General features: G+C 44.7%; 4 long non-coding RNA genes across 5 annotated transcripts; 1 reads left to right on the plus strand and 3 right to left on the minus strand.

Annotated features, from left to right (window-relative positions):
* Positions 1–1,956: 1,956 nt before the first annotated feature.
* On the minus strand, positions 1,957–3,561 carry LOC142775175 (uncharacterized). The gene is made up of 3 exons (XR_012886678.1): positions 3,426–3,561; positions 2,907–3,027; positions 1,957–1,997 (listed from the first exon to the last, which is right to left on the minus strand). It is a non-coding gene; the product is annotated as an uncharacterized LOC142775175 (long non-coding RNA).
* A 10,468-nt stretch (positions 3,562–14,029) lies between these two features.
* Positions 14,030–16,719, plus strand: LOC142775176 (uncharacterized). The gene is made up of 2 exons (XR_012886679.1): positions 14,030–14,219; positions 14,356–16,719. It is a non-coding gene; the product is annotated as an uncharacterized LOC142775176 (long non-coding RNA).
* A 7,542-nt stretch (positions 16,720–24,261) lies between these two features.
* On the minus strand, positions 24,262–29,301 carry LOC142775177 (uncharacterized). Its single transcript, XR_012886680.1, has 2 exons — positions 29,189–29,301; positions 24,262–24,499 (listed from the first exon to the last, which is right to left on the minus strand). It is a non-coding gene; the product is annotated as an uncharacterized LOC142775177 (long non-coding RNA).
* A 10,499-nt stretch (positions 29,302–39,800) lies between these two features.
* Positions 39,801–43,933, minus strand: LOC119177405 (uncharacterized). Of its 2 annotated transcripts, none has more exons than XR_012886681.1 (3): positions 43,569–43,933; positions 42,785–42,880; positions 39,801–41,740 (listed from the first exon to the last, which is right to left on the minus strand). It is a non-coding gene; the product is annotated as an uncharacterized LOC119177405 (long non-coding RNA). The 2 variants fall into 2 exon arrangements; XR_005110596.2 differs by having other exon boundaries at positions 39,801–40,351; positions 43,569–43,927.
* Positions 43,934–72,089: the final 28,156 nt, after the last annotated feature.

Consider the following 72,089-nt stretch of genomic DNA (forward strand, 5'->3'; position numbering starts at 1 on the left):
CTGTCCTAAAACTGAAACTGTGTTCTATGTGCTTGTGCCACAGAGGCTTCCTCATGCACTAACACTGATCTTAGCCATATCTGTTCACAGGATAGCTGCCTGCTGTCTGCAAGTCAAAAATATGATCTCAGTATGCTGACATTATACTGCCCTGGACAAATGACAATAACACTACACTAAAAGCTCACTGTTCAGCTAGGATCTTAGCACGTGAGTTATGACCTAGGTATGTTTGTGATATGACAATTTGCCATTTGACAGCTACAAGCAGAGTTTCTGCAAAAGCAAAATTTTACTCGCAGCACTTACCTGCATCATGACGCCGTCCCCTGAATGGGCCATCTAGCTGGCAAATAATGCCATTGGCACACATAATAGCCTGATACTTCTGGCAATGGAAGCGCTTGTGCCCAGAGTAGTGCTCCTGCTGGAGCTTACACGGCCGACAAATTCGTCGTGCCGTGTCATCTATGAAGCCCCAGCAGTTTTTCAGTGGAGCACCTTTCTGGTGCACGGCCTAAAAGGAATAATAAAAAACAGATGAAGCAGCTGCCAACAGCATTTATGCACAAGTGCAGTTTTCAGATATAATCTTAGTAAAAAACATGGTCCTTGCTCTTTTCTTTGACATGGACAGCCGAGCCACACGAACAAACAACAAGCGTGACCAAACGAAACATTCTCACTTGCCTTCTAGCTGTTTTTGTACTGCTTTTACGCTACTGTCTCCACCACCTGTAGTGGAGGGCACTTTGCTTTTTACTCGTACCATAACAGGAAGCAGAGTTACTCACTGTGTCTTTCAAAACTACAAGGGGCATCAAAAGTTGAATCATTTCATGCCAAGCAGTGATGAGCTAACTCAGAATACCAAATGACGTTCTTAGCAGTCTAGGAGTGCACTTCACAGTGGCAGTTACAGTGACGGGTGATTGATACATAAACATGGACATTTCCCTTTTTGGACCAGGCTATATTCCAAAAAGGTGAACAGTGCCAAATATAACAATAATGTCTTCTTATTTTAGCAGTAACCATTGTGAGAAAGCAGTAGCAATTATTGTTTTTGATGCTTGCTGCTTTTGTGAAGCACACTTATGAGTTTACTAAAAGTGTTCATATTCATAGCTTACTCAATGATAAAAGCAGACACAGCATAAGGCTACAGCCAGCTAGGTGCCCAAGAACAAGCTGTACCCAGTGCATCATTGTTGAATCCATTACTGACAAATATTTTCACTTAACATTTCACAAAGACGCACTGCAATATGCAGTATAATTGAAGGGTGAATTATGCTTGCCTCTCCTAACCTACAGTTAGACTTGTTCTCCTTAAATTAAAAGGACACTACATGCAAATGATGTTTCATGTCACATTAGAAGGTCAACGATTAGGAGTACATAAAGCATGAACATTATGCACAGCAGCAATTTAGTAACAAATATAAAGGTAAACGTAGAATGAGAAGCCAGCCAGAGTATTGGAGCTCACTTAGACTCGCTCAAAAGATATATTTTGCTCTGGGCACTTGCTTCGATTCAGAGGCGCCAAAAATATTCCCCTCGGACTCAAAGTGACTGTTTTTTCTCCACTGCATTCACTTGAAATCAAACTCGCCAACTTATTGCTGAGACCAACCAACACAGATGCACAGCTTGACCAGAGTCTCGATAAGCCTCAGTGTGTTGCCACATGAGTCTGCTAGCATATTATTTTCTTTCTGTCATGGTGTCACAGCTGTTTGATGTAAATATCTCACATGATGGGTACTCTACTTTCAATCTTGTTCTTGAAACACGTGTTACCGGTGCCTTTAATTCGGTAATATCTGTATGACATACATGGCTCACACAAAACACCGTTATGGATGAATCCGAACAACTTTATCAAGGATTTCCGGTAAAGGAATTCGCACGAGAGGTCATTGCACCGCATTCATGTGGTCTCACTGACCTGTTTTTTTTGTTGTTTTTTCATCTGTAATTGTCTTCTTGCACTGTAGAAACAGGGTTGCAAAAGAATAAACAGGCTGCAAAAACAACACAAGCTGGCACATTTGCATGTAATGTGATCGCTGGAGCGTGCCCATGTTTGTCTGAGCTCAAAATTGTAGTACAGATGTATTCTCTCAGCGTGTGCAAATATGTCTTTGAACTCGCTACGACGCGAACTGAACATTTTAAACTTCGAAGAACGAACAGACACATTTCAATGCATTTAACCAGCCTGAATTAAGGATTTTACTACAGCGTCCTGCTGCTATGCCGTAAAATCGTCAATTTAGTAGACTGGCAATGCAACGAAATCGAAATCAGTAATTGAATTAAATGTGGCGTATTTTGCCGTTTTCAACTTTCACGATATTCTGCCAGTTTTTGGACATGTTACGACTTTGCTTCGTACAAAAAAAGTGATATTCGCACAAAATCTGTAGCACATCCATAATCATTAAATTGTCGATGTACTTCCACGGAAGATTTTGAGCCAGGAATGGATCTTAGAGCACACTCGTTGCCATATCGACGACCACTTCTTTGCGAATGCGGCTAGTCGCTGACCGTTCAACCAGAGAGGCTTAACCAGAGAGGCTTAAAGAACCATGCAGTGGCTACTTAAAGCCTTCTGCACGCAGCCAACTTTAATGGGTTAGGTGATTATATAGCACCAAAACACTTGATAGTTTTACATGTTAAAAGTTTTTATATTTGTACTGCAGCGCTGATTAAGTTTTATTTAAAAGAAAACGTATATGTGTGTATCCATGATCATCATCATCAGCAAACGTAAACTTTTACGTACGAACGTAAAGGTTCACGTATGTGTAGCAAAACACTGCTAAAACTCGGGCACCGGTAACACGGTAAACGTAAACCGGTAACACGGTAACGGAAAGAAATATGCGTACAAGCTAAAACTCCCTATTCTTCGTAGTGAATAGAACAGAGGTGGTCACCATGGGTAGTCCTCCAACTATTTCTTTGAAGAGCACGTTCCAGGCAGAACTCGGCGCACTGTCTTTCGGAAACCTGTAACACGGATAATCACGGCATGGAATATTCTCTACGTTTGCGAATCCCTCGATAAAGATGCACTAATTTTGATATTCACTTGCCAAAAAAAAGTATGCATGCATGCCGTCCGTCTTGCCTTGTAAGACAACACCAGAAAAGTTGGAATTCAAATGGCATTCAGTTGCCCTACTCCTTCCAATGTTTGATATGTCCAGCCATAGACCACAAGTGCTTCGTCCATTAATTTAAAACTCATGGACAACGTTGTGTCAGCGAGCATTTAAAGCTTCAAGTTACCTTCCATACATTTATACGCATGTGTTACACGCATGCACACCTTTCATATTGCTTCTAATTTAACAGCATACGCGATAAAACAAGCGATCGTCAGCGAACGAAGCGAGAATACTTACACGTGAAAAGTGACCCCAGGTGTCTTCTTGATGCAATTTGTGCAGCCATAAGCGACGCATGAAGTCACCGTGGCCTTGTAAAATATTTAACTGCTTTACAAAAGCATGTCACAGTCTCCAAAAACCACTGCCAGGGTGAAGCTAAGAAGTGCACTTTGTCATCTGCTTCCAAGTCTTTCCTTTTCTAATATAGCGGTGACCGGCTTCACTTATCGGGGCACACTTCCACTCCAGATGACACAGTATAGAACCTCCTTAGTTGTAAACTATGCTTAGTGCCCGTTGCTTGTGGGGTTCAGCTGCGCCATACAACACAACTGCACTGCGACGAAACAAATTGGTCTTACAGTGCATTCAGGAGTTTGAAGTGAGTGCTTGTTAGTGACATACGAGCAATTTAATTTTATATGTTAGCACTCCAGGTGATTTTGGTTTCGCACTGTTGTAGTACCACCTTGAAGTTCAGTATGCTTTAAGCGCATGTTTCACAAATGTGCCTAGTGTAACTTTGGATTATACGTCCCCCAGATAAGCTCTTGTCGAATTGTATTAAAAGCCTCAATTATATTCAGTACTTTACTACCAAACCTACATTCTATACTTATTTGGTGCTGTCAGAGGCACACACAGAAAAATGGAACTTATTTACTTGAATCTAACATGCACTCAGTTATCGCAGGTTTTAATAAAAATGTGCCTGTATAGAAAGATACCAGCTGTTTAGTATTAAACTGACACGCGTGTATGTTGATGACCAGGAAAAAAAGACACAAGTACAATTAGCCTCTGTGAATGTAAAAGTTGTTCTGGCAATTGATTTTCTTATATGATCTAGTTTTTCTTGGCTTCAAGCTAGCTTCAGAATGCATCTCGATTGTGTCCATATTCCAGGGCTGTTACCTAGATGAGCTGGATGTGTAGAGTTGTTTAAGCTAGTCGGCAAGCTTATCTTTGACGTCTGGATGTTTTCTAATCTCTGCCTGTGGAAACGTTGCGTAGTCGACACGCAACTGAAGATCTCTTTGTTTATGCTGCTCATGGTCACAGGCCTCAAGCATGCAGAATGAACATGATGCAGCTATATATACCATGCAAAATAGCTTTCCTTTGATGTCAGTGAGCATAATAATTGTGGCACATAGCAATTGTACTTCGTTGAAAAGAAATATTATGCATACAAGTCACAATTGTGGATAAATTTTATCTACATAAACTGGCAACCAAATTTGCTCCACTACCGTTTGTGAGAGCAATGACACTGCATTTGGTTTTGGCATTTTACTGGATTTAGGCATATGGACAATTTTTTTATTCATTATTACGAAAGTATTGTTCGTATTACATTTGAATTTTCAGTACAAAAGCCACTTACACCTCATCTGAATAAATGTTTTGCTGGCAGTTTTAAAAATTATTTAATATACCTGCCTTGGGAGAAGTGCATTTCATGCTGTAGGCTCATTCAGACGATCTGTACCTGTTTCTTTCAGGGCTAAATTGAGCGTCATTGCCTGTATTCTTGGGCTTCTGATTATGCAATGGTTTTGTTCTATGCCCTTGAGCCATGTAACCTACCTTTCTATTGCATATGTCTGCTTCGATAAAGTAAGCATGTTGAAGTTTCATGTAATGCATGTTTGTCATGTTGCTCTGTTTTGTAATGAGTGCCATCCTTGATGCTTCCAGTTTATTACTTGCTTTAGCTCAGCATGAATGCGCCAAGTACTCTGCACAATAAGCTGCTCAGTGTTCTGCTGAATCTTCAGCGATCTAAGCACTGCAATATATCTCTTGTGTACCAAGTGCCTCATGTCGTGTCCTCTGTGTGATGTATTTTTTGTCTGCATCAACTTTTCTCCAAGTACGAATTTCTTCCCAAGGGCTCTCTATCATTGACCTCAATGCTGTGTTTTTGTGCATTGTGCTTGAGATATGGTGTATATTTCTGAGTAGATTTTGAATATGTAAACAGGGAAACTGTTTAAAGCAGCCATAATCTGTCTAATGCAAACAAAGATGTCTGGCGAGTATGCATCACAGAAACTTGGCAAATACACTTGACTGAGTACAGCAGGTTCATGCAATGAACAAAAATGAACTCATTAACAAGAGAGAAAAAAAGAAAAAAGATGAGAAAAGAAAATATAAAAAAGCTATGGGACGAAAGAGAAAAACAGAGAGAAATAAAGGAAATAAAGAATAAAAAAGATACATATAAAGAGAAATAGATAAAAACAGGTCCAAGAAAGAGTACAAAAAAGAAAGAGAAAAATAAAAGGGAAGAGAGCAAAGACAAAGATAGAGATAGAAAAAATGAAAATGAGAAAAGAAACGAATTATAGGGTTAAAAAAGGAGAAAAAACACAGAGAAAGAAAAAGGAAAAAAAAAGAATCAAGAAAGGTCTCCAAATCGGCTCTTTCTTCTGGCTTTGCACTGCTTTTATAATATTAAATGTACACTGTCATTTGAGGCGCTCATTCGAGATCTTCAGTCACAATTTGTGGGTTTTATGTAGACTGTATGCTCAGTAATGCATGTGCCTGTATCTGAAGTTTAATTAACTTTACAAAAAGGACAACTTATATTTCACTATTATCGATTTCGATGTTTCTGCTTTCCATTTTGCATAAGTTTTTGCGATGCAATAATGTACCATAACTTTTATGCTGCAACATGTATTCAGTGAAAGCTAGAATTCCAGAACATACATGATATGGGATTTGGTATTCTGTTCATTTTGAAATGATTTGCAGAGCGCGAAATATGAGACAGAAAATAAAAAAACACATGCGGGCAGTGCCATGCGCTTCTTAGTTTTCCAACCATTATTTTGTTTTCCGCAAATTATTTCAAAATAAATCATGACCACGAGGCCCAGCTGCTTGTTTTGTTATTCTGTTTTGCATATTGTTTTTTGAAGTGTTGCTAATGCACTTTCATATTTAATGCATATTTTTGTTTGTCATTTCTGTTGTTTCAAATTGGTTTTGTAGTAAAAATTGACAAGGTTACCCAGCTGAACTATTTGTGACAATATATTATAGTTTGTTCTAATTTTAATCTTGTACAAAGTTATGATAATGTAATGTGTAAATTCTGTAATAAAGATTTGCTGTGAAACCAAAGTTTGAATGTTACCGTCATTTTTGCTCAAAATGTTCCAGGCAATGTATACCTGAATATGTAAATTGCATGTTTTAGCACACTTTTTCTCCAAATTAAACGTCCAAACAATGTATCAAACATCCGGCATTGACATCCATGTAACGCCCTTTCAGCGTAAAAGCACATCTGCCGTTTTACACATAAGGCATCACAAGTCGGCTTAGCCGCTATGCTCATTCGTGTAGTGAGGGAGCACGATTGCAGCATTCAGATTTGTCAGAGAAATAGTTATGATTTTCGGTAAGTATTGTAGAATATACTAGAGCTGAGTGCCATGGCTCTGCTAAAACTATAAGATAAGGTCTGAAAATGAGCAGAAAATGGAAAGCACGAGTATGCTTGTACGTAACATTAAATAGCTGCTGCTGCCTTGATAACTGCGCGCAAGTCAACAGAAAGTGACAGCTTTCTAAAATTAGTGGCAAGTGTTAACCTTTACACGCTTGTTCGGCCATGAAATTCAGCCTTTTGCGTGGCACCGTGGGTCAAATCCAACATTACGAACGTTACGGGTAACGTAATCTGACTTAGGCCACACCGCTTTGAAAGCGACTGTGAAACATGCGTAGCACTAGTAGAGCGCAGAGCCACAGAACACCTAGTAGAGCCGCGTGGCTAGGGGCTAGGGAGATTTCGCTCAGAATTGGACAGCATCAAAAAGAGGTCTGGCAACTTGGGCGTGTTTTTGTCTTTTTAGTTTATGGCGGACCTAACTCGGGCGATCCTACGGTACAGCCAGATAAGTCACCACCGACTACCATCCACAGACCAATGATCTCACCGAGCGTCTTAATAAGACCATCGCCAATATGCTGGCCATGTGCGTCGACGTCGAGCACAAGACGTGGGATGAAATCTGTGATAACCGGATAGTCCTGGGCCATGACGGTCGCTGGACCGAATCACACACACGTACGTTGGCGGGTTCCACACTGACTGGCTGGTCATGTGCGCCGTATTTATTTCCTTGCAACATCGACGTCCCCGGGCACCAGAACGGCAAACTAATCTTATCACATCCCTCCCCCCTTTATTAATGGTTGCAAACCAATGTTTAAGGTGCGTAGCGCGATACTGGTCGTCGAATTCTGGTACTTCGACGCAGGACAGAAGTACTGGGTGCTGTGACAGCAAGTTCCGGTTCCCTCGCCACGTCTTCCCTGGGATCTTGCCTAGACTCTGTGTCGTGAAGACGATCCGGAGATAGCTGCCTCTGACCTACGTCCAAGCCCGGAGCAAGACCAGTTAGCTGCGTCTGACCCACGTCCAAGCTTGAAGCAAGACCGGTAGATACTGGGCTGCCTGACTTTAGGTTGTCTGCACTCAGTTTCTCAGGGGCCTGGCGGATGTGATCCAGATGTCGAGTTAACCTTCGTCCGTCTTCCAGTAGAACATCCATGGACGAAGTGCGTTGTTCGGTGACGACTGCAGGGAGCCACGCAAGTCCTGGACGGAAGTTCCTTGTGAACACCTGGTCACCCGGGTGGCCCAAAACCCTGGGTTTTGTTCCTTGGTCGCATCTGATTTTTTGCTTAAGTTGTTTCTGTAGCACCTTGGTCCTGAGGTCTGGGTGTAGCAGGTCCAACGCAGTCCTCAGCTTCCGCCCCAACAACAGCTCCGACGGACAGCAACCCGTGACCTCGTGAGGCGTTGACCTGTATGTCAGGAGCATGCGGGCAATTTGAGTGCGAATATCTCCAAAGCCAGCCTTCCGCAACTTGTTTTTGACAGTCTGCATGGCCCGCTCTGCAGCACCGTTTGACGCTGGATGATACGGCGGCACCAGCATTCGCCTCACCCCGTTTTTCTTGAGGAATGTGGAAAAAAGCTCACTGGTAAATGCTGGCCCATTATCCGACACGACCACATCTGGAAGGCCTTGGTTTGCGAACATAATGCGCATGCAGGGAATAGTTGCTTCAGCCGAGGGTGTAGAGACCGAGAACACTTCAATCCACTTCGAAAACGCATCGACTGCGATAAAAAAATAGGTGTTCCTGTAAGGACCGGCATAGTCCACATGCAGCCGTGACCACGGTTTCTCCGGGAACGGCCAGGGCATGACAGCCACTGGTCGTGACACTCTTTGATGCTCCTGGCAAATACGGCACCTTTGAATGGTTATCGCTATATCGTTATCCAGGCTAGGCCACCACACATGGCTATGCGCAACTGCCTTCATTTTGGACAGTCCTGGATGACTCTCATGCAGCAGCTGGAGTACTTCCTTTTGCAAGGATTTTGGAATAATGACTCGGTTGCCCCACAATAGACAGTTCCCTTGCACGCTCATCTCATGAAAGCGCGTCTCGTAGGGTCTTCCCTCTGACCCTAGGTTTATCTGGCAGCCTGACCACAACGCTGCTCTTACTTGTGACAGCACACCGGGTCTCTGGAGGTAGCTGCCGCAACAGCATTTGACGACAGCACCCCTGGGTATACTCCTTCCAGCATTAACACTTCGGCAGAGCAGTCAACAACAAATTCGGCAGTTGGCAGAGGTAGCCGGCTTAACCCATCGGCATGTGCAATTTGTGAACCCGGCCTATACTTCAGGTCGTAACTGTACCCCGACAACAGCAAGGCCCACCTTAGCACTCTCGGAGAACAGGATTCGGGAACTGATTTGTCTGCTGCGAGCAGGGCGAGCAGCGGTTTGTGATCTGTGACAGCTTCGAATTGCCGGCCCCATAAGTACTGCCTGAACTTTGTAACGCCAAATACAAGGCTCAATGCCTCCTTATCTAATTGGCTGTAGTTTTTTTCCGCGGTTGCCAGGCTGCGGGAGGCAAAACGAATGGGGCGCTCTTCTCCAGATGACTCTCGTTGCGCCAGTACTGCTCCAATCCCGAAGGGAGATGCATCAGTGACAAGCACAGTCGGCTTTCCTGGGTCAAAGTGTGCCAAAATAGCAGCAGAGGCCAATGGTTCCTTGCTTCTCCGAAAAGCCTGCTTTTCATCAGTTTCCCAGCGCCATGGTGTCCCGATGCCAACAAACTATTGAGCGGCTGTAATACGGCAGAAAGGTTCGGCAAAAACCTGTAAAAATTAACCAACCCGAGGTAATTCTGAAGTTCCTTGACCGCTCGGGGTGCGGGGGCTTCCAGCACTGCTTCAGTCTTAGCCGGGTTTGGATGCAGCCCAGCCGCACTAATGATATGGCCCAAGTACTGGACTTCTGGTTTCATGAATTCGCATTTGGATAACTTCAGTCGCAGTCCCGCGGTCTTCAGGCGATCCAACACTCGGCTCAAATTTTCCCAATGCTCTTTGTCACTGGTTCCTATGACCAGAATATCATCAAAGTACACTACGACATGGTCAGGGTCGTGCAACAGATTTTTCATCTCTCGCTGAAATATAGCCGGAGCTGATGAAACCCCGAACGGCAGCCTTATGAATTTGTATAACCCCTTCGGAGTGTTAATGGTGACTAGCTCTTGGCACTCCTCATCGAGTGGAACCTGCTGGTAGGCATCTTGCAAGTTAAGCTTTGTGAACTTCTTGCCCCCTGTAAGTCGCGCAAAAAGTTCCTCAATCCTAGGAATAGGGTAGGACTCGACTGTCACCGGGTTTATGGTAGTCTTAAAATCGCCGCAGACCCGAACCGGGCCGTCGCGCTTCAATACAGAAACGATGGGCGTGGCCCACTGAGAAGTTTTCACCGGTTTGATAACGCCTTCCCGTTCCATCCTCTGTAGTTCTTCGAAAACCCTATCGCGCAAAGCAAATGGTATCGGACGTGCCTTGACAAAACGTGGCTTCGCACCCTTTTATACGGATATAGACGCTGTAACGCCGTGAAACGTGCCAAGCTGCTCCGAAAAAACTTCGTGATATTGGCTTACCAGGTCTTCCGTAGACTTCACGACGTTGACTCCCTCCGTCTGAGCGATGCCTAAATTGAAGGCCTTCATCCAGCTTTGTCCAAACAGCGTAGGACACGCCCCTTCCACGACAAATAGTGGTAGCTGGCGCTCCTTGTCGCCAAGTTTGACCATTGCTTCCAGCTTTCCCTGGACGCGTTTCATGCCGCCGAAAAAACTGCTCAGCTGCACACTCAATGGCTCCAACGGCACCGACGGAAAAAGCTCGGCAAACTTGCCATGATCAATGGTCGACACACTAGCGCCGGTGTCCAACTCCATATCGAGCATTATGCCATTAACTTCAACCGCTATGCGCATTGGCTCCGAACTAGCTGTGTGAAGCGTCCACAAGTCGAAAACTTCGGGCTCTTCAGCAGAGACAGGCAGGTCGCCCAGGTTGTTCACGCGACTAGACTGGCTCCGGTTGAAATTTCTACTTCCCGGCTGAACTCTGCAAACTCTTGCAAGGTGCCCTTTTTGGCGGCAGTTGTAACAGATCGTGCTGCCGTGCTTACACCGACACGCAGAATGACCTCCCCCGCAACGGAAACAACAGCTATCATTTTTCCCCGAGGTGACAACGTTCGCTTGCTCCGGAGCTTCGTGAGATAGTAGCTGTGCTTGCTGACAGCTCAATGTGCGTGAATCTTTACGCGCAGCCTCCATAGCTACGACGGTGTCCTTTGCAGTTTCGAAGGTTAAACGCGTCGTTTCCAGCAGCTGTGTTTGCATGGTTACGTCATTAATTACGCTGACTATCTGGTCGCGCAACATGCGCTCTCGAAATGTTGCGAAATTACAGTCTTCGGCTAATTTCTTCAACGAGGCAATGTAGTCAGTTACGGTCTCCCCCTCTTTTCGATGTCTTGAGAAAAACTTGAAACTTGCCACTACTTCTGATACATGAGGGGCGTAGTGCTTGCCAAGTGTGGTAAAAATTTCGGTCAGTCCTGCTTGGTGCTAGGAGGCCTCGTAGCAGAAAATAAGTCTCTGGACCGCAGCATGTCAAAAATACGGCTGTCTGCTTGTCGCTCGGGATGTCGTTCGCGATGAAGTACAGCTCGGCCCGCTCACGGTATTCCGCCCACTCCGATGTGGGTCGAACGAATCCAGCTTCCCAACGACAGGCATGACGACGTGTGATTGTGCTGTGCCCGTCCGGTTCGTTAGTCGACCTCGTCGCCACTTGTGATAACCGGATAGTCTTGGGCCATGCCGGTCGCTGGACCGAATCACACACACGTACGTTGGCGGGTTCCACACTGACTGGCTGGTCATGTGCGCCGTATTTATTTCCTTGCAACATCGACGCCCCTGGGCGCCGGAACGGCAAACTAATCTTATCACAAAATCCTTCTGTACGTGACCTTCGCGTACAATATGGCCGTCCAAGAAACGACGCAGATGACGCCGTACAAGTTGGTCTATGGAAGGAGCCCGGCAACGACGCTCGACGCTATGCTTCCAAATGTTGCTGACAAAGAGAACCTCTTATGTGATTCCTAAAGAGAAAAGTGAGCCCCGTAACTGTCTGCATCAGAGTGCGACACCTCAACAGTAGCTCACGAGGAATGTGGGTAAAGGAGGGATTAAAAGTATAGGATTAAAAGGTAAAGAGATAGAGAGAGGGAGGAGAGAGCGAGGTACAGGGACAGCGAATGACAAAAAACGACGGAAGTAAAGAGGAGATAGGAAAGATGGACATGGTCGCAGGAGTCCGAGGACGGGGCATCACTTGGCGAGAGCTCTTGTCAGCGTCAGGAGATGGCGAAGCGCGAGCCCAGTTGGCCAGAGCTGCGCTGTCGTCGGAGATCGCGCTTCTTTCTTATGGGATTCTTGAAGAGAAAAGTGAGCCCTGTAACTGTCTGCATCAGAGTGCGACACCTCAACAGTAGCTCATGAGGGATGGGGGTAAGGAGGGATTGAAAGGATAGGATTAAAAGATAAAGAGATAGAGAGAGGAAGGAGAGAGCGAGGCGCAGGGACGGCGAATGACAGAAAACGACGGATGTAATGAGGAGATAGAAAAGATGGACACGGTTGCACATAGGCGTATCAGCTGGGGGGGGGGCAAGGCCCCCCCTCCCTATTCTCTTCAGTGCACCATGGTCACTCTTGACTGCACGCTGGGGAAACTAACGAGTAAGGTGAAGTTTTCCGTCACAATAGTGATCACTGATTTTTTTTTTACGGAAGAATGACATTGTTACAAGGCAATGTTACAATAGAGCGAACTTTCGCCAACATTTCAGCTGTGATAATTTTTCTTGTAAGCTCTTTGTGGTGCGGGTCGCCAATGTGACGCTTTTGTGTCTTGCCCGGTAGTATTGCCGAACAGGCAAGCTTTGAACAGGGGTCCTATAATATTACATCACCTGTTCATGCTTTTATTCTGCTGTGACTTGTTGATGCAGTTACGGATGGGAACGAGCAAACTGTGTATAGACCGGTCAAAGTATTTACTGCTTCTGGAAAATAATTGTCTTCGAAAAGGATATGCCATCACTGCTTCTCTGTCGAAGCTGTTGTGAGCCGATGAGTGTGATGAATCGTTTCTGATATTTAAGTTTTTTCGTACTGAAAGGTCAAAAATTATTTCCGCTTTAGTCTATGATGAACCTGATCGGCCTTGCTTATAGTAACTTGGAGTCATAGCGGCAGCTTGCAAAGTAGCCACGAATAAAGCAGTGGACTCGAGCTCTGTAGGAAGCTCAGCTTTTAAGCTTGCCCACAACTTCACCCACCAGACCAGGGAGAAGGTTAAATACCGTGGTTTTTTGCGCTATGGAGGCTTAGTTAGGAATCGGGCTAGTTGGTTTTCACTCAACTTGAATTGTCCTTTACAGCTCAAAATACATTTCGGACAGCAAATAAGCACACGCATGCAGCGCTGCTTAATTTCTCGCTATTCCCCTGTCTCTCAGCAAGTATGAGCTCACAGATATGTATGCGCTCACAAACTACTATGCACTGCTGCTTGTGAAAATATTTTATTAAACTTATAATCCATCTCGCCAGCTGCTATATGTAGCCGCTGCTTGTGTGATTGGCAGCTAGCTTACTAGAATTACATTTAGAAGAAGATTCTCTCCGGCTTCGTGACGTCATACAACAAGCAGGCAATTTTGTGGCACACAGAAAATTCGAAATGCCAAAGAACCAATGGCAAACAATATGCCGAATCGAAAATAGTTTATGCTCTTATTTTTTACGTGGTCGTGCATAAGTGGTCATTACGCGATGAGCCATTTTCATGTTATTTGTTGCCTCGCGTAACAAGCTGGTGCTGTGTGCAAGACAGAAACTGTTTAAACCAATATTCGCTCAAGGTTCCCTATAAGCTGCTCAGTGCAGCTTTTTTGTCTTGTTTTCTCGCAACATTGTTGCACATTAAACTCAATTCAGTTCAATATACACCTAACGACTATTTCAAAACGAAGCAAGGAGGGATAGTTTAACATTATAATCACCCACATTTTGTTCTTTCGAAGAAAAAAATTGTTTACACCTTTTGTATTGGTGTATTTATACATCACATAATATCACATAATTTATACATCACAGAATCATCACATAATTATGGGTCTGGTTTTGCTATAGTGTGACAAAGAAAGCTTCACATAAATGAGAAATACTTTTTTTTTCTGCCACAGCCTCCTGGCCCACCTGACATGGAAGCAGCTGTGTACAATGGGCAAGGAACCTGCTACATGACATGCCTTGTGAAGAGGCAGCCCTGAGTGATACACGTGTTATGAGGTACCATTACATATATGTATAAAATACTGTTGTTTACTAGTTAACTGAGTTTATTTGTTTACTTTGGAAAATTTCATCCATTGATTATGCATTGATTTCATGCATTGATATCTGGTGATGTTACTTGTTTTTTCAGACTGCCATGCAATGACAGCATGACTACCCCCAAATGTTTACTCTGCAAGCACGTTGAAACATCTGAATATCCACTACAACAGGTCATCTTCAACCTCACACATGCAATGCTGTATTTGTGAATGTTTTACCGCGCATATCGTGGAGGGGTGCTTTAGATTGGCCACAAGTATTGGCTGTCTCCCGTGGCATGAAATCTACACTTCAATAATGTTGCAACTGTAACACTATTAGTTAGATTGTGTGGCACTGCTGAGCTCAACAGCACACTGTTTGATCCCAGCCACAGTGGCCATATTTCGATGGGGGTGAAACGCTAAGACGCTTGTGTGCTTAATGGTTTGTTCGATTCGCCTGCACCACATGATTTATTTTAGAAAGTGCTGCACCTAGCCATTCAATTCAGTGGCGCAGCAACGGCATCTTCTAAACTGTGCTATTTATTTCAAAAAGCGCAGGAGAGGTACAGCACCAAAACTAGTTCATGACTTTCCTGTACCTTCTGCTCTGACGGCACTGGTTTGGTGCAGCCGCACACACAGCTTAACAAACAACATAGCATTAGACGTAGGTACTGTAACCACCTCTACAAGTGCGGCGTGCTTTGCCAAGATGTTTGCACCTCATTAAATTAAGCGAACAAAAATAAGGATTCCGCCTTGTTGGCACCTTATCATTCACTTGTGATGCCGCACTGCTGAACTCGTGCTGCACAAATTCTGAACTTCTCGTGCACAGCTATGAACTTTTCCGATAGGTGCAGGTGAACTAAACTGACCCTTAAAAGATGGAAGCTTGAAAATATGAAAAATCTCTAGCATGAGGCGTCAGAGCAAATGTTTCGACAAACAGTCTTGTCTCCTGTGAGGCTACAATGTCATTTGTCTGAACCGGTGGAAGCCAGAATCAATCTAAATTTGCCCACTACTGTACGACTCACGATCACTTCATAGTTGGCATGTGAATTGTCAGAAATTATTAATTGGGAAATGAACACCCCCGCAGTGAGGGGCATTAACAGGCTTTCCGACATTTAGTTGTTCCTTGTGACACTTTACGAACAACACCCAGAACTGTTCTGCCTTAATTAACTGTGTTTAGCTCATACAAGTTTACAAAAAGATGTGCCAAAGCTCATAAGGCTACACTCAATTGCTTTAGCTTTGCACATATGTTCAATGGGCTCCTAAAATAATAAATCATAAAGGTGATGAGCACTTGCAGCACAGCTTTCTCAAAGACCTGAATGCTGTCGTGAAGAGCAAGATTGTGTTCATTGCATGTGGTACTGTTTTTTTTTTCATTAGCAGAGAAACGTCCCAGATTCCTTTGAGCACATCTGCTTCTGTTTGAATTAAGTTGTCATAACTATTGTGTCTACCACTACGAAGTGAAATTCTGTGCACTATGGTCATGAAAAAAAAATCTAGGAAATCGCACAGGTAGTTGAAACATACGTGATCTTGACTTATCCACAGCCACACTATGAGATAGTACGTATTTCAAGTCCTAACCTCTAAAAGTAGCAGGGAGAAACAACTTCAGCTTTCAAGCACAAATATACTGAAAAACTAAACACAATAACAAGTGTGTAATAAATGTGACCTTTATTGATCCACTATTTGGACAGATTCACATCATGTACCACCAATTGATTTCAGGAGTGCTTGCTTGCAAGAGAGTGCTCAAGTTCTATTGATATGTCTATGCAAAAAAGGGATTGTGCTCAGTACTGAGCAGATAGTGTACTGTAAGAGCACCAACAAAGATGTACAAACAACAAAATTGTACAATGCATGCCTAACGTTTATTTTCTTTGAATTGGGCCTTTTTCGATCTGTAAGCACACATCTAATAAGTGTTCCTTTAGCATACATGTTCGCTGCATACTCAGCAGACCGGTCATTACCTGCAACGATAAATTCTAGCTGTAGTAACTGTGTAACTTAACTCTAACAATAAATGTAGCAAGCCTGAAATATTTTCTAGGCCCATCACCTAAATACATATTACCTATGATACGGGCTCACGGTTGAGAATTAAAAGTAGTGCCTACCCTGTCGACACGTTGTGACATTGCACAATTCTGAAGTACTCAATTTAGCATTGCAGGGCAGAAAAATTCAGAACTGCAGGCATCCCCAATATTATGAGACGAGACGGCCAGGGGCGGCCATCTATACTGCTTTGTTTTAGTATCAGTTCATCTGCTTTCTACATTTTTTTTATGCCATAGCTTTGAAGAGCTTGTTTTTGTAGAAATCTTGGTGTCGGCGTTGTTGGTTGAGTGAAAAATCGTATGCGAGCTAAAATTCAGAGTAGATGGAGGAAGAAGGAGGAATAAACGTTTATTTTCGAAACGGTGTAGCGTTGTGGGTTCCGCATTCACCTTAGGTGGGAGGTCTCCTTATTCCAGGAACCATCTGGCCTTCGCTGCCTCCTTGGCCCTGGAGACGAGACGTCGTTGTTGGTCCATGTCCTCCAAGGCGAGCTTGGCCTCCCATGTTTTTTGAGGTGTTTGTTTTCTTTACCAGCATCAATGGCGTTCGGTGGAGGTGATAGATCTGTATTTTTATTGCATGGACACTCGAGGGTCAGGTGGGCCAACTTGTTATGTACGGCGCAAATAGGGCAAACATATTCGTGTAATGTTGGGTACAACCGGTGCATTAGTATGCCATGTGTGTACGTGTTGCTCTGCAGTCTTCTCAGTATAGTGCTGTCCTCTGTTGAGCTTCGAGTGTGGTGGCGGATACTCTCTGCATGCCAGCCTATGGTGTTGCAGTATTGCAGAGTAAGTCTTAGGTAACGACTCAGCCTCCACGGACACAGTCCTGGTGTCAAGAAAGCGGGAAGGGGTGGCCCGGTAGGCGTGATCGCGGGCCGCGGCATGAGCCGCCTCGTTTCCCTCCAGCCCTTCGTGCCCAGGAACCCATGTCACACAGGTGAACGGCATCAAAGTGCTTCGGCGCTTCAATATCTGAATTACATGGGTAGACACACGACCTTTGCTGTAGTTTCGCATGGCTGCTTAAGAGTCTGTAAATACCACAGCTGCATCCAAGCACATTGTGATAGCTAGGGCAATTGCCACCTCCTCTGCAGTTTCTGGGCTTCGGGTGCATACTGTGGCAGATGCGAGCTATACACCCCGAGTATCAACGACGCTCAAAGCGTAGGCATCTCTACCAGGATACTTGGCTGCGTCTGTATATCTGGTGTCTGGATCTTGGCTGTGATTTCGTCGTAGAGCATTCACTCGTGCATGCATTCTTTCCTTCTGATGTGTGGGGTGCATATTGCGGGGGATTCGTGCAATACAGAAAGATTCGCGGATGTTTGGCGGAATCCATTGTTTTCAGTCCATGTCTGTATCGCCTATAAAGGTTTCACTATAGTTCAGTCATTGTAACGCTGATCTTCCAGTGGGCGACAGCTTCAGTCGTTCTAGCTGGCTAGCCCTGTGGGCTTCGGCTAGTTCGCGGCAGGTATTGTGCATGCCCATTTTCAGTAGTTTCGCAGTGGAAGCCGTGAATGGGAGCCCTAAAGCAATTTTGGTGGCCTTACGAAACATGATGCTCAGCTTCTCTACGTCTGCGTTCTTCAGGGCGAGGTATGGAGTGCCATAGGTTATTCGACTGCTGAGGAGAGCTTGCACAACGCGCAGCGTGTCTTACTCTTTAAGGCCGCTTCTACGGTTCGTGATTCGCCTGACGAGATGCGTTAGTTGAGATAGCGTGCGCTGTAGTTGAGGGAGTGTGGCCGCACCTGACCCATCTTTGTGGATGTAGAGCCCCAGTACTTAAATGTTTCCATTTTCTAGATGGGCTTTCCGTTGACGGGGACGCTGGGATCAGGTTCAATGTTTGTGGAAGGCCGCCCTCTCGTTCTACACTTCAGGATGAGGTGTTCTGACTTTTCGGGAGCACATTCAAGGCCACATTTTTTCAAGTACCTCTCGATGATATCTACTGCTTCTTGTAAGTGCATTTCTTGCATTCCGGTATTTGAGGCCCTTGTCCATAACGTAATGTCGTCCACATAAAAGGCATGTCGCAGGTCTTGTATAGCATCGAGAAGGCTGGGTAACCTGATCAATGCAACGTTGAAAAGCAACGGCGAAATGACCGAACCCTGTGGAGTACCTCTGTTCGGTTGTCAGAAGGTGTCGCTGCGAAGGTTGTAAATTCCCACTGTGGTCGTGCGATGCTTGAGGAAATTTCTCACGTAGTTGTATAACCGAGGCCCGCAGTCCAGATGTTCAAGATTGCAGAGGATTGCGTAGTGGCTGACGTGGTCGAAAGCTCCCTTTATATCAATTGCTACAATTGAAGATTTGCTTCTGGTGGTGAGGTGATCGATGAGGTCTTCCTTGAGCAAAAGGAAGATGTCTTGCGTGGATAGGTGTTGCCTGAATCCGAACATTGTGTTAGAAAAATAACCCTTGTCTTCCAGGTATCGGGTTAGCCTGTTGTGCACCATGTGCTCGAATAGTTTCCCTACACACGAGGTAAGAGAAATGGGGCGCAGGTTTTCGATGCTGAGGGGCTTGTTGGGTTTCGAGATCATAGTAATCATCGAATGTTTCCAGGTAGCCGGTATCTCACCACTCTCCCAGCAAGCATTGAGATACTGGAGTAGGGCATCGGTGGCCTGTTGAGGAAGGTTGCGGAGATGCTTGTTCATAATGTGAACCTTCCCTGGGCTGGTGTTTTCAGTGAGTGTAGCTAGTGCTACACCTAGTTCTGCCAAGGTAAATGGTTTATCAAGTTCAAGGTTTGGTTTTACGTTGTAGGCTTTGTCGTGTGCCGTCAAGGTTATGGGTACGTCTCCAGACAGCTTCTTCTAGAGCTCTCGAAGGAGGTCCTCCTCTGATCCGGCGTAGTTGTGTATCAGCCTGCAAATATTTTGGCGCTGCTCTGTCCTTGTAGGGCTGTTGTCGAGTATCGAGTAGAGCGCGCAGAATGTGCCACGTTTTCTTTGTGCTTAAAGTTCCCTGTAGTGCGTCGCAAAATGCAGACCAGTTCTGTCTTCCTAACCTCTCTGCATATTCCTGCGCTTTTCAGTGAGCAGGGCGATTCTTTTCTTGAGTTTCTTATTTAGCTTCTGCCTCTTCCATCTCCTGAGAAGAGATCTTCTTGCTTCCCAGAGATGAAGGAGGTGCGTGTCAACGGCTGGTGAGTCCTCACTCAGCTGTATTCTTTTGGTGTGTTCGTCCGCAATGTCCAGGACCTTCCTCACCCAATCGTCTACGTCATCGATGGTAATCTCAACACTTAGAGCTCCCCGGAATGAACCCCACTCTGTTATTTGGGCCGTGCCAATCCTCCTGGGCTTGCGTGTATGAGCTACGGTTAATTGAATAATGTGGTGGTCGCTTCCCAGGGTTTCTCTGAGACAGCTCCACTCCGCTGAATGCACATTTAACGTGAACGTGAGATTGGAGTTTGTGTCTCTGGAGACACTATTCCCTCCTCTTGTTGTCTGGAGTGCATCGTTCCACAAAGACAGTCTGTGCTGCTGAGCCGTGTCGTCTACTCGGGCACCTTTCTTTGTTGTGGTATGGTAGCCCCAAGCCGTGCGAGGGGCATTAAAGTCCCTCAACTTGATGGCCATCAGCGCCTTTCTTCAGTTCTCGAACCAGAAGGTCAAATTCTGGCAGTTGGTCTTTTGGGGGGCTGTGCACGCTCGCAACAATGAGTCTGCTTTGCGATTTCCTTTCCGGTATTACTTCTACCACGGTGTGCTCGAGAAGTGTGTTTACTGGTTCTAATTCTTGTACCGTGAGAGTCTTTCTTGTAAGGATTGCTGTATGATTTGTTTGGACGTGGGCGTTGTACGCTTGTAGCCGCTCATTATGTGTATTTGTTTCTTGGAGTGCTATGAGGTCGGGTGGGTCTTGCTTGACAAATTCTTGCAAAGTAGAAAAACGTGGACGGTAAAAACGACAGTTCCACTGCGAGATGCGGAGAGTTGAGAGCGTGTTTGTTGCCTTCTTATTAGGGACTGCCATCATCAATTTGTTCAGGTCCCCACTGGCGCTCACGGGTAGGTGACACTGAACGAGAAGCACTTCGTCCTTTCGCTCGTGTCCGCTTCCTGTTAGGATGAATGTCACTTAGAGAAGTATCGAGGTGCTCTTTGGTGGCGTAGGTCTTCTTCACGTATGCTATGAAGTTGTTCAGCTGCGCTGCAAGTCCGTCAACTTTGGCGTGAAACGTGGTAATTTTGTTGTTTATGCTTACGGGGAAATTCACTATTGCTGTGTGTACAATATTCTCTACGGTAGTATGGATGCTTCTTATTAAAGTTTCTTGTAAGGTCTGGAATCAGGCATCGACACTAGATTCCACATTTGTTGAGGGAACGAGGGCACCCTGTTGTCCATCATGCTTTTGGATGGTAGTGCATTTCTGGTGAAGCTTGTCTATCAGATTCTTTTGCTCCTCACATTTTTTTAAGAAGCTTGTTCATACTGTCTTGCTGTTTCTGGTGGCTATGTATCAGCTTGTCGATAATGGCTTGTTGACTTTGTAATTGACTGGCTTGATGCTGTAATGCACTTTCTTGATTGTGCACCATATCTTGGAGTGATCGGAAGGCTTCGTTGTCAAGTGACGAAGGCACGCACTTGCTTGTTGCTCCGGAGCTACTCGAACCACTTGCTGCGGTAGCATAGCTCACTCTTTTGGGCGAGCGTGAGCGTGATCGGGATGGGGATCGTGAGCTTCGTCGGAGTATGGGCCGTGATCGACCTTGTGCAGAAGTGATGGTAGCGCTGCTGCTCAAATTGGTCGTTTGGCTTCCTAGGTCCCGCAAGTCTTCATTCCCAGGACTGTTACGGCAGTCTCGTGCTTTTAGCCAGTCTATTCGTTGCTGTCGGATGTGGAATGGGGGCGGATTGGGTTTAAGCCTTTTCTTAAAATCCTTGCTTGCAGTTTTATGCCCCTCTCTACATATCTTACAGACGGGTTCGCACGCATGGTCTGATGGCTGGTTGGCCTTCCCACATTTAGAGCAGAAGTCTTGAAGTGGTCGAGGGCAGACATCCTGACGGTGTCCCGTGTTGCCGCAGGTCTTACAATATTGCACTGATTTTCGATACGGTCTGCATCGAAAGTCGAGACTGTAGAACCGGACGTAATAGGGAACATGCGGCCCTTGGAAAAAGATCACTGCAGCTGACGATTGTCCAAGCACACGGGCGTGGAGAATCGTGTACCGTGCTGGTGCACGAGGGCCATCCTTGAGTTCTGTCTCCGTCGTGCCGGGCAGAAGTGTGCTTATGACATCGCGAGAGACGTTGTCCGGCGTTCTTGTGTTGCGGTTTATGGTGAAGAAAGTGCCGCCAAGTTGTATGCTGGTGATGCCTTCAAGTTTTTTCGCGTTTTCACATTCCACCGTGCTTGCTATAATCAGGTTTTCTTGGCGTTGCACTTGTACGCACACTTTCTCGCCGAAATACTGCTGTGACAGACCGCTGGCCCTTTCGATGGCTTGCATGATGGCGATATTATTCCACTTTGCTAACGCGAGGCCTGCTTGCGGGCGGTAGACGACTTTGTAGTCGTCAAATGGTAGGGGTGGCATCATAGGCCTGCGACGGTGCGATTGGTGTTGCTGCGTTGTCGTTCCTTCCTTGCGAAGTTTCTCTTCTGGCGTCGTGTTTTTCCCACGTCCTTCTTGCCTTTTCTTCCTCTCATGATCCAAACGCTATCACGTTCAATTGTTCTGCCACTGCTCTCGTCATAACGCCAAGAAATCTCTGCGTTCTGCATTTCGGTCGCGTTCCAATGCATAGCGTTCGTATCATCGGCCAGCTGATCACTGTGCGTTTCGGTTGCTTTTTCTCCTTCTTGGCTCATCTTGTAAACTGGACGCCGCGTGAGCTGGCGCCGGTGCAATGCTCCTTGAGGCACTCGAGCGTCGCCAGCACGCGCTGTGCTCTAACAGCACGTCTCTCGATGGGCTTGCCTTCTGTGTTAGGCTTAGCCGGGCGGGTGTGTGGCCTCGCGAAATTAAAGAAATCAGGGACCCACTTGGCGGTGGCTAGTGTCCGCCGATCGCTGTCATCTTGCCTGTTACGCGGATGCCAAAGTGAGGGTGGTCGTGAGCTGTGATGCTAGTTAAAAAGCCAGGAAAGCAGGAGCCCATGTGAAGCCAGTCAGTACTTCACAGCCCCCTAGCAGCGAATCCAGAATAGATGGAAATAAAAAAAAAATCTCCTGTAGAAGTGGCAATTGAACTCCGGAGCAGTGTGTGGCGGGTGTTCTTCAGCAAAGCCATGCTGAATATCATTTTGCAAAAGAGATGCTATACGAGTTCTATGTAGTGTGAGGTGCCTCATTGGCTTATGTAATATTGCGTGGTAGTAGAGTAGAATGCGAATTGCACAACAAATAATTGGTTTGAAAGCCAAGTGATTACAAAGCACAGTGTTGTCATTAATAATCATCATGTGCAGGTGCGTGTGTTGCCTTGGAGAAGCAAAGACAGTTTTTCGCCAACTCAATTACGTTATAAAGGGCACCTTGCCACTGTACTTGCAGTGTGCATTTTAGGATAGTTTGATAGAGCCAATGTACAGATGCACAGACATTCCTTTCCTTGCAGTAGTTTTGTTGTGCACTGAGAAACAAAACCAGGCAAGAGATTGAAAAGGCAATGTGAACAGTGTTTCGATTATGCTGTATAGCCTCCTTGAAAACGAAGCTTCAAAGAAAAGTGCACATGTACTGCTAGCCTCAACCACAATATTCGTGATAAGTGTGATGTTTCAAGACCATGGTTTCATTAATTTTTTTAATGGACTTATAAAAATTATCGTGCAGCCAGTGAGTGCCAATTGAAAAGTAACCTACTTGTCGTGAATGCTGCAAACGAAACCATGGTTGTTTTCGACGTGACCACAGATTTGATTACTTGGCAGTGAAAAATGGACCCTTTTCATAATAGGAAATCTAGCTTTCTTGCGACGCAGTTCGCCCAACTAATGACGGCTGGTCACTTATTGCAAGCAGCATGTTCTGGCGGAGTATGCTTGCACTGTGGCACGGATAATGCCGACTCCACTCTCTTGGTATAAACGTGCGTAGCAGACAAGCCCCAGCACATGCGACTATACTCGGGGACAACTTTCTGTGGCAATTAAGGCAAGGCTACAGAAGCAAAGTGGTCTGAAGAGTATAGTCCCACAATTGTGTCTGTTTTTCGGCGTCAAAATCATAAAAAAGCATTACTTTATTTGCTAAGGGATGCTGTTTATAAAGAGACGGTGCACGAACTAAGAGATGATAATTGTTTTGCTTTATAAAGTGTCATCTCGCATTTTTGCAGATTTGAAAACGTCTCACGTTTTAGGTGCATCTCCCAGTCAAAAAGACATATTAGTTTTTAGGTGAGCAGTCGTCTCCCTTCAGCTATTTAGACAACTCACTGAAGGAGCTTGTAACAAATTTGACTCACAAATGGCTGTGTAAGCAGACATAGCGAATTCTATGCAGTAGCATTATTCGAACACTGCCGTTATTCGAAATACCAGCCATACCGGGACTACTTCATGGAGGAACACATGTGCAGTAGCTCCGCCCCTGTTGCTTTCCCTTTATTGCCACAAAAAGTTATCCTTAAGTATAGGACCTCCTCTCTACTGGAAGCATGTGTGCCGTCATTAGTTGAGTCCAATGTGCAGTCTAGAAAAGCATACTTTAGAATTATGAAAAGGGTCCATTTCGGTTTTGGCACACAAAACTCGTAAATTTTATTGACTTAAGGAAGCCGTGTAACAGTGACCAAAAGGCTAGGAAACTGGGCATTCTACTTAAATTCTACAGCTGAATATGCTTCACGTAAAACTACATGCTAAAAATGACTTCTGGTTATCACTACTGAGGAAGAAACACTGGAGCTCATTAGTTATGCACTTTATTAATGCAACAAATAAGTCTGTTATACAAGCAAGAAAACCTCGTATGTACTACATGCTTACACATACACATTACAGTACATTGTTCCAGTCGAGGAAATCAGCTGCACGAAAATTGCCTAACTTCTGATTGTCGGCAGTGTAGTTGTACGATCGAAAACAGCCATCGCAGAAGACGTATGGGTCACTGGTGACATGTTCATTCTCGTAGGTCAGCCACCTAGAAAAAAGTTTACACCTGTACTCTGAGTGCTGGTTAATGGCAGTTGAAGGGCTGAGAAGCAAAATTGTGCGGAATACAAAGCTTAAAGGGACCGGTGATCGCCCACAACATGAAATGAGATGATGACTCCACAGATGGTCCGTTCCATTGATTCAAACCAACCCTGTCCGTCATTTTTTTTATTTTGCATTTATATTTTTATTTATTCATTTAACGACGCGAAACATGACCTGTGACAGCAAGAACAAGAACGAAACAATGTACCCGGCCACGTGACCACTGACTGCTGTACACAGTTGATGATTTATTCGTTAATATTGAAATACTGTTTGTTTGTCTAAGCAGATATTACATACAAAAAGTGTACTGCGTAAAAATGCCTGTGTTAGTAGTGAGTTGCCGTCGTGTGATGCAATCGTCCCATGCTCGTCAGCGCACTTCCAGAAACTTTTCAGTGACTTGGCTTGGCTTGTGTATCGAGAGTGTAACGACGCCGATACATGCCCCCCCCCCCCCCCTTGGGCACAGGTGCACATGGTGCGGCACAAATAAAAGAAATGTGCATATAGTAAAAACTCGTTAATCCGAGCTCAAAAAGAGCCTATAAAATTGCTAAAATTAAACGGTGTTCGAATTAGTGGGCGACCACTAGAATTAATGGGCATTGCACCATACTGCGCAGGCAGAACACAAATAAACCACCTCTGTAGTCATCACTGAGATCTAGGCGCTACTACGGATTTGTGGCAGGTTAATACGTTCACGGAGCTCTAACAGCGAACACAATTAATTGAACAGACCGTGACAGCCAGAAATAAGCACAGACATGCACTCGCGTCTGCAGTGAGTCTTAATGTCGAACGTGGGATGCCATTTATGCTCCAAAATATGTGAACTTGCATGGCAAAGTTGACGCAATTAGAATCGGAAGTCATCAGTAATTTGCATTTGCAAGTCTTTCTTCAATCGCGATTCTACGAGCATCATATCTAGCTCCAGCACAGTGTTCGCATTCTCATCTGCTGAGAAATGTTTTGTTGTTTTGCATCTCGAGTAAATTTAGCTTTAAGTTTGGTTTTGCAACATACTGTGATCACTCTGGACCAAGTTCTGCGAGGAGCGATGAAAATCAAGGGCTTGCAGTTTGAATTGACCGTTGTGAATAACGACCCACTCGAATTATTGGGAGTTTAACCCCATTGAAGTACACAGGACTGCTGCCCAACCCCCCTTCCCCCCCGTTCAAATTAACGGGCATTCACTGTAATGCCACGTCATCTCATTGTCACAGCCGGTTATTTACAATATAGTTGAAAAGCACGTAATAAAATTTGTTAAGGATAGTTTAAGGAACTCCTTCGCGAGCAGGACGACAGCTTTAACTAATCAAGAAAAGGGTTGGTGGCAGATGTACATAGGTTTAGAGACTTTCCGATCTAAAAATGTACTGCTTGTAAAATAACTATGAGCTTTTGGGATTAACCACTGCAGTTACAAACACCGCGAAAGGTTAGCTTTCTGTTGCAACATAAAAAAAATTGTGGTAAGAGAAATCACTGTCGGTCCCTTGAAGAGATTGAAAACAATAGTGTTATCTTGCGTATAATCGGCACATTTGCAATGATTTGTGGAAGCTAAAAAAGAAAGGCAATGGCATGAAGCTAGCTTTTCTGTATAGCTCTGAAGCTCGGCCATGAATCCACCTTTTCACACAGGCATTCAAGTTATTTGTCTGAACATTACAAAACACCTTACAGGCTAATCGGTGTTAAGTGCATTATGCAAGCACAATAACTTCATTGTATGTGGTTATTTACGTGTACCACAGGAAGGAATGTGATTTGTGATTAGCTTGCCTGCAGAGCAATCATGTCGATAGAAGATGCATAGACAAAGAAGTACATGATATTAAATGCAGCAGTCTGGGCTAACGAAGGCAAAACCACGTATAAATGTTCAAAGAAAGAAAAAATTATAAAGGACACGAAAAAGAGACAACCGATTGGAAAATACAAAAAGAAAGAGAGGAGGAAAAAAATAAAACCAAACAGAAACAAAAGCTGTACAGCTCCACACATTTGAAAACGGGGTGGGCTCAACCTACATTTGAGCCAACTTACAACTGTGTATAAACAGTAACTGAATATCAAAAAGTTTTTAGAATATTCTAGTTCTTGCAAAAAAAAAGTGTTCACATGGTTAAAAGCATTATCAAAGCATTAGAAGCAAATGAGCATACGTCTTGCTTGCGTGCACATGCCCATAAAGGAAATAGTGTTAACCATGTATAGCATGGTGTGATGAGGTCTTTTGACGTCACTAAAGAGACGACAAAGTGGCAGCAAAAACGCATGAGAACGTGCATCTATCTTCAGCTTCGCCTAGTTGCACGTGCCCTCGTGGCAGGTGAAAAAGAAGAAAGAACCGGCCACGCTGGTCGGGCAGACGGAGCCAGAAGCTCGAGAGAAGACACATTGGCCTGGCCGGATGCAAAGTTCAGGAGGGCAACTTTGCTGGAGATACCTTGTCGGATGTGAACGCCCGAAGGACTCTGCACACGGCACGTCTTTTACTCCAGCACCCAGCAGATGCAGAACCTGCGACCACCCGCCTGGCCCTTCTTGCCTGACAGCGTCCACGATCCGCGACGCAGCCACGACCATCAAGTCAAGGCCCATAGCGTGACCAAGGCGCTTCTTTGAACAGTTTTTAAAGACGCTTCTCGTGTTCCTTGTATTTCTGTGTTTTGTATTTGTGTTGTGTGTGCCTTCTTGCATTATAATATATGTTTTTGTGCCGTGCCACTAGCGTCCACTTTGTTGCGGTCCTAGCCAGTGTCTCTCGCACACTCGATAAGCCTGCTCCACGGCTACCTTGCCCTAGTAGATGGCAAAGTCTGCGTCACCAAATTACATACAGCCTGTTGCAATATACTGCTTTTTTTATCTTGTGGTAAGCACTTGGGTATAAAGCTTATAATTTTTTGCGTAAATTTGTTTTTTGTTTTGTGAAGTGATATATCAGTGCTGACGGTTAGCAGCGATTCAATTTCTTGAAATTTTCAAACATTTACTCACCCCTTGAAAGTTTGCCAGGGCACATGTATGTTATAGTGTCTAGATTTGCTACGATGCAAATTTAAAATTTTGTCCAAACAAATAAACACTTCTTTTGCTGCCAGTAACCCATTGAAAAAGTTGTTTCACCGCAGCGGGTGGCCGCTTTGCCATGAAATCGTCTCCATCTCCAAGGGAAATTTTTCCTGCTGCAAAGGTGCACTTTAAGCACATTTCTTGCATCCCAGATTCATCCTTCATTTAAAAACAGTTTTTTGACTTAAGTGCGGCAACTTTTAGAATGCAAAAATTTTGCCTCGAGCAGCTAGCATTCCACTGCTAATAAATTTCAGCAACTATTTCAATTTACTTCAAAACTCTTAAGAGAGGTTACTAATATCCATTAAACGAAAAAAAAAAAGGTTTTTGCACAAACCTGCAATTCACCTCGTCTCCATATACACAGTTTAGTATTAGATGTATCTTTTTAAAAAAATGTGCTCTCGGCTAACGCAAGAGGTGAAATGAAATTTTGTAATGCAGGGTAGTAGCAATTATCTAATGAAATTCGGAGCAAAAGCGGGAGTTGGGAGAAACCATAGCTGCATGCAATTTTCATCTGATGCCCATTCAGGTTATGGTGACAGGAAAATGTCACGTGGTAGTGCTTGCCTACCTTGTCTATGGTCAATCATCTTGCCTGCTTTAACACTGAAGCTTCTTACGCTGTCGGTAACTTGTGCTCTATCGTGAACAAACTACTCTTAAACCTCTTTATAGCCAAGTTACATCTTATACAAAAAATTCATAGCATATCCACAGAGTGAATGATAATAAGTTGGCAAAGCGTCCGTTCGTCCACTACTATCACACTATCATCGGACGGACGAAGCTTCGCCCCACTCATCATCATTCACTCCGTGGATATGCCGTGAATTGCTTATAACAGCACCGTCTATCCTATTTGCCCGTCAACTATACGAAAATCACTAATGCCACCTACCACCTAGTGAGCCATTCTTAAATCTAACTAGAAGTGGCTACTACAACATACTACGAGGGAACGACCCACACTCTAAGGAGCTTTGCCTCCGAAATAAGTTTATTATATCCAAAGATTTGTTATAAAAGTACATTCATAATACTATCTATTGCAAGAGTATTCTTAAATTACTTTCCCAAAACCAATATTTCGCTATATCTAGGTTCGAGTGTATCAACATCGTAAACCACCATGCATTCTATTCATTCCCTTCCAGTGGAGCTGTTTAAGCTATTGTTAACTTGTGCTTCGTAATGCAAAACTTCTCAGGTGGGCATGCGCCACAGAAATCGGGACAAGCCCCACTACTGCGTATAGCAGCTGCAAGTGTTAAACAAACATATACACACGAACAAGATAAAGAGAGGGAAAAGTTAGATATGGAGAGAGAAAAAAAGCGATGGTAGAAGAAAAAAAGACTGAGATACAAAGGGAAAAAGAAATGTGCAAAAAAGCAATGCATGAAACAGAAGGAGAAGCAAAGAAAGCCGCCCAGCACCGCTTCTTCTCAGGCTTGGTGTGAAGCTGCTATAATTTATTGTTGCGACCTCACTGGTGTGTTTTAATAAAATGATGCAGCCTGCTTACTTGGCAAACTTTGGGTGGCACATCATGCAGAACACGCTCTTGCCACGTGTAACTGCTTTCAGTGCCACTGGGTAGTCCGCCAAGCACTGGCTGTCGTGCGGATGGTGCATCCTGTAGACAAAACGGGCACAGAGCATGTGTGTATGACTTTCACATGTGTACTAAAACATACGATACTAAGTCTTGAGGGCTTATGATTGAATTCACCTTTTCTATGTTTCCCTGATGCCCTCTGGCGTTCTCGGTGGGCTTTGGTAGGGGCCAGGGGAACTGGCATTGCTAGAACAGAAACCGATGAGACGAGGGGTCGTTTCGCGACTTTTCCAACCAGGAAGGGCACAAGCACTGACTGCCGCATTACGGAAATGGCTGGTTGTTTAATACGAGGTAATATTAAGTGCAACAGACAGGTAAAGCCTAAGGACCACGATGCCATCTTTGTTTTGTGAGCCTAGCGATGCAACTAGAACTGTCTTGCTGTATTACACTATATCAACAGATGCACGTACACTAACTACATCATTTGACTGCACTGTGCATGCATACGCTGCAGTAAATTCCGCTAGTGACAGCACGAAAGCAGATGCAAGCATTTATTTGAAAGCTCTGTCTGTCACTGTAAAGGAACGACAAAAAGAAAAGGTTATTCCACTTGTGTGGCTGAATTGCCATACCACAAAACACACCAAAGCACCTTTCTTAGGCAGCCACCAGGCTCATCTACGTGAATCACTTAATTCTATTAGAGCATATGACAACAAAGTTGCGTTCTTTCTCTGCCACAAGAAGACCCTTAATAATCCAGAAAACCGTCTTAAAAATCCACTAAATGTACTTTCTAGCCCCATCTATTTCTGAGAGCCTTTGTTGTGGTTTATATAATTCTTGAAGGACAGTGAAAGTCTTGTTTGCTTGTTTTTTTGTAGCTTTGAGGATCTGGTAATGCCTAAATTGAATCTTAAGTGCTCAACCACATGGTGTAATTAATGCTATAGGCTCATTAATTCAGAACAATCTTGCATCATTTCGGAATGCTCGCTTATATACAATAAGAAACTAGTGCCCCACTGTGGCACGGTGCCCGAGGCTATGTGCATTCGCGCATCGATGACCGTAAGCGCTGTTTTCATGTAGGGGGATCCGCGGGTGGTGAAGAATGAAACATTGTGGGTGCTTTGAGAGTGTCCCCCTCAGAAAAAAGAAAAGCACTCCTGGCGTAAGCAGCCAAGACCACCCTGAGAGCAGCTGACAACAGAGCAAGAGGGATGACGAACCCCGCAAATGTTCTTTGGTGCCGACAATATTTGCTTGACCTTTGCAATGTCACAAAGGGGCCTTCCGTCTACGTCAACTATAGAAAATGTCGATTGCACCTGAATACTCCTGTGAGTGCCCACCCTGACTTTAAGACTGAATTAAAATATCTCACAGGCAATGCTTGCCACTAATAATCGGTCAGAACTGGCCCCAAATGCAGGAGTGTCAAACAACACAAGCATTTCCAGTTTCCAAATTTGGTGCAACGGGTTCTTTAATCTCTAGAAATAAATTAAGCTGTCTCCAAAGACATTAAGTCAATGCGAATGAAATTTCTTGGGAATGGGGGGAGTAAAAAAGAACACTCAATACAATCGCACTAACATTCGTGCACTGGGGTTTTAGTGCATGAATGTTAGTGCAACGAAAATGCAACTTTAATCTTCGATAACTACGAATCACGATCTTGAAAATTATGAAAGTTCTCAAAGAAAAATTTATCAGTTTACTCTGTGATTAAGTCACTCATTATAGCTGTGAGGTCCTTATCAGACATGAAATGAATCTAGCAATAAGGCACAATTTCAGAGATAGTATTCGATGGCAGTATTTAAACGAGAAACCTCTCTAATAAAAGTGATGTCACAAAGAATTCCATTCCTGAGCTGCAATTTACTTAAGTGTACCTTTAAGAAGCAACAGTAATATTCATAAAAAAAAACGAAGCTTGGAATAGTCACTTCATCGGTTGTTTCAGAAGGACCAGAGAGACCGCAGAACCGATACGTCTTCGGTTTATTGTTGACAGAACAGGAAATAAAAAAATATGCAGAGCGTGCCCCTGGCTACTTCTTCTTCCTCGCCTCCGAGCTCCATCTTCAATCTGTTTTCTACATCTTCCCGCCGGCCAGGTTCAACCAAAGCAACCTTCGAGCGAATACAACAGTTGAATCGGCCTCTTGACTAATTTTTCTTCAGGTGTACGAAGCAAGCATGTTCTCACTAGTCCATCCTTGCCTGGGAAAATCTTTTCGACCTTGCAGAGTTTCCACTGAGTTCTTTTTCGCGCTTCTCCAAACGGAAGTACGTCTCCTTCTTGTACATTTGTGTGACGCTCTGTTTTTCTGCTGGCACACTTAAGCTCCCTCAGGTACTCCTTTTTCCATCTGGTCCACCATTTTATCATTGCCCGCTTTCTTGCACTCCAGTAATTCAGCAAACTGTATTCTCCGAGTCTGTTTTCTTCCTGCTTGTTCATTGCTTGCCTGCCTCCTATAACGTCCGCCGGTGTGATGGGTTGTGGCTCGTTAGGATCGTCATACACATAAGTAAGAGGCCGGTTGTTAAGTACTCCTTCTGCTTCGACAACCACAGTCTGTAGTTCTTCTGGTGATCGTCGTCAGTCTAGGCGGTGATAAATAGAAAGGTGACGAGGCTGTGGCATAAGCCCAGGAATATCCAACCCATCCACCCGGTGTGCTTTTTTCTTTTTTTTTCTCTTTATTTGATTCGTATAATACATATTTGTGCTTGACTGGCAGGGTTGCAAGCAAGGAAAAGGTTGCAAGCTTCTGATCAGTCTTTCATAAAATCCTCCCCACCATGGAGCTAACTCTACAATAAACTTCCATTTTATTTTCAGGTTACTGGTATACTGTTGAACCCTTTCATCTTCCATCTTTAATATCTTGTTCATCTCTTTCTCAGATTTCTTGAATGCTCTTGCATTATCACTGTAAATAGTTGTACACAATCCTCTTCTAGCTACGAATCTTCGGAATGCTTGTATAAACGCTTCTGATGACATCCTCTTGACCAACTCCAGTTGTATGGCTCTTGTTACTGCACACGTAATTATCACAATGTAAAACTTTGTAATTTTTTCGCTTTTCTCCTCTCGAGCATTTAGCGGTCCAGCAAAGTCTATACCAACTGTGTCGAATGGCCTCGTCTGTGTTATCCTGTCAGCTGGTAGTGGTGGAATTTCTTGTGCCATTGGTCTATAATTGAATCTCCTACATGTGATGCATTTCTTTATCACATATTTCACCATCTGTCGGGCACGCACAATCCAACACTTCATTTTTAGATATGTCAATGTTGCCGCAACGCCACCGTGCATTGTTACTTGATGCGGGTTCAGAACTAGGAGTTCTGAAAAGTGACTTTCTCTTAGTAAAATAATAGGATGCTTCTCATCAAAGCTCAAATCACTCCACTGAAGCCTCCCTTTTACTCTTAGGACACCTTGATCATCTTCGAAGATGTTCGTGCCGTACAGATTCATGTTGTCATATATTCGTGTCACTGCATTTTGTAGCGTTTTCTGCTCCTGCTTTATCAGCACAAACTCCGCCTTGTCCAATTCTTCTTCTGTCAGCGAACCTGTTTTCCTTTGTTTTCGTCGGTTTCCTATATAACGCATCACCCACGCGGTAACTCGTAACGCTTTCTTGGATGATCCAAACCTGCTCACATCAATTATTTTTTCTTCACTTGTGGTGGTTGTTAATCTTGCCACGGTCTTTTCTTCGTCGTTGTTGTCATCACTGTCCGATTCTTGCGTGATGTCATAATCAGGCCTTTGTTTTTCATTCTTGATCCACGTGGGGCCTTTCCGCCATAATTCACTGTCCAGCAAACGTTTCATCTTCATCCCCCTTGTCATCAAATCCGCAGAATTTTCATCACTTTTAACATAGCCCCATTGACTCTCATTGGACTTGCTCTTAATTTCTGCTGCGTGGTTGCAAACAAACAGATCTTTCGCCTCTTAGACTTTATCCAGCACAATACAATTTGAGAGTCAGTCCAGAATTTCACATTCCTTAGTTTCCTGATGAAATTCTCAGTTATATGACTGGCCAATCTGACTGATATTATGGCCACCAACTCCAATCTTGCTAGTGTAATCTTTTTGATTGGAGCGACTCTACCCTTTGCAATGATTAAATTGGCTTCATTGCTTCCATCGGAGTATTTTGTTACAATGTATGCTGCTGCTCCATACGCCATTAGACTCGCATCGGAGAACACGTGTAGAGTCGATGCTTTCACTTCAGCTTGCCTGTTGTCATAACATCTGTTAACGGTGAAGTCATCTAAGTGCTGAAGCTCCTCCGACCAGTCCTTCCAAGCTGATCTATGCTGGCTTGGTAACGGGTCATCCCATTTCAGTTTATCCATCCAAATTTTTTGCAGCAATATTTTTGCTCTAACTGAAAATGGTGTCAAAAAACCTAAAGAGTCATATAGCTTTGCCGTGGCCTGCAATACGTGTCTTTTTGAGAGTTGTCTCATGTCCTTGTCATTTCGCCATGTAGTGTCGGGAAAGCTCAACACGTCGTCTACGAAATTCCATTTCAGTCCCAAAATCTTGATTTGTCCCTCTTTTCTTATCCCTCGATCCAGATCCTCTCCTTCTTCATCAAAAAGTTTTCTTAGCTCGGCGTCATTTGAAATCCATTTTCTTAAATTCATTCCCGCATTGCGAAAAATATCTGCGCTTCTTTGTATATCTTTGTCGATTTCGAGTATTCGTCGGCTCCTAGTAAAACGTCATCGACGTAGATTCCTTTCCGGAATTGCGCTATAACTGCAGGATATTTTTCTTCGAATTTATCCGAATGTCGATGAATCGTGGCCGCTAGAAGGAAGCTACTTGGTGTAGTTCCGAAAGTAACTTTCGTCATCCTCCACGTTTTTATCTTTGGGGTTGGCATATCTTCGCTGGGTATTCTTTCCGACCACATAAATCGGAGTGCGTCTCGGTCATTTTTATGTATCTTGATCTGCAAGAATGCTTTTTCAACGTCGGCTGACAAAGCGATCTTGTGATGTCGAAAGTTCATCAGCAAGCTTGTGATGTCGGGGTTTAGGTTTGGCCCCTTTTCCAAGTTGTCATTCAAGGATTCACCTGGATTCTGGCTTGACGATGCGTCAAAGACGATCCGTATTTTTGTCGTTGTTCGGTCCTTCTTAATTACTGCTTGATGCGGCATGTAGTATACAAATTTGTTCTGTATATCGGATCCAGCATTTTCGACGTTTTCTGCTATTTCTTGCTCTAAGTACTCTCGAATAGCTTTGTCATAGGCTAGGAGTTCATCTTTATCCTTGCATAATTTCTTGGTCACCTGGATAAGCCTCTTCTCTGCAATGGTGTTGTCGTCCAATGTCACGTTTTGCTTCCATGGTAGCCGCACTTGGTATCTTCCTGCCTTGAACTCCATTGTTTGTCGGACGTAGTCTAGCACATGTTCATCGTTCATCTTTGTTGCTGGTTTCTCCTTGATGCCCATGTTTTCCAAGTCCCAGAATCTCTGCAGTTCGTCCACAGTCATGTCCGACTTGGCACTGACAGTGCTATCAAGTAGTTGGTGCTATCAAGGTGCTACAGAAGCGCTGTGCACACGCCTGTGTCGACGCTGCCGAAAGACTCGTCGCTCCGCTTGCAACGATCGCCGAAAGCATCGAAGTCGGCGCAGATATGCTGTGAAAAATGGATGATGACGGTTTGAAGAGTTCATGTGCGAACTATATAACAATAATCGTAACTCGATAAGCGTTTGTTGCAGCTCAAAGAGCCGGTTTCGGAGCACTTGAGTGCCTACGTCGCGCACGTCACTCGATCGAGCTTGCACTCACTCTGGCATATCTTAGGCTACTCGTAGTGAATGCCACCGCTACTGATTATGATAGCGATGCGAAATGAGAAGCACGAATATCTGTAGCAGCCTCTCGATAGACCTGCAAACGAATGTCTTCTTAGTGTCACACTACGCCAAGCAACTCCGTTCAACACGCCAAGCTATTCCGTTCACGTGAGGAGCGAGAGGCCGCGCTATTATTAGAAGAGAAAGATGTAGGTGACAGCGTATGCCCTCTAGGCGACTTTCCTATCTCCTTCTTTTTCCTCTCGTTGGCTGTCTTCTTCTGCTTCTACTTTCCTTCTATTCTTTTTATCCCTCCTTCCCCCCACCCCTATAAGGCACTGCGCCGTGTCGCCTGAAGGCAGACAGAAATTAGGTGCCTTTTTCCTCTTCATTGTAACCACTACCACCACCACCCTCTAGGCCAAACACACTTCGAAATCTACTGATGTTGTGCATGTAAAGAACCCGTCTCTAACTAGCGTTTCTTTTTTTTTTTTTTGCCCACTTCACCGCGATGCATGCATTGATTGATATGTGGGGTTTAACGTCCCAAAACCACTATATGATTATGAGAGACGCCGTAGTGGAGGGCTCCGGAAATTTAGACCACCTGGGGTTCTTTAACGTGCACCCAAATCTGAGCACACGGGCCTACAACATTTCCGCCTCCATCGGAAATCCAGCCGCCGCAGCCGGGATTCGAACCCGCGCCCTGCGGGTCAGCAGCCGAGTACCTTAGCCACTAGACCACCGCGGCGGTGCGATGCATGCATGTAGAGTGGTGAAGCGTTGACAGCATGAGCACTGTCATATTACAGACGCGCGCAAGCAAGTGGTTTGCGAGCAGTAAACTTCAAAAGCGAATTCAATATGAATTTAATAACAGTATAACAAAATATAACGCTTAAAATAACCTAATACTCTTCTGATAGTTTTCAAATAGAAAGGAAACCTTTTTAAAAATAATCCTAGAACTCCACAACAGTTTATTTGAAATAAATATTCACGAGCTGTCACCAAACAACACTACAATTATAAAAACTGTGATAAGCTTGTATACAGCAGCGACCAGAGCCTTTGAAATACTTTTCAACCGTATGTCAAAATACTGCAGCAACTCCATTATTCAAGTTGGAAACTGTGTTGCCAGCTTTTAAGTAAAATTTCAGCATAAAATCTAAACAATTTTGATTCTAACACCATGCATTCAGCTAAAGATTTATTGGAACAGGCAAAATTATTGCAACATATGCCCTGGCACAGAGAGCATGTAAAAACCAAGTGTTGAAAGCTGTATCTGTAAGAACAATTTACGTGAACAAAAGACTTACTGGCATGTGTTTTTATTCGTGAAGCTAAATGCAGTCATAGTCCCTAACTTCAATGATGAAAACAGGAAAGGATTAGTGCGATGCAGTTCCACTACAGTAAAAACAGAGTGAAAGTACAGTTTGCAGCAAAAATGCTTTATCTGGTAATGGTTATAGAATCAATAGTGCTGCCAATACTTGGGCTGCATTTATTGTGGTTGTTCAGGGATTACAAAAAGAAAGTAAACCTTCAGCTGATCCCATATTTTGCTGCTTCTCCCATAGGGGCCAATTATTTTTCAAATATTGGGTATTTTATGTATGTACAATTAAATTTGACTAGCACATGCTATTTGCTCCGTTATTTAAGTATTTGCACACCGCTAGTAGTGTTGCCGCTACCAATGACCCACCCACCACCTTCTTGTGTGAATGTGATTGGGCATCTGTAAACATCACGAGTGCTTTTTTGTTTTTTGTGCTGTATCCCATCTCTCATTGAACACACACACCCTTGCACATGCCTCAAGGTGCGTAAATGGAAAAAAAGAATACGCACCTGGCTACAGGTGATGCCAATGCGCGACATGCAATGCAAGTAAAAACATAAGTGTATTTGGTGAAAGTTGCTCTTAATCTTGTCATCCATTAGCAAGCAGGATCAGTTTATTGCACATCTTTTCTACTCTTAACTTACATTAGTTAACTAAGCATAAGCCTGTTCATAAGAACTTACTTGTTTATTATTGCATTATTTGTGCAATAATGATAAAAACACAAGGTCAGACAGTACAAATAAGTTTGCTGAAATAGGAATAAAGTTAACTAAGCAAACTACAAAAAAAGTACATTTTAATATTCAACACATGCGAGACAGAAAATGCAGCGAGTGCCAATACATTGGCAAAATTCTTGCCGAATTCACGAGTGGCAACTTGGATAATTTATAATTGTTAATATCAATAAAATCTATTTTCTGAGAAGCTTTGGAAGCATCCATTTTCTGGCTCAAGTTTACGCCTACATATTCTGGGTGCTTTGTTGCAAAACAATAATAAAAACAAATGTAAAACCTCACATTGCCATTTCAATGTTGTCCTGAAATAAAAAAAAGAAAATGCCATATGTTAATTGTTTTTGCCAGATAATTCTGGATATAAAAAGATTAATTAAGGCTATCATGAGATGTGTTGAAAATTAAAAAATTTACTTGCCACTGTGAACTGCTTGGAGAATGTGAAGTTCACGTATATTATTATTACAGCTATGTGAATTGCTTTATATATTTCTCACAGCAATAACACGTGCAGCACAACACTCCACATTCAGATGTTTTTTTGGCCTTTTGGGATAGAAATATCTTTTTACTTGGGATAAATTTAGCAAATAAATGACAAGCCTGACAACTAAGTACATGCATATTGCCACGTGTGTTTTATTTCGATAAAGTCGGGTTTCACCCACAAAGACTCTAAGCAACACTCGGCGCAGCAGTTTTTCAGGAGCTCCGTGATAACTTAAGATCACACTGTTAATTTTGTGGACAGGACGCAAATAGTCTAGTGCTTATGCAGCCACCAGCAATAACCTCAGAATTTTCAATAGCACTTGTATAAAAGCAGATGCGCTGTACTGCTCGTCAGATTATTGATGGCTGGTGCACTGTTTACCGCTATTAGGGTAGGGCAGACTATGTATTGTTTGTAGTTAGGCTTTCCGTACTTCAGGCAAAGTTTCGCAGAAATAAAAAGTTTGGTCTCAACCCCGCGGAATACTGCAGTCTTCAACATCATGACCACGTGAAAATATTAGTTTTTATGTCTCTCGAAGAGGTGTTTACATTTATAAATCCAGACAGTTGAAATTTCATTTTTTAGAAATGTGCAGATGTACAACTGCAAAATTATAAAGTCTAATACTAAGAGCTACCTTTTGTTCTTTTATTGTGAATACATTTGGTGAAGCAGAGCAGTACACAAGTGCCTCTGTTGATGGAGACTATGTGACAATGCCCATTGATCCTTAAAAGCAGTTTGCATCCCAAGCTGTCTAGCATGGTGTACGAGTGAAGGTTTCTAAACAAATTTCAAGATGAGGCAATTGTTGCAAATGATTGCGGCCGCGCGACAACAAGCAGGAGAATCAAAGAGAAAGAAGAATGGGAGGGCACGAGCGATAGAAATAAACATGGACGTTCTTGGTGTAGGGCTCGGGTCTTGAATACGCGACGGCAATGACGTGCTGGTCACAATGGCCTGCTTGTGGTCCCCCATTTTCTCGGATTAGCAATGGGATGTAAAGAGCTCTTATGATTGCACAGCAGAAGTCCTTGGACACCATTATTAAAGAACTGGTGCACGGCTAATGTTTTAACAATTCAGACAAATAAAACACTGTTCATTATCTTTCATTCGAGCCATAATGCTCTTTCACCTACCCTGGCTAGTACTATCAAGAGCCACAGACATCTTTGTTCCACTAAGTTCACATTCTTGGGAGTACTCCTAGATGCTCATCTAAAGTACTATCATCACATTTCACTTATAAGACAGAGGATAGCTTGTGGTATCAGAACATAATTTAAAGAATGACCATGCTTCAACTTCGCTTAAGCTATACTACCCCATTATCTACAGTCGTATTACCTACTGCATCACGTCATGGGAAAACACCTATCCATCTCATATCCTCCCACTTCAAGGTCTCCAAAACCAAGCTATTCGCATCCTAACATTCAGTACTCTATGCACCAGCGTGCCCCCCTTCTTCAGCAACATAGTGTACTAACAGTGCGTAATTTATTCAAAGATACACTGGGGATTCTTGTATTCAAGTGTTTTAACGGTTCCATAACAGCCAATGTCTTGCAAAAATTTCAATTGGTAAATGCTAATCCCACCAGGTTCGCCTCTAACAATTTTTTTACTACCACATACTCGCACTAACTACGGCAAACACACTACCATATTTGCTTTTTGGAGTTCAATACCACTATTCACTAAACAATTGTCATTCAATACCTTTAAGTAGATTTGAGTTGTCTGGTGTATGATTAATTAACGTCCCTTTTGTTCAATATTCTACTGCCATTTTCTTCATAGCCATGTATAATTACTGAAGATTGTTTTATTACCATTTCAGCTTTAATTTACAAGTTTGCTCTGTCTTCATCCCTATCATAATTACTTGCCTCTTTTTAGTTGCCATTTGTCTATAGTTATCAACATACATAGTCTTCACAGGAGCCTTGAGCCTTTAAGCCTTGTGCCATGGGACCTCCTTCTGTATATACTAACCCATATTCCTTTACATATTTCGCAACACAAATATTTTTGACCAACTGACCTACATAGCCATAACACAGCAGACAAATTGACAGGACAGACCGAATGGCTTACCCGATGGAATTTTATTAGTTTAAAATATCACCAGCAAAACGCATTTCAATTCAAGGATTATGAACATGGTAGAAATTGAAGTCATTGTGCAGTGAAAAGTCCACCCAGCCCTCGAAAAGTTGAGGTGGGTTCGACTTTGATTTCACCTCTGATGACAGATAGTACTGTGGTGTAACTGTGCTTGCAGATGACCTAACAGACCAGATTTGGTTGTTTTAGGTCAAGTGAAAGTGAAAACATCCAGCACTACAAACTGTATTTGTGATTTTTTTTTATTCAAAGTAAATATGAAGTCTCCATGGGAGCAGGTTTGCTTTGGCAATTGATAGATTCATTTTGCATTTTCAAATGTTAGCAAAGGTTATGTTGCACAACAGTTTCTTGTCAAGTAGAATGAGTAATTATGTGTACTAAACGCCTTCAGAAAAAGTCCACAAAGGCGGATGGTGTCCTTATTGCAGCACTCGTCCACACTGAGCCAAGCAGCAGTACGCGGCAGCATCCCTGCTCCGGTCACTGATCCACATTGCTTCAGGGGCCAGCCTAGAAGTAGCGGAGGAAAAATCAAAATGGTTTTAAATTTTAAGTTTAGCAACTTGCTGTCTAGCAACATTTATAGTTGCCTTTTAGGACAGTTGCATGCGAAGAAGTCTGCACTTTTGGGTGTGTCAACATCATAGAGCAAGTCACAAAGGTGGCATAACATCGAGTATAAAAACCGACAGCTGCACAAGTGGCTAAATCAAAGACTGAACGCAAGAAATGGAAGCAGAGAGAGGTTTGCATTGTTAAAAAAATTATGTGACGTGATCCCGTATTTAGTCTACTAAACTGCTCTACCATTCAAGCTGAATACACATGAATCACAATAGTGAATACGAGTGATACTCTGATAGCGAGATGAAAGGCTGCCAAGTAGTTTCTAACTTTGTGTGATTGGTTGCCGCAGCTACACGTTTAACGAAGCGGCAGTGAATTGCACGACAACAAAAAAAGAAGCACCGGCCATCCTAAAGGCACCCAGAAGCTTCCACGAAAGACGGTGGTGCAGTATCTGTATTGGGGATCCCTCTAGCTGACGTGTAAAACAGTAAATGCTGTCAAGCTTTGAGAAAAAACTGAAGCCCTAAAACTGACACAAGCAGAATTGATCACAGTGCAACCCACACTAATTAAAAAATATTCAATCTTTATCATAACTGCTGTCATTTGGTTGGTCATGACGGCATCCAGTGGACATACATAAAGCTAACCAAGCAGTTCACATGATCTGGCATAAAAGAAGAAACAACAAGATAATCATATCGTAAGTGCCAGATTAATAAAGTAAAGTTTAGGCAGCTGACTCAACATATGGTACAATCACAACGCTTTTCTGCACCGTTGGAGGTCACTCACATAAACTTAGGAGAATTTTGTAAAAAAAATGCAAAGGTTATGGCTTGTAAAAGGTTGGTGGCAGCAAAAGCGATACCAACAGTCTGATTTCCTTTCTAAACTAAAAGATGTCTAACAAAAAGTCAGTATTAGTGAGACAGTGAACCAGATTCACAGAGTCATCAACCCAATAAACGCGCAAACAGACAGCGAATTGCCCTCAGGTTTACTGCTCCATGTCATTCAGCAGTTAATGGGCTAGTGAAGCCAGCTAATTAAGACATATTGTAATACTTAAGCATGTGTATAGACTTCCCAGAAGGATTGAAGAGCTGCCTTTAAATGACGTAGCTCATCGTGCACAGACCTAAAAAAGCATCTCTTGGGTGCACACTTCTTATGCCTTTTTACATACTGCAGCCTCAATGAAGCTATTGCAGGAGTGGAGAAAGAAAACAAGAACAAAAATAAACATTCATGAACGAACCTTTGACTGCTCCTGCGAAGCAAAATATTTACCAGCACACGTGGCTCTGAGTTGAAATGATGATCAGCCTGACAGAAGAGAGAACTAAAAAGGGTAAGGCTAAGTACAGAAAGAGGGTGAAAAGGAACTTCGACAAAAACAGAATACAGCTGTACCAAGAATTGAGGTTCGTGACTTGGTGCTAGCGATGAAAGAATTGCGAAACTCAGCAGCGAGTCACAGAGGGCCATTCTCTTTTGTCAAAATGGCAAGCCAGCAGGGACACAAAAATGGATACAAAGATGACTCTGAGAAAGTGAGAAGCAAATAAAATCGTGATAAGATACAATATTTCTTATATTAAAGTCAGGTTTCCCATGGCACAACAGGCAATTCTAGGGACTTTATGCTACAATCTGGCTAGTTGTGATGACATCAGGTACCAAAATGGCCACTCAGCGTCACAAAATCTATCAAAATGACTGCTTGTGGGTTTGCTATGGAGCCACAGTGCGTAGCAGCCGAGAGAGTTTCACGATTTCTCGCACAAGCACATGACGAGGAGCTCATATTGTGTTACGGTGTCAGGGCACTGTAGATATGGAAACAAGCTTTTAAAATAATATTGTAATTACTTTTGAGGAGTGCACTTGCACTTTGCAGTACATTTTCTAGATCCTTAAAGGTTGGGCTTTTTGCTTCATGCAAAGTAAAAAAATTTTGCAGTTAGTACCCCTTTATCATCCGGGGAGGTAAGAAAACAAGTGCTGTGAAAGTGAAGCAAGCTTAAGCAGTTGCAAAAGACAAATGATTTCTTGCATAGGCAACTAGGAGGACTGAGGTATTAAATAAAGAAGTTAGAAATTATGACAAGAAGAGAGTGTGTCTCTGTATTATGTGCAGTCTTTTTACATACCACCGGTTAGCAAATTGTACGATAGGCCAAGGTTAGTCTGCATTGAAAGAAAAATGCGAACTAACTTTTGCAAGATCACCGAAATTTCAGTATGTTTTTTTAAACAACGCATAACAATTGTGTGTGAATAGCATAGCATTGTGCCATTTTGTTAGTTACACCTTTGAGTATAATTATGGTAATAATGTTAGCATAATCTGTACAAATCAAACATTACCTGTCAACCTGAGGTGTAATGATGTTTTTGTTTTGTTTTTCAAGGAGATAGAGCTAGCAGTGTTCCAAAGGGCCCAAGGAATTTCCCAGCAAGGTGCTGCAAACAGATTATAAACTGTTCATAAACTGATCATTCACAGCCCTACAGCTAGTGTGGCATCCCTGTCACGTGCACTCTGCACACAATCATAATTCATTTGCCTTACGCGAACATGCATTCTCTGTAGAAGTAAATGCCGAGAGGGTGCAATTTTTAACACTACGCGCAACTTAGCTGCAGCTGGTTATTATCTTCATTCACAGGACATCTGTCAATTATTTTACGAGTAAAGAATGCAAGCGCAAACCATTAACAATTCCGGATTACAGTTTTGATGTGCACACTGCAGTATTTCCCACACTAACTGTAGTGATTTGCAACATGGTGCTTACTCTGGGCACGCGATCGTAAATATTCACACATGCTTTCTCCAAAACACAAAGCAGCTCTGCGGTGAAGCCTCAAGTAACGCGTGCGGTACTTTTTTTATTATTTTATAGCTTTCGACAAACACGCAAAGCTGTGGGTTGCAGTTTAATTTTCTTTTTGTTGTGGTTTAATTTATTCCGCTGAAGTCTATGCGCACTAAATGCACTGTGCAACAGCAGCAATAGTCGTGCTCGCAATGGGTAGCGTAGTAACCGAAGCTGTGCCCGCCCGAGCATCGTTTGCGAACTTGAGCGCACCGACGGTCTCGTAAGCAAGTATTTTATGGCTCTATTCAGAACTTCAAAAAAGAACTTACCGAGACCAGCATCTCAACGTCTTCTTAATCTTTACTGGATACGACGGTCCACTTCTGCGTGTCTCCTGCAGTCGTTGAAAGCGGACCAACACTGCCGGCGGCAGTGAAGTGCAGCTTCGGTAGAGGCACGCTCACAGCGTTTCTCGGCAGACTTGGAAGTTTCCACGCGTCCCTCCAAATGTTCGGAAAGCGTTTTTCACGATCAAGATCACCTCAGCAAACACAGCGCGCTTATTTAGTCTTGCCTGGCAGCTACCTGCAGCATCGTCATAGGCGCAGCTATGTTTGCTGACGACCTCACGCAGCCATGTTTACTAATGAGCGCGCAGCTTCCGAGAGCCTTGCAAGAGCGCCTGATGCAGGGCATTGTGTGGGCAACGCCTCCTGTACTTTGAGTATAGGAGGCGTTGGTGTGGGGGTCCATCCGCTCGCCTTTGTACACTCGCGCCCCGGCATGCATACTGAATGCGGCGATCTGCCTACGACCGCTAGAATACATGGTTGAAAAAAAAGTACGACAAAAGTATAGCAACAAAATGTTTGAATATTTACTTTAAAGAAGACACACTAACTAAAAACAACAACCACAAACATGAATAAATTTACACATGGAAATTAGGCAACCATCTACTTATTGTAATGCGACAATCTGGCCTCAACAACAATACTAACGTTTTTGTTTTTAAATTTGCAATTGACAACCTAAATTTAACTTAACAAGTAAAACTTAGTGTTTCAAACCTAATTTTTGCGACAAAAGTGAATATGTAGTTTCAACAGTTGAAGTACCGAAATATAAGTTATGTAGTCAGGCTATTTGTATACCCACTACATTTTCTTTTTAACAAGTATACATACTATGAAGTTTTGTCGCATTAATAACGTGATTCAAACAAACGAAATTTTATAAAGCACTTGAGTTGTTATTGTTTTACTACACAAAAAATTGGCAACAACGTCTAAATGAGTACAATAAATTTAAGCAACATTGGGCTTATAAACCTAATTTTCAAAACGTGTTGCGCAAGTATTGAAACACACCAGATAAATTGTACGAGAATAAAAATAATTGTTTCTTATAAGCGGCTTCTCATTGCTTTTGACTTTATCTTTTCAATATAGGTGGCGCGTGAATTACAACAAAGATTTCGTGTAATAACGTTTTCGTTTTTTTTTTCTTTTGCAAACAAAGGCAAGCATAATACATTTATCAAATTCAATTTATATGATTAATGCCAGTAGTTTCAAAGTTAAAGAAGTGTTTAAAATGTGTTTCAGTTTGAGCACAAGTAGTTACGGTTCTCATTGCGTCGAGTGTATGCTAGAATTGTGTCCTCCGAGACATTGGAATACGCCCCTCACGGGGGGCGTCTATGACTTATCAATGCTTTACCAAAAGCAGTGGCGCGCTTTGCAAGAGTAGAACACCCCTCGATGCTGCTTGCGGAAGTGCCAGAAGGTGGTGATGAATAATGCCACGTTCCATTTCCCAAGCTTTTGTTATCGTCCCAAAACACCACATGATTCTCAGCGCAAACCGCGCCTGCAGTTTTCGAGATGGTTCCGGACGGTAGTAGATCAATTCGATAAGATCACGCCCACTGTGTGAATGGTACAGATTGTTCTGGAACGTACGCCGCCGCCAGCGGTAGCGCTAGAACATTCGACGGCGGGAGTATAAATGCCGACGCGCTTCGCCGCTTGTCAGTTGTTGATCGAAGGCCGACGCTCCGTTCGCCGCTATCAGTCCGAGACTGCTATCTGTGCGAGACTGCTGCTGTAATTGGACTTTCCGTTTACCGGGCACAGGTTCGCCCAAATAAACAGTTAAATCACAACACGAAGTCTCCTGTCTTCGGCCACGTCACGACCCCGTGACATCTGGTGGAGGTGCTGCTTCGTTCATGTACCGCACGCCCCCGTCAAGCCGCGAACCCAGCCCACGTCGCGGAGAAGACACCGACGCCAACCAGGAGCAGCGAACAAGCCGCCGACAGCAAGGGCTACCACCGGAGTACGGGATTCTAGAAGACAAGGCGCGGAAGACCAAGGCCATGACCGCGACTGCAGCGACAATGACAACCGCCGCATCCCTGCCCACGATGGTCATGCATCAACCCAGGGAACCACCAATTTTCCATGGGTCATCGTTCGAAGACCCGGAGTCCTGGTTAGAAACATACGACCGTGTGGCCGCCCTCAACCACTGGGACAACGAAGAAAAGCTCCGGCGTGTGTACTTCTACCTGGAAGACACCGCAAGGACCTGGCTAGAGAATCGTGAGTCCACGCTCCGAACGTGGGATGTCTTCTGCGGCGCATTTCTGCAAACGTTCGCGAGCGTCGCTCGCAAAGAAAGGGCCGCTGCTCAACTAGAGACCCGGGTTCAGCTACCGAATGAGAAGGTTGGAATTTTCACAGAGGAGATGACCCGCCTATTTCGTCACGCTGACCCAGACATGCCTGAGGAGAAGAAAGTTCGTTTCCTCATGCGAGGGGTCAAACAGGAGCTCTTCGCGGGACTAATGAGGAATCCACCGAACACCGTCCAAGAATTTGTATCCGAGGCGACCACCATCGAAAAAACCCTTGACATGCGCACCAGACAGTATAATCGTCGCCTGACTCCAGAATGCGCTGCTGCTCAAACCAATGACTCCGAAAACCTGCGTGAAACAATCCGAGCGATTGTGCGGGAAGAGCTGCGCAAACTGTTGCCTTCGGCGCAACCTCAAGTGGATTCGATCGCCGACATTGTGCGAGAAGAAGTTCGGCAATCACTTCGAATTCCCCATACACCGCTGCCCGAGCCAGAAACTATGAGCTACGCCGCTGCAGTTCGCCACAACGCTCCTCCCCGTCCACGCCAAAACGCCGCCCCGTCGCACTTCCGTCGCCAGACACCACCGCCGCCACCTCCCCCACCGACGACCTACCGTTCACCAGCGGGCCAGCGCAGTGCGCCGAGGAAAACCGACGTTTGGCGCACCCCTGACCACCGCCCACTGTGCTACCACTGCGGCGAGGCCGGGCACACTTACCGCCGTTGCCAGTACCGACAGATGGGACTGCGTGGCTTCGGCATCGATGCACCACGTCCGCAGCCAGGAGAACGACCACGTGACATCGCCGACTACCTGACAGGAACTCGGTGGACACCACGAAGCCCTTCGCGTTCGCCGTCGCCCAGCCGCCGCACGTCACCGCACCACCGACAGTACTCTGGCCCAACGCGGGGCCGGTCTCCTAGCCCGTATCCGGGAAACTAAGGGCAGCAACCGGTGGAGGTGCGGTTGCTGTGCGACGAACTACCGAAGATCCTCCGACGACGACGACGCCGCGACGGAGCTTTCCGAACACAACGCCAACCAGGCAAAGCCCTGACGGCGAAAGCTCACTTACTGAAGGTGGCCTGACGACGCAACATGGAAGCAGCGGAACAAGCCGACGCAGCCGTGACCCGACGCCACGCCCTAACTGTAATGCGAGACGGCGAACTAGCGACCTCGACGTTCTTATCGACGGCCACAGTGTGACCGCTCTCATCGATACTGGAGCCGACTATTCTGTCATCAGTGGGTCGTTCGCCGCGAAGTTAAAGAAAGTTAGGACAGCTTGGAAAGGCCCTGAAATCCGCACAGCCGGAGGTCATCTCGTAACGCCTGCAGGAATCTGCACAGCGAGAGTCACCATTAACGGCCGTATTTATCCTACAGACTTCATAGTCCTACAGCGTTGCTCGAGAGATGTCATCCTTGGCATGGACTTCTTATGCCTCCATGGTGCTGTCATCAACCTAAAAACAAAGTCGATAACGTTATCTACAGAAGAAGCACTACCGCCGCGCACGCCGTCTGGACACCATGCCTTGAATGTGCTGGAAGAACAAGTCACCATTCCGCCTCGCTCAAGCGTCATTATTTCAGTCGGCGCTCCTGAATCACCTGACTTCAAAGGCGTCGTTGAAGGCAGTCAGCATCTGTTGGTCACCCGAAATATTTGCGTCGCAAGAGGAATTGCAGAGCTGCGGGGAGGCAAAGCAACGGTTATGCTCACGAATTTCAGCAATGAGTACAAACATGTGAACAAAGGTTCAACGGTCGCATACATCGAAGAAATTGTCGAAGCCACCAGTGCTTTCGCCCTCGCCGATTCTGCGGAACCTGCTCAGAGGAACCAAGCCCCTCCCATAGCTTTCGACGTCAATCCCAGACTTCCGAACGATAAGCAAGAACAGCTCAAGGCCCTGCTCCTGCAATACGAAGATTGCTTTTCGTCGTCATCGAAAGTTCGGCAGACACCAATCACGAAACATCGCATCATAACCGAAGAAAATGCCAGACCACTCCGTCAGAGTCCGTACAGGGTTTCGACGCGAGAACGTGAGGCCATGAAGATACAAGTTGATGAAATGCTGCGGGATGACATTATCCAGCCGTCCAAGAGCCCATGGGCATCCCCCGTGGTGTTAGTGAAGAAAAAGGATGGGACCTTACGTTTCTGCGTCGATTATCGCCGCCTGAACAAAATCACAAGAAAGGACGTGTGTCCTCTCCCACGAATAGACGACGCACTTGATCGGCTCCATAACGCCAAGTACTTTTCGTCAATGGACCTCAAGACTGGCTATTGGCAAATCGAAGTCGACGAAAGAGACCGAGAGAAGACGGCGTTTGTAACACCGGACGGCCTCTTCGAGTTTAAGGTGATGCCCTTCGGCCTTTGCTCAGCGCCTGCAACTTTTCAACGCGTTATGGATACAGTACTGGCAGGATTGAAGTGGCAGACTTGCCTTGTGTACTTGGACGACGTCGTCGTATTTTCCTCGAGTTTCGACGAGCATCTTCGGCGCCTTGAAGCTGTACTTCAAGCCATCAAGACTTCCGGACTCACACTGAAGCCAGAAAAGTGCACATTTGCGTATGAAGAGCTCTTGTTTCTGGGGCACGTTATCAGCAAGTCTGGAGTTCGTCCTGATCCACGGAAAACAGCCGCCATCGCCGACTTTCCGCCGCCCACTGACAAGAAAGCCGTGCGCCGATTTCTGGGCCTGTGCGCCTATTATAGGCGGTTCGTGAAAAACTTCGCCCGCATCGCCGATCCTCTCACTAACCTTACCAAGGCCGACGTGGAGTTCAAGTGGGAAACGCCACAGGAACACGCTTTACAGGAGCTTAAACATCGCCTCCAGACGCCTCCATTACTTGCCCATTTCGACGAATTCGCCGAGACAGAAATACATACTGACGCAAGCAGCGTAGGTCTTGGCGCCGTTCTTGTGCAGAGGGCTGACGGACTTGAAAGGGTTATTAGTTACGCCAGCCGATCGCTATTCAAAGCAGAAGCAAATTATTCCACAACAGAAAAGGAGTGCCTCGCCATCATCTGGGCTACGTCGAAATTTCGCCCCTACCTCTACGGCAGGCCCTTCAAAGTTGTGAGCGACCACCACGCCTTGTGTTGGCTAGCCACCTTGAAGGACCCTTCAGGTCACCTCGCACGATGGAGCCTGAGACTTCAAGAATATGACATTACTGTCATTTACAAGTCCAGCAAAAAACACTCCGACGCCGACTGTCTCTCTCGTGCGCCTGTCGACCAACCGCTACCCGACGACCCGGATGACGACTACTTCTTGGGAACGATCACTACCGACGACTTCGCTGAACGACAGCGGGCCGACCCGGAACTTAAGGCCCTAATAGAATACCTCGAAGGCAGGACCACCGAAGTCCCGAAGGTATTCAAGCGCGCACTTGCGTCGTTTTTTCTACGAAACGGTCTTTTACAAAAGAAAAACTTTTCACCGCTTCGGGCTAAGTACCTCCTTGTGGTGCCTTCAGCTCTGCGACCAGAACTCCTGCAGGCCCTGCACGACGATCCGACGGCGGGGCACCTCGGTGTTTCTCGCACGCTCGCGAGGATACAAGAAAGGTACTACTGGCCGCGTCTTACAACCGACGTCACTCGTTATGTGAGGACATGCCGGGACTGTCAGCGACGCAAGACACCGCCGACAAGGCCAGCGGGACTTCTGCAGCCAATAGATCCACCTTGCCGACCTTTCCAGCAGATTGGTATGGACCTACTGGGGCCGTTCCCGACGTCGGCTTTTGGAAACAAGTGGATCGTGGTAGCTACCGATTACCTCACCCGCTACGCCGAGACAAAAGCCCTGCCAAAAGGCAGTGCATCCGAGGTAGCTAAGTTCTTCGTCGAAAATATCGTGCTACGTCACGGCGCCCCGGAGGTCCTTATCACCGACAGAGGAACGGCATTCACTGCCGACTTAACTCAAGCGATCTTGTCATACAGCCAAACAAACCACCGCCGGACGACAGCGTACCACCCACAGACCAACGGCCTCACCGAGCGGCTTAACAAGACGATCGCCGACATGCTGTCAATGTACGTCGATGTCGAACACAAGACGTGGGACGCCATTCTTCCGTATGTGACCTTCGCATACAACACGGCGGTGCAGGAGACGACGCAGATATCTCCATACAAATTGGTGTACGGAAGGAGCCCGACAACGACGCTCGATGCCATGTTACCCAACGTCACCGACGAAGAAAACCTCGATGTGAGCGCGTACCTTCATCGCGCCGAAGAAGCCCGACAACTTGCGCGGCTGCGTATCAAGAATCAACAGACGACCGACAGCCACCGTTACAACCTTCGACGACGCTTCGTGGAATACCAGCCCGGTGAACGTGTTTGGGTGTGGACGCCGATACGCCGACGTGGACTAAGTGAAAAGCTTCTGCGACGGTACTTCGGACCGTACAGGGTGGTTCGACGTCTCGGCCCACTTGATTACGAGGTTGTCCCCGACGGCATCACGAACTCTCAACGACGCCGATCGCGACCTGAAGTCGTCCATGTCGCACGCCTAAAGCCGTTTCATGCGCGTTAACAAACTGAAACAGTGCTTTTTTTGTATTATTGTTGTATTGTAATTTATTCATTGTACTTTCTTGCATTATTATTGTACCTTCATCTTTAGTTAAAGCATCGAAACGATGCCTTTTTCAGAGGGGGGCAATGCCACGTTCCATTTCCCAAGCTTTTGTTATCGTCCCAAAACACCACATGATTCTCAGCGCAAACCGCGCCTGCAGTTTTCGAGATGGTTCCGGACGGTAGTAGATCAATTCGATAAGATCACGCCCACTGTGTGAATGGTACAGATTGTTCTGGAACGTACGCCGCCGCCAGCGGTAGCGCTAGAACATTCGACGGCGGGAGTATAAATGCCGACGCGCTTCGCCGCTTGTCAGTTGTTGATCGAAGGCCGACGCTCCGTTCGCCGCTATCAGTCCGAGACTGCTATCTGTGCGAGACTGCTGCTGTAATTGGACTTTCCGTTTACCGGGCACAGGTTCGCCCAAATAAACAGTTAAATCACAACACGAAGTCTCCTGTCTTCGGCCACGTCACGACCCCGTGACAATATCAAGAAGTAAGGATAGGATGCATGCTTGCATACAGAGCCCCGACTGAAATGTTTGCAAGCAGTAGCAGACGACCAGCCAAATGCAACAAGAAAAAATAAAAGTGTGGCTAACCATAGTCAATACGTTGAGTTGTTGCGAATTGTTGATGCGCAGTAATACTAGCACAATGGGTAACAATAAACTGAGAGCATCGATGCGCATGGTAGGACGTTTAATTATTTGGTATTTGTTTCTTCCGGAGTGACCGCTGTAGACAAGAATCGGATGGAATATTACAGCCATTCTACGTACGTTATGCTTGAAATGAGGGGATGAGGGCCCGGGCTGATGCTTCAATAGAGTTCGCCGTTTCATCAGTTTTGTTCTATGTGGCACCAGTGCTGAGAGATATGTAACTCAGTTTATTCAAGTCAATATGCGCTTTCATTTTTCACTCTTTTCCTTTGTGTTGCATTAGTCATGTGTGAGCGCGGGGCAACAGAGCCAGCATTTGTTGTGGGGGAGGTGCGTTGCGACAGCTTAGTTGACCCCCACCTGCTCGGAAATGTTTACTTTTAATGTGCATGCATACACAAGAAAACACACATGCACACACCCAAGGTATAAGGAATAGAGGGAGGAGAGTTGTCGGAAACGCCGTCCTTCCAAACAAATGCTGATATCTGTTCACCAAAGGTATGCACATAACTTAACGCCGGACAAAGCGTTGGTGGTTGACCCCGCATTTCTGATTGGTCAAGTGGTATAGGTGTTCCCATTTAAACCACGATGCACTTCAATCTTGGAGGCCTCCTCACATGATCGGCAAATACGCATCCGTACTTATTAACACATCAGGTATTTTACATCATGATGAAAAGAAATTCAGTGACACTGCAAGAATTTCGAGATTTGCGGTCTCAAAATGACGTGGTCGCCGCGGCCGCTACGTGACGCCCCCAGCGGGTGAGGTAATATTGCGGAAAATTAGAACAATGAGATCGCCCACTTTTCGTCGCCCAACAAAGCAGTTTACTGTAAGTCCGTCACAAAGTACACTCTTCCATATTTATGAATGGATAGCTCAACAAGTTGAATGATTATGTTTCAACAAAGAGTGACAAAGATGCCGACAGGAAAATCGCAGTCTCCCGAGCGGAGACTCTTCATAGTTCTCCCGAAATAACTAAATTCCGGGCATTAGCGTGTGCATAGGGTTCCCCGGTTAGCGTGTGTATACATTCGAAGATAGTAAAAAATGGGATTGCAACTTCTTGCATCAAAGCTGCCCTCATGAAATCGTGCGTACACTCAATGAATGAGAGTTTCCGCGCAGATCAAGCGCTTGAGGGGAGCTGGTTACCAGGATGAATGTATCCTTTTGGCATGTGAGAAGAATCGTCGGGAAGTAAAAAATGTAATCATTGGCACAAGCGAAGAGAGGAGACAAGTTGAGGGTGAAAGAGAGCGGACAGTGGTCATCCCGTATCTGCACAATATTTCACATAGGTTGAAAAAAGTTGCATTAAGGTATGGCGTGCGGTTTATTTTTTCAGCTGAAAACAAATTATCAAAGATTTGTCCAGCAGTAGAAAGGCTAGTCAACAAGAAAGTAACTGGAGAATCGAACAGATGTAGCATAAAGCATGGCAGGAGGTACGTTGAGTGCAAAAAAAAGATGTTGTATACGGAACTCCTTTCACGTGTGGAAAGAAATACGTTGGTCAGACGGGCCGGTGCATAAATGTGCGCCTTCGTGAACATGAGAGTTCACTAAAGGGGGCCCCCTACTCACACTTAGCGATGCGCTGCAAGGAGTGCACCTGCCAACCGAAATTTTCCGACACACGAATAATTAACAGGCACAACAAGCGGACGACGAGAGAAATAATGGAAGCGTATAGGATAAGAAAAGGAGGGGACAGTTGCGTCAGCCAAGCGTCAGTTCTACTAACAGATGCGGAATTCGCTTTTTTGGACGTCTCATAACCCAGTGTTTTTTCTGTGTTACGTTTTTTGTTTTTTCTTTAGTTTTTCTGTTTTTTTGTTTTTTTTTCATATTTTCTTTTCTCAGTTCTTGACACGTGTTTGTTTCCGGTTGCGGGCGCGTGCATATTTAGTTATATCACGTTGTTGATGATGACAGGGGAAGTCGGGAATGACGTACATGCGTGTGATGTATTTATTAGTGTTCGCTTCGAAATAAAATTTTCAGTTGCTAGTAAGCGCTTGTCTGTGTCCTCTCTGAGTGTGTGTATTTTTGCGCTTGTTTCATCACGAACCTTTACAAACACGCCCAACTGGCAGTCATCACAAGACTTTAAGCGGGTAGAATTAACAAGGAGGAGGTTATCTGATTGGTGGCTAGAGTTAAGGCACGAGTGAAAATTAAACCCTTCACTACAAAGTACGAGTCGTCAACCTCACTATTTAAAGGAAAAAAAAGTAAATCTAGTTTTTGGTTCACTAAGTATTACGGCTTAGTGGCGTTAGCCACCGCCCGATCTAAAGGGTACAGCCATATTAATCCATCCATACATCGTGGCGTTGAGCAGACGACGTGCAGCGCAACCTTGCTTGAGCTCGAGTAACACGGCTCGCACTATATTTTTGCGAGCCGCACTTTCGTAGGCTAATCGCTTTTTCTGAGCACTAAGGAATTGACTTCATGTCCTTTTTTTTAAATTGCGTTCACATGCATCATCATGCAGCAGGCTGCATACGGGGTAGCACTGCACGCTAATGATATCGCTCCTGGCATGTGCATGTCGCTTAATTTAAGCACTGTTTTTTTGTTATTAGTATTATGTTGCTTCTCTCCTGCTTTTTTGCTAATTGCAATTATGCATCACTGTGAATAATAAAGTCACGTTCAATGTTTATTCACATTTTTATAAACTTGTCTGCTCTTTGGGGCCGGTTCGTATCCCTTGGCTGCTGGTGAAAGCGTTGTGGGCACCTTTTGTAGACAGAAAAAAAAATATTAGTTGAAAAGCAAGCGCATTTATATGTGAAGCCTGTTGCTTTGATCTGTGTAACAAAATGCAGTCTACAGAACAGGGGGCTTAGCCCACGGGGCTTTCTTTTGTTGCTCCTTTTGGTTGACTTTGTTTATTAATAAATAAAGCGAGTCAAGACACAGAAGCGTGTAAGTTATCGCGTTAACATAATGACAAGCTCAGAGAAATCGACCTGTAACGTTTTCCCAATCTTTCGCTACATCTCTGCAAGTCTCTGTGTATGCAAGCCGTCTAAAAAAAAAACCCTCCCGCATCTTACCAAGGTGGTGGGGGAACTCGAGTAAATGCGTCGCAGATTGGTGGGGGATCGCGTGAATGTTGAGTAATTGGTTATTGTTTACGAATGCTTACTTATTGTTATTTCGTCTTTATTATTCTCATTTATTGAATGAAGGAGAAGTGTTGCCTTCAACGAGTGGAAGGACGCTTATGTGGGGTTGTTCTTCACTACTGGTTGAAGCTACTGTTGCTTCCATCGCATCTACTCGAGTCAGGCAATGAGTCGAGTCAAGCGAAAGCCAATTAAAGGCGCCCTTTGATCGAATTCCGAATGCGCGGTTTAGTGCCTAGACACACGGGGTAGCCAGTGAACGGTTGTGGGGGAGGGAGCGACAGTTTTGCGGGTGTCTTCCTGTGTTGGTATGATACGCGAGCATAGGCAGATGGGGTTGCGGACAGCGCCGCGTACGCCGGATCCGCGACATCGCACGACCTACAAATGCTCCGCATTTAAAAATGGTCAGGTTCTCAAGTGACTGAATTGAGCGGCACACCCCGCCTCACAGGTAACCTGGTCCCCTTGTGCTCCCGCCGGCAGAATTGGAGTCTCATATTCTTTGATGCTGCCAAGCTACTTTGCATAGTTCCGAGTTTATCCAAAGAAAATGCTCCGCTGTCACATATAGCATGCAACGTAACAGACAAATCGAGCGCCACTTATTCAGCGTCAACTCTCGGTATCACATGAGGTCACGTCTCAAACAGCTCTTTGCACGCCAGTGCTCGGAAGATGCTTTTTCTGTCGATGGCCTGTATCTGCAGGGCTTTGCGAATAGGAAATTTTAGAACCAGATCAAATACGAATGAAATAGCATAATGACAACGAATCGGGTATGAATTGCAAATGATTCAAATAGTAAGAGATCATTTTTCAGAACAGTTCCTTCAACAATATTTATTGTGAAATTAACAGTTAGAAACATTAACAAACGGATCATTACGACTAGTTTTAACCATTAAAATGTCATTATTATTTTAACTGGGGTAAACTCGTGAAGACAGTGACAGCCAATTAAAATATTTTAAATGTTCGCTGAAATACAGTGGTTAAGTTAGAATTCGTGAGGGTATTTTGTCACCATAATTTAAATGAGAGTGAGGCATAAAAGTCAACAATATGTTTGCTGAATCAACATAACAAAATTCATGAATAGGAGATTGAGGATGACCCTATCACTTGACGACCATTAAGTTTTAAATATAGGTACCTTCATATGTGGTTAGCACGTGGAATCAACAGTTCCTTAAAAGCTTGCTCTGCGTACAAGCTTCTTGATAATCCACCATTTAGAACAAATGAATGCTGTCTCGTCCGAATATGCGTTACTCTTCACGGGTTTTTCCGCACACGCTCAGTATTCGAAAAAAAATGCTTGGCGTTTCAAATATTAGTTATTCCATTCATGAGAAGTCAATTTAGCAGAGCCCCATTAGATTTGTTATTTGAGCTTTTAGAACATTTACAGACCCCGTCAATCACTCAAAGTTGAAGCCACGAGTGAAGCAAGAACGTTAAGCTATCTTCATCATTTTACAGTGCATTCTCCTACCTCGCTGCTAAAAAATGCATAATCCACATGCAATAAAAACAACGCGAACACCGAGAGAAAAAGGGGGGGGGGGGGGAAGGAATGGATGACGCGCAACCGAGAGCTAGGCTTCCTTCGTGTAAGTTGCGACGGCGGCGGCTGTCTCATGCAGAATGGATGGATGGATGTATTGATATGGCTGTACCCTTTAGATCGAGTGGTGGCTAATACCACCAAGCCGTAATAATTAATGAACCAAAAACTAGATTTATTTTTCCCCTTAAATAGTGAGGTCGACGATTCGTACTTTGCAGTGAAGGGTTTAATTTTCAGTCGTGCCTTGACTTTAGCCAACAATCAGATAACCTCCTTCTAGTTAATTCTACTCGCTTAAAGTCTATTTTGCCCTCTATGTCCCTAAACCCCAGTGCTTTGGAAAACTCTGCGCCATGATCCTGAACTATTGGGTGAAGCCATTTACAGAACACTATCAAGTGCTCGGCAGTTCCCTCTTCCTCTCCACACGCACTGCATACCGTGTCTACCCCTTCGTATTTGGCCCGATATGTCTTGGTTCGCAATACTCCTGTCATGTAATAGAGCGGTTGACTGGGCTAGTTGGTATGGCATACTTGGGTTTTAGCAGCGCGAAAAATGCACAAAAGACAAGAAAGGGACGAGACAAGCACTGACTTCCAACTAAAATTTTATTGACGGGAAGACCGTTAATATGCAATGGAGCACAAAGAGTGAAAAAAATGACGTATTTTAAGATACAAATTATCAACTAACGCCATGCCTGCTGCGCCTACCCTCGCATCTCAAGAAACATATCTCTTTATCTGAAAGGGCAACTGAAGGCTTGCTTACACATGCGCTGCTTTCAAGCTCCATTTGAGCAGCCTCATAAATTATACGCACGTTTTCCTCTTTAATCTTGCATAGAACTGTTGTTTTTTCAAACAGCGGAGTGCACCCACACGTGCTCACGTGTTGCGCTAAGAAGCCATCTTTTCCGCCACGAACATTATTGGCATGTTCCCGTAAGCGATCGTTAAGGCATCTGCCCGTCTGGCCCACATAACATGCACCGCAAGAAAAAGGGGTCCTGTAAACGACGCCTAACGCGCAGTCCACAAACTGCGTTCTGTGCCTCACCATACACCGTTTTCTCATACTCTTTACGGGGCAGGTCCTGTTTGTCAACTGGGACAACTTATCAGGGGCACTGAAGACCACTTTCACATTGAGGCGCTGTCCTATTTTCTTTAGGCGGTGTGACACAGAATGCATGTACGGAATAACCGCTACCTTTTCCCTCTTCTCCGCTGTGGTGCCATCACTGTTGCAAACAGTGCCCAAACGTTTCCTTTTTCTGTGTATTGCCTCCGCCACGGAAATGAGCAAAGTGCGAGAAAGAGAAGGGTACCCTCGCACTTTGCTCATTTCCGTGGCGGAGGCAATACACAGAAAAAGGAAACGTTTGGGCACTGTTTGCAACAGTGATGGCACCACAGCGGAGAAGAGGGAAAAGGTAGCGGTTATTCCGTACATGCATTCTGTGTCACACCGCCTAAAGAAAATAGGACAGCGCCTCAATGTGAAAGTGGTCTTCAGTGCCCCTGATAAGTTGTCCCAGTTGACAAACAGGACCTGCCCCGTAAAGAGTATGAGAAAACGGTGTATGGTGAGGCACAGAACGCAGTTTGTGGACTGCGCGTTAGGCGTCGTTTACAGGACCCCTTTTTCTTGCGGTGCATGTTATGTGGGCCAGACGGGCAGATGCCTTAACGATCGCTTACGGGAACATGCCAATAATGTTCGTGGCGGAAAAGATGGCTTCTTAGCGCAACACGTGAGCACGTGTGGGTGCACTCCGCTGTTTGAAAAAACATCAGTTCTATGCAAGATTAAAGAGGAAAACGTGCGTATAATTTATGAGGCTGCTCAAATGGAGCTTGAAAGCAGCGCATGTGTAAGCAAGCCTTCAGTTGCCCTTTCAGATAAAGAGATATGTTTCTTGAGATGCGAGGGTAGGCGCAGCAGGCATGGCGTTAGTTGATAATTTGTATCTTAAAATACGTCATTTTTTTCACTCTTTGTGCTCCATTGCATATTAACGGTCTTCCCGTCAATAAAATTTTAGTTGGAAGTCAGTGCTTGTCTCGTCCCTTTCTTGTCTTTTGTGCATTTTTCGCGCTGCTAAAACCCAAGTATCCTGTCATGGCCTCAAACAGTAGAGAACTACCCCGAGTATTATCATAGATCCTTTCCTTGGCAATTTCCTGCTTAAAAGTTCGATAGACCTCTAGTGCGGGCTTCTTAATCACGCCAATTCTCCACATATCGGTCTCAGCTTCCTTCACCTTCTTCTTAACCGATAATTCTTTTTGGTTTGGCCCCCTGCTGTCTTCTAAGTGTTTAACAGTGAATTTTCGGGTTCGCTTCCTTCATTTTGTATCGACATTCTTCATGTACAAGTAGCTGCAAACCTTCCTAGCCCAACGCTACTCCCCCATTTCTCTCAGTCGCTTCCAAATTTTATCTTGTTGCTAGCTTCCCTGCCCTCAAATGATGTCCATCCCATATCACCTAGTGCTCCATGACTTGGTGTATTCCCGTGAGATCCTAAGGCAAGCCTACCTATTCCACGTTGCTTAATTTCTAATCTTGCTTGAACTTCTGATTTCATGCAGAAGACGACATTGCCGAACGTCAGCCCAGGAACCATGACCCCTTTCTATATTCCTCTCACAACATCATACCTATTGTAATTCTACAGTGCCTTATTTTTCATCCCCGCTGTATTCCTGTTATCTTTAGACGTCACTTATATTTCGTGTTCCCTTAGGTACTAGGTCCCAATGCTTATCCATACGTCCAGATATTTGTATTTATCTGTTATCTCTAGCGTGACCTCCTGTATTCTAAGCTCACTACCTTCATTATCATTAAAAATCATGAATGCTGAGTTTTTCTTACGGAATCTGAAATCTAACCTATCTCCCTCATTACTGCAGATGTCCATCAATCTCTGCAAATCTTCCTTGTTGTCGGCCATTAGCACTATATCATCTGCGTACATCAATGCTGGTAGTGTCTCTTCAATGCGTTTTACTTGTTTGACGAAAGACAGGTTGAAGCCCAGTCCACTTTCCTCTAATTTAGCTTCTAATCCTTGTAGGTAAATAATGAATAACAAGGGAGACAGAGCACACCCCTGCCTTAGCCCCCGTTTTACCTCAGCAGGCTTGTATACCTGTTTTCCCACATTATAACTGCCTTGTTACCTTTATAGATATCCCTTAAAAGATTAGTCTCATCTTCCACACCTAGTATGTTCAGTATTCCCCACAAGTCCTCTTAAACCCCGCTATCGTACGCTCCCTGGATATCCAAAAATGCTAGCAACAAGGGCCTATGTTTCTTCTCTGCTGTTTCGATGCACTGCGTCAGTGAGAACAGATTGTCTTCCAACCTCCTGTCTTTCTGAAACCTATTCTGCAGTTCCCCCGGCACCCCCTCATCCTCTAACCATGCCTGCAGTCTTTCCTTTATAATCTGCATCGCCAGCCTGTAGACCACTGATGTCACTGTTATACGACGGTAGTTGTTTATGTCAGCTTTGTCCCCTTTTCCTTTATAGATCATGCTCATCCTGCCAAGTTTCCATCCATCGGGGATTTCGTCATGGAATATTATTTTTCTGACTGCCTCTCTCAAAGCCTGCTTAGACTTTGGCCCTAATGTATTAATCAGCATAATTAGAATGCCATCTGGGCCTGTTGATGTACTACTAGGAACCCTCTTCTCAGCCCTTTCTCACTATCGTTGTGAAAATACAGCCATTGCTCCACTTGATTCATTCTTGTCTATTGTCGTGCATAAAGCACTTCTTTGTTGAAATTTTTCTGTCACCCTTGTTTTATATATTCAATAGCTTCGTCCCCGTCTAGCCTAGTACCTTGAGCAGTAGTTATAAACCTCTGCTCTAGGCTCGTCTCATTTCTTAGGCAGTTTAGATGGTTTCAAAGTTTCGCAGCTGCCTTTCTATCTTTTTTATGTACTTCTGCCAGCCACTGAGCTCCCTTTCTTCTAATCTTTTCATTGATCAGAAGGAATGCATCCCTTCTACAGCTTAGAAAGATTTCCTATTTTCTTTCAACATCATCTGTCGATTCACCCCGATGCTTAGCATGTCTGTGTACCCTAGAGGCTTCCTGACGTTTTGCTATGGCTCTTTTAACTTCCTCATCCCACCAACTCTTGGGTTTGTGTCTTCTTTTCTGGGGTGACTTGAAACGTGCCTTAGCAAGCTCTAGCTCAAACAGTCTAATTAGATTCGTGTATGTCCACACTGTTTTATTATTCTCAGTGATTACTTTCTCAACTTCCTTAGTAGATATTTCTATTTGCCTCTCTGAATAAAATTTTCCTGTAGTTTCTCATCTTGTCTTCTTCCCACTTTCACTGCTCTTTCAAAACTTAGCTTGATACGTTTGTGATCATCACCCAGACTTCTGGAGCCACCTTCATCTATGTGCATTCCCCTGGGCTTATCATACATCCTATGTGACATCAGTGCGTAATCTATCGTCGACTGCAGCCTTCCTACCTCCCATGTTATTTGCCCTTCACACTTGTCGGTACTGTTGCAAATGATCAAATCATGCCTTTCACACATATCCATGATCATTTGGCCTGTTTGGTTGGTATACCCATCTATATATTTTATGTGCGCATTCATATCTCCTAGTATAATTATCTCGCACTGTCTTCTAACTCCTCAATGTCCTTTGATATACACTCTAGCATTGCCCGGTTTTCCTCTCTGGCCTTTGCTCCCGTCCACAAGTACACCAAACCAAGGAGTGTCATTTGCCCTGCCACTTTCCCTTTCAGCCATAAACGTTCCTTGCCCTCCTGCTTGACCCTTTGTCAGTCTGTACGTTTATGAATCAATTCCCGAATACCACCCCCTTTCTGCTACCTTCTCTTCTATTACAATATTTCCACGCGTAGTCCGGATTGTTAGGAGGTTTTCCATGTCTCTAAGATGTGTTTCTGCAAAACTGTATACCATCGGCCTCTCATCCATTAGCTTTTCTTCTATCTCTTCCCACTTCAGCCTGTTCCTGCCACCCTGCATGTTAATATACCCCATGTTTGAATTGGCTCGGCGTTCGTGGCTACGTCTATCTCTGCCCCGGATTCTACCTATTTTAGATACTGGTGCCAATTCAGAATCATATCTGTCTATACCACCTGTCAAAGAATCTCCCTGGTTGTTTTCCTCGTTACTAGCTATCCTGCACCCCGAAGGGCCCGCGTGCCCCCCCAAAAGCTACTGGACGCCCTGCAAGTCGCCAACCCACCTCATGACCTAGCCGCCCATCGAAGTGAATTCTGTCTCGTTGAAAACCTACCCCCTATGCACCTCTCTGTTTATTTCCACTACCTCAAAGCCTTTCTCTGGACTCATCCACCATATATCTTGGTTTGCGTTGACAACCGCTCTTTGCAGGTTGCCGTCACGCACCGGTGCTTCCGGTATCACGCATATCTGAGGAGAAGTGGCCCTTATATCATCGACCCCTTTTGCCAGTGTGGTCGCTAGTCCTACTGTATCTTCATTTAACACATCGCTTAAACCACCTGAAATTATCACGAGGTTTCGTCTATCAGTTGTAGTTTTGAGTTTTGCACTCGCTTGCCTCGTGACTGCTTCCAGCTTGCATTCTGGGAACGTCCCTACTGCAACCCTCTTGTCACCTTTTACCCTCTGTTTGATTGCTTCTGCGCATAGATTTAAATTCGAGTCTCTGGCGATTATAACATGCTGTGACTTTTCAGCTGGAGCATCCTGCACCTGGAGGTGACTTGCACCTGTGACGCCAACTGCTTTCTCCCCTCCCAGCCCCACCAATACTTCGCTGAAGCTGGGCCTTGCGACGATCGAACCGGCTGAAGCTGTTTTTTCCAAACTTGCTTGCTCTTTCTTCTCCGCTGTTCTGTTTGCCGGTGCCCTACGCTTCTCTCCGTCGGCCGTTTCTTTGTTCACCTAGGCTAGTGCTTTCTCGGCGGGCTTCAGCCGTTCTCCCATTGCCCTCGTTTTCTCTTGCTCTTCCGCCAAGCTAGTTCCCAGCTCGGTGATTCTCCTCAGGAGTTCACTCTGGGCAACCATTGTTTTCTCGATTTTTCCTCGACCTCACATTTCCTAAACTTCGCATCAGCCTCCTCTCCATTTGGTTCTACACCTGAGTCTATTTTAAAACTCACCCCGCATCCTGAACAGCAGCGCCCCGTGCAGCAGTGCCCCTAGAGGCATCGTCGTGCAGAAGGCCCTTCTCTGGCAAGGGAAACCCGTGGTGGTCTGCATGCCTCCCCATTCTAGCCACCCCAGTAATACCCATAATTCTCATGGTCACTGAACATGGAGAAAGGAATGAGCTAGAATCACCAGAGGTACTGCTCTTCCATATAGTTAATATATTAACTCTATGGCTGCCCTGCCACGAGTTTCTTGATTTCCAAGAAAATGACGGTGCGACAGTTATAGCAAAAAAATAAACCTTCTAATAAAAGCACAACAGAAATAGTACTATATTTTGTGTGCATGACAACTGTGCACGCGCACGAACTAGTATGCACTCCGTTGGAGTCACAGTTTTCGATAGATGGCCGATTTTCAACGCGGTGAATTCACCGCTAACTTGAACTCCCAAACTGAGCCCACAAAGGATGTTTTAAGAATGATCCTTATGCACATCTCCAAAGGACATCTTAATAACCGCAGCTGTTGGGATGACCCATATGTACATGTCCAAAGGACATCTAAAACATCCCGTGTCGGGATTTTTTGGGAAGTACTTTGGATGTTGTGTGTTGTCTGGGAACGCACGCTGCATGCCCCCGCCGTGAACCGAACAAAAAAGTCTCCAGCGCACGCTGCGAAGCAAACCAAACTGCGCTCGAGAGAGAAAGAGAAAAAGAAAAAAAGGATGACCACCACGCCACAGAACACCTGACCACGCCGCCAGCACGCTGCACGCTCACCGCGATGCGGACGTTGGATCCTACGTCATCAAGGCGAGGCCCCACCCTGCACGAATTTGTTGTGAAAACAGTCTCACCCTAGTGTCACTTAAAGCCCCTTGATATTAAGATCAAGGGGCTTTAGTGTCACTAAGATCCCTGGATGAAACATGTTTCCTCTAGGGACCTTAAGTGTCACTGCTCCTTAAGGCCATCTCTACGTAGGATATACAATTTATTGTGTGTCCGAGCACGGCTGCTGGAGGAAAGAGCGCACTAGGAAAGAGCGCTTTTTCATTCAGCGGCCGTGGTCCGAGGCGTTGGTCTGAGTCATGAAAGTTTATTCCGTCCTCCATGGTGCAAGTTTTCAAAAGCGAGCGAAATCGGATAGACCCCCACACAATGCACTGCGTCAGGCGCCCAAAGAGGCTCTCGGAAGCTGCGCGATCATTATTGGTTCCTCCATGATTTCGTCAGCAAACATAGTAGCGCCCATGACGATGCTGCCAGGCAAAACTGAATTAACGTGCTGTGTTCGCTGAGGCGATCCTGGTCGTTGAAAACGCCTTCCGATCATTTGGAGGCACGCGAAGAAACTTCCACTGTGCCTATAAACGCTGTGAGCCTGCCTCTATCGACGCTGGATTTGACTGCCGCCGGCAGTTTTTGTCTGTTTTCAACGAAAGCAGGAGACCCCAAGAAATGGACAGTCGTATCCAGTGAAAATTAAGAAGACATCGAGATGCCGGTCTCGGTAAGTTATTTTTTGCAGTTCCGAACAGAGCCACAAAATGCTTGTTTACGAGACTGTTGGTGTAGTCAAGTTAGCAAACGATGCTCGGGCAGGGGCAGCTTCGGTTACTGGGCTACCCAGCGACAGCACGACAATTGCTGCTGTTGCACAGTGCCTTCAGTGCGCATAGACTTCAGTTAAATAAATGAAACAAGACCGAAAAAATAATATTAAACTGGAACCCACAGCTTCGTGTGTTTTTCCAAAGCTATAAAATAATAAAAGAAAGTACGCACGTGTTTATATTAAGGATACACTGCAAAACTGCTCAGTATTTTGGTGAAGGCTTGAGTGAATCTTTATGCCCAGTTTAAGCATGATGTTGCAAATCACTACAGTTAGAATGGGAGAGACTGCACTGTGTACATCAAAACTGCAACCTGGAATTGTTAGTGGTCTGAGCTTGCATTCATTGCACGTCAATTAATTGACAAATATCCTGTGATTGAAGGGAATAACCAGCTGCAGCTAAGTTGCATGTAGTGTTCAAACATGCACGCTCCTCGGCATTCCTTTTTACAGATAATGCATGTTCGCGTAAGGCAAAGTAATTATCATAGTGTGCCGAGTGCACGTGACAGGGAATGCTGCACTACACTCTAAGTCAAATACCGGCTAGACTACACGCCTACAGGCAGGAAATCAAGTCAAATTATCGCCGCTTCTAGGCGGCTCCGTAGCCGTGTTGCAGAGAAACCGGCCCGATTTCAAATGGCCTTCAAAATAGCCGGGACAAAGATTACCCGCAATTTTAAGTCAAATTTGTCCTCGCAAGATACGGCCTGCGGTTACGCGTGCCTTTCCGTAGGCGGCCCGGCCTTGATGCGGTGGCGGAAAAAAAGTATAATTTTACGCTTTTCAGAGCAGTTTCTCGCCGAGAATGCGGCGGATGTTACGACTACAGGTAATTAGAAACCATTAGTTTCACAACCACCTATAATATCGAGATTAACATGCAAAGCATAGCCCTGGAATTGAACTCGGGACCGCATGTACGTTAAGCAGATGTTTTACTCCATAGAGTTTCTCAATATTAACTAGAGGGCACTCTGGCGCCGCGATCGTTCAACAACCATGGGAATGATGGGTAGTACACACATTTGCCCAGTCTTCGTACTTGCGGGTGGCGAATCGTACTTGCGGCTTCGTTTATTGCTGTGTTTCGATTTTGTTTTGAAAGAAAGATTCAACCCTTTTGAACTTCGTGACCCAATTTAGAAAGGTAATTCGAAATAAATGGGGTGGTGAAGCGCAATCGCTGAGCATTTGCTGATTTTTGTTTCGTGAGAAAACAGCTTTAAGCCACGCAAACACACACGGAGCCAAAAGCAGGCCAGAAGTACGAAGTTTAGTAGACAAATGTGTGTACTACGGTACTACTACCCATCATTCCCATGCTCACTGAAGCGTTGCAGCTCCCATAGACACTAGCGCCAGAGTTCCCTCTAGTAAATATTAGGAAACTCTATGTCTTACCCATTCCACCACAGAGCCACCACATCACGGTGAGTATTTTGGCGGGTATATACCTACCAAGTGGGTTTTTGCAAACAATCTTCGGAACCTTGAACTGTTTTTGCGCCATGTGTATGCATTTGACCAGCGAATAGTTTGTAGGGCTTCATGAATTCGAGACAACCACGGTGAGCACTTTCGGCGTCAACTTCGGTTCATGGTGCGCCGTTCCGCAAGAACGATTAACGTGTGTTTGTGTGTCGTTTTAGTGCTTCCCCGTGAACTGCGGGTGTTATACTCACCGAAATTCACGGACGAGGCTGTGTTCAGCTGTCGAAACCTGCGTATGTTTCTCGCACGTACGTGTGTTGTAAGAAATTGGGCTGATTTGTGTCGGGAGGTACACGCGTGTCAGTGACAGCAGCCTATTCTCAGCTGTTTGAAGACAATGCGCTTTCGCACGTAAACGTTGCATGGGTATTTTAGCGTGCCTACTCTAACATTTGCATTTCGTACGCGCGAACTGCCGCGAGCTGCACGCTGGGGCAGCAGCACCTTTTTAGCATTTCAACAATTACTTATTTCAATTAGAATTTATGCACATTATTTCGCAATATAGAGTGCTTTTTACTCATTTTCAGTCTTTAACTGATCTTATTTATGGAGAGTGGCTACTCTTACCTTTATTCAGCATCACATCGCTGTTCAAGTGAATGCCGCGCAGCAAGGCCAAGTATGACGTACACATATTAGAGACGGACAGGTCAGTCTCCCTCCAAATAAATAATGCCTCTGCACATCTCTTTCGCGAACATCGCCGTGCAGTTGGGGTCAAGAAATGGTGCAGAACAAACTTCAAAATATTTATTCTTACTGCTAGTGGTTGCTTTTTAGATAATGGGGATTTTTATAGCTGGTACATTATCTCCACAGCAGTACACTGGTTGTCTTGGTCGTGGTTCACTGTTACAAATTCCTGCTGGAATATGAGAACTGTGCTTAATATTCAAAAGTGAGCAAATATCGGTGACATACGCTCTCCTGCTGACTTCAGTTGATTAATTGATATGTGGGGTTTAAGGTAAAAACCACCATATGATTATAAGAGACGCCGTAGTAAAGGGCTCCGGAAATTTCGACTACCTGAGGTTCTTTAACATGCACCCAAATCTGAGCACACGGGCCAACAACATTTCCGCCATCATCGGAAATGCAGCTGCCGCAGCCAGGATTTGAACCCGCGACCTGCGGGGCAGCAGCCAAGTACCTTAGCCACTGGACCACCATGGTGGGGCTCTCCTGCTGACTTCTGCACCTGACTTCTGACTTCTGTACTTGATGTTCATCATCAAATTACGCGACCACTAATCAAAGGTCGACCAATATATTTTCAATCTTGATCTTTTTCTGTCTCGCGGCCTTCGGTTTGTTTCTTTTTTGTCATGCTTTTCTAAAATCATCAGTTTAACTTGTTTGGTAGAACATGAGCATCAACATACCATAGGACAGTGTTTCAGAAAACTGTCACGCATGCACTAGTACTCTTTTATTTATTGCATGACACAGTGTCATACCTCGACAACTGATGAACGGAAAGTTGTTTGTACTCTTTTATTGAAGTCAAAAGAGTAACAATACGACTGTACATCCCAGTGTATGCCCAAATGCAGATAGATGTATGTTATCTTGAATAAAGTGTGCCATATAGCTAGCACTGGAAAATGTTTCCGTCTCAGACCATTTTGTACAAAAAAAATGGCAGCATATCCACGGAGTGAATGATGGATAGTGGGGCGAAGCATCCGTCCGTCTATTCGCTCTTGCTTCCGCCCATCCATGCGTGCATCTGTGTGGCCGCCCGTGCGTCCATCCGCCAGTCCGTGTGTGCATCTGTTTGCGCGCCCGCACGTTCATCTGTGCGTCCGTCTCTGCTTTAGTCCGTGCATCCGCTCCTGCGCCCGTCCATGCGTTCATCCGTCCGTGCAGCCATCCATGCGTCCGTCCATGCATCTGTCTGTGTGTCCGTTCGTCCACCTATTCAACACTACAAGTACCACCATCTCGCATCTTTTCATCATATATTCCTCATATAGAAGCACCGCCATCCAGCGGACATTCCGAGGACTGAACAAGAGGAAGCACACACACACTTTCTTACGGCTTGCGCTTCGTGTCTACTTCCCACCTTTAACCACCTCGAGTTCATGGTATATACTAGTTCACTGTATTCACGGCACTGTGACCCAACGCTCGCTATACCTTTCTAAAACCTAGGAGATTACGCCCAGCGAGTATAACGTAGCAACCCTTTCTTATCTTCTGTGCGTTGTTGGACAATAAAAAATTCGCAGCGTGCACGTTAACTAAAAGCCGAAGTCTCCTGTCTCTCATTCCCCCTTATCAGCCATTGGCATGTACATTGAGCACTATCTTTTATTGCTCAACAACGCACAGAAGAAATCTCTCACCGGCACCACCTTGGAGGTAAAAATGTAATACTTGTTACACACTACGACGGCTACGAGGGACGAACTGGTGCCGCTATAAGGAGCTTCGCCCCTAAAATGACCATCACAAGACAGCGGTACGAAACGGCGACGCACAAATGCCACGGCATGCAGGCCTCGGTGAACGTCACGAAGGCACCGGGCGCCCAGCTGGCGTGGCGACGGCAAGGAGGGGGAGGGGGGGGGGGCGTTTTTTTCTCTTTTTTTCCCGCGCTCTCGTTTGCGGCTGAACGGTTCTGCGTAAGTTGATGCCGGCTCCTGACGCCAGGCTGGCGCGACCGAGACAGCGGCTCTCCACTTTTTTTCTTTTTTTTTCTTCTTGCACCTGCTCTTACCGGCTGTATGCGTGACATCCGTGCCACGCGGCTGTCACAGGTATTTTTTATTGCTGGGCTCTCTATAGACAGGATTTTAGTCAGTACGCAGGAGCGCGCCGCCTATGTGCCGTTCGTTATCCGGGACCTGACTTAGAGTGTAGATGTAGGGTTGTGATCGATCAGTTTATATCAATCTGTTTGCAGCACCTTGCTGAGAAATTACCTGGGCCCTTTGCATTACTGCTAGTTCTGGCTTCATGCAAGAAAATAAAAAAAAACATTACACCTCATGTTGACAGGTGATGTGTGATTTATGCAGGTTATGCTAACATTATTACCACAAATTTACTTAAAGGTGTAACTAACAAAATTGTAGTGATATGTTGTTGCCACATATTTCTTATGCATTGTTTAAAAACATACTAAACTTTTGGAGGTTTTGGGGAAAGTTAGTTCACATTTTTCTTTCAATGCATGCTAACCTTTGCTTCTCGTACTAGTTGCTAACAGGTGATATGCAAAGAGACTGCACATAATACAGAGAAACAGCACTCTGCTTGTCATTATTTCTAACTGCTTTATTCTAATTCTTCCGTCCTCCCAGTTCCTTATGCAAGAAATCATTTGTCTTTTGCAACTCCTTAAGTTTGATTCACTCCTGCAGCATTTGTTTTTAAACCTCCTGGGATGATAAAACAATACTGCCAGCAAAATTGTTATTTTATTGCACCAAATGAAAGGTCCAGCCTTCAAGGATCTGGAAAGTGTACTGCAAGGTGCGAGTGCACTGTGCAAAAGTAATTATGGCATGCTTTTAAAAGCTAGTTTCCATTTCTACGGTGCCCTAACATCGTTACACAGCTTCTCGTCATGTGCTTGTGGGAGAAATCGTGGAGCTCGCTCGGCTGCTTCGCACTGTGCCTTCGTTGCTGACCCACAAGCAGTCGTTTTGAAAGTGTTTGTGGCGCTGAGTTGCCATTTTGTACCTGATGTCATCACAGCTATCCAGATTGTAGCATGAAGTCCCTAGAATTGACCTATGTGCCACAGGAAAACTGACTTTAATATAACAAATAATAGATCTAATTACGATTTTATTTGCTTTATACTTGCTCAAAGTCATCTTTGTATCCATAAGATTCCTATGGCAGAGTAAGCTTGCCTTTTAGATGTGGTGTCGTACTCCTTTAAAATGTTGGCACTGGAGGCCAATTAGAAGGTGCCATTGAGGCCAGCATACCAGGCAGTCTTTAAATGTGCCTGCTGGCTTGCCATTTTGACAAAAGTGAATGCTCCTCTGCGACTCACTGCTGAGTTTCGCAATTCTTTCACCACTAGCACCAAGTCCCGAACCTCAATTCCTGGTAGAACTGTATTCTGTTTTTTTTTGTTTTTCAAAGTTCCTTTTCACTCTTTTTCTGTACTTAGCTTCACGCTCTTTAGTTCTCTCTTCTTCCAGGCTGATCGTCATTTCAACTCATAGCCACGTTGGCTGGTAAATATGTTGCTTTGCACGAGCAGTGAAAAGTCTGGTCTTGAATGTTGGTTTGTTCTTATTTTTCCCCCCTCCTGCAATAGTCTCATTGAGGCTGCAGTATGAAAAAATTACTAAAATAAATAAGAAATGGGGCGCGTCACAGAGATGCTTTTTAGGGCTGTGCATGAAGAGCTACGGTACGTCATTTAAAGGCAGCTCTTCTATCCTTCTGAGAAGTCTGGACACAAGCTTAAGTACTGATTCATGTCTCAATTAGCTTGCTTCACTAGCCCTTTAGTTACATGGAGCAGTAAACCTGAGCGAAATTTGCTGTTAGTTTGCCAATTTATTGAGTTAATGACTCTGTAAATCTGGTTCACTGTCTCTCACTAATACTTACTCTGTCGGACATCTTTTAGTTTAGAAAGGAGATCAGACTGTTGGTATCCCCTTTTCAGCTTTTGCTATCACCATCCTTTTACAAGCCATAACCTCTGAATTTTTCACAAAGTTCTTCGAAGTCCATGGGAATGACCTGCAACAGTGCACCATTTATTGAGTCAGGTGGCGAAATTTTACTTTATTGATCTGGCACTCATGATAAGATTGTACTTATCTTTTTATGTCGGATCATGTGCACGGCTCAGTTAGCTTCATGTACGTCCACCGGATGCCGTCATGACGCTAATGACAGCTGTTGTGATAAAGATAAAGATTGAATATCTTTGGAATTAGTGTGGGTGGCACTGCAATCAATCCTGCTTGTGTCAGTTCGAACGCTTCAGTTTCTTCTCAAAGCGTGACAGCATTCACTGTTTTACATATCAGCCACCGTTTCACGTTGAAGCTTCTGGGTGCCTTTAGGATGGCCGGTGCTTTTTTCTCTGTTTCGTTACACGTGTAGCTGCGGTGACCAAGCACAAGACGTTGGCAACTACTTGGCAGTGTTTCATCTCACTGAAAAAATATCCTTCCTATTCAGTAATGTGATTCATATATATTCAGCTTGAATGGTAAAGCAAGGTCTTGTAGTTTAAGTACAGGATCACATTACATAATTTGTACCAGCTCTTTATAGGCCCCTTCGCAGTCATACGTCCAACAGGAGTGTATGTTTTTTGCACTAGTTTAGTCAAACATCTATTTTTAATGCCTGTGAAGGTTCATGGGTCCAGGATCTCAGATGTCCAGAGCCAAGACAGTAGGCATAGGAAATTACTTTATAATTATAGATCGAGCGCAATATATTATAGACATCGGCAACGGACGCAATACACAAAAACTTGGATCTTCACGAGTGACTCTATTATTTTAGCCTTGAGGGAATAAGTGAAGCTTCCTCGGAAATTTTCATGTACTGCTTGGCACACTCGCAATTCAATGTTTACAGAGTAGACTATCACTCATTCATGTCACTCCACCGAACACAGGTGCCAGACAGCACGACGAATTTTTCGTGGTAGACATTCGGGCAGCCACATTCTGAGGACATTTACAATCATGATGTTGCAGCAAGCACAGGTGCCGGGCAGTACGATGTCTTGTTTGTCTCAATTTCGCAGGAAGGCATGCTGCAGAAGCTTGTGATACCTACACCTCATAGCGCGCCGCCATCAGTGTTGAATTGTTGCATTATCCTTGTGGGCCCGTTGGCACCCACATAGCGCGTCTGGCCTTGCACAGAAGTTCTGAAGCCTCTAATGCTTGATCAAGTGCCATGGCGACCATTTGCCTACCCCACTTTATTTTCCTCTTTCTCTCTTGAGGTCTTTGGCATTCGTAAGCAATGAAACCAGTCTCCGTCTTTCCTGCCCACATGAAACCCTATTCTGTAGATGGTGGTCTGGTGCCTTTTCCAAGCCAACATTTATTTGAACCCGGTGGCCTGCAGCAATTATTACCAGACCAATAGGATGGCGAATGTCAGATATGCAAGAAACAGGCCGACCTGAGACACATTCTGTGGGCTTGACCTCAGGTGTCTCCTACCGGTCGCAAAATAGACAATGATAAGCAGTGGGAGGCCATGCTGCTAAGCTCGTATGCAGAACAACTCTGGGCCATCTAGCTGGCCGAAAACGCTACCAAGACTTAAGGGCTACTGGCTGCTATTTATGCCGGCACTCATGCCTCGAACCGATGCGGCGCTTAATTAAGGTTATTTTTTGTAGTCATCATGTGACATAGTCTGATAATGCTTTAAAAGGATCAGCCAACACCACGAACACATGCAGTGACTGGATGTCAAAAGATTTCATGAGTCCTGCCATGTGATCCACTGATTCTGCGTTAATGTTTCTCATAGTGACGTCCAGTTGGCTGTTGGTTGTCTCTTTCATTGTTTTGGCATGTTCAGAATTATTCTTATCTCTACTCCATAAGTGTTTTCATCTGTTGAACACCTTGTGTTTGTGTGTGAGAGTTTTGCTGTGGCTGAAGTCAGAACGGACGCTGCCACACCTCACCGAATGCCTTTTATTTATTTTAATGATGCTTGGCATTCCTAAAGCATGCTTTCTTGCTTTTAAGCCTCATTCAGGTGAGAGATGTGACAACTTCACTATCTCCAGCATTTTTGGGCAGTGTATTAAAACATGTCATTGCAAAACCTTAGGTAAGCCATGCATCATGTATGATAAGCGAAATAGGGGATGAGATTGACTATCCAGC

This window comes from Rhipicephalus microplus, chromosome X (genome assembly GCF_043290135.1).
Source record: "Rhipicephalus microplus isolate Deutch F79 chromosome X, USDA_Rmic, whole genome shotgun sequence".
NCBI classification, from domain to species: Eukaryota; Metazoa; Arthropoda; class Arachnida; order Ixodida; family Ixodidae; genus Rhipicephalus; species Rhipicephalus microplus.